Here is a 72,089-nt window from a genome sequence, read left to right as displayed (position 1 = left end):
TTTTTAAGAATATGACCAATAATACATACAGAACTAAAGATGGAGCCTGGTTATATCCCTAGATAATTTAGGAATAATATGTGTCTTTCTTACAGGGTCATTTCCCCAACTGAAAAATTATGCCCTGGACCTAACACCATAGGTTTGAATTTATTATTGTTATAATAACACACCATGTGAGGTATGTATACTGCTACTTCAGGAGACTTTATAGTTCCAGTAAAAAATTAAAAAAAAAAAAAATACATATATTTATATTCAGCTTAAAAACATAAAAAACTGACCCAAACCATAACAGCTTCCAGTTAACTTTGGAGGATTTTTATGGCGTCATATATGACTTTGTGCATAATAATGGGCTTTGTGGATCTATCCCAGTGAAACTGAATAATCTGGTATTCTGAAAATCGAAAGTGAAATGTCTTGTGTGTGCGGGAGGTGACTTTTCTACAATAACTTGGTCTTTATGGAGGTCGGGAAAAAAAAATGAGCTAGCAGGTAAAGGGTATCAGCGCAGACAAATATAGTACCTGAATATTATACCGCCCGGATAAAGTCTATAGTGAATGTATGCTGTATGGCTGCAGACTATATTTGTTATATATATATATATATATATATATATATATATATATATAAAATTATTTGTGAACTTCCACTCTCTCAGTAGGTAGTCATCTCCTTCTGCTTAGCATACATTCAGACCCAAAGCACGTAGAGCGCCTCCAGACTCTGGTGGTCATTATGCAGTACTTCCTTGTCACTCCCCCTTTTTATATTGCATGGGTTGGTCATATTATATAAATAACTTGGATTCAAATGTGAGAAGACCAGAGATATCATGCTGCAGTTTATAGATCTCTCCTGCTAAATAGTACTACAATGATATGCAGTATCTACCATCCCTGCTTTAGCACTTCTTTAATCCTTGCTTGGTGCTGGCCACAGGTCTCCGCCTCAATTTAATCAGAAAGAGCTATGAGAAATATGATCTTTAATCCTTAGACTTACTTTTCTAGTTATCAGGAACAATCAGTATGCCAATCACTAAGAAGTAGAGGAAATGTGATCTTTTGATCCTTAGAGACGTCTGATGGATGTCATTGGAAATGATCTTTCATACACATGCACATCAGTGCCATTCTGCTTAATGGTGGGGGGAGGATTAGTGATCGCACCCACTTAGTGGGCACCCCACCTAATTCTGCTTCATATTAATGAAGCCATTCCCAATCAGTTCTTTATCAATACACAATGGCAAGTTAAAGAATGATGGCACGGGACTGCTGTACACATCAGATTTTTGCCTGAGACCAGCAAAGGCGGTTAATATTTGAATTTTATACATTTTTATTACATATAATTTTCCAATTATCCTGAACAAATATGTAGAACAAAAAAGTCAGAAATCCCTATATGCAGTCTTGTTGTAGGACAGTATTGAAGAAAAAAGAATCAGCATGCCAGAATGATATTTTCAAGAAAATAATTTCTCCTTTGTCCAGTCACATTAAAAAAAACAGCCAGCAGGAAATAAAATACCAGGAAACAAAATTGTGTACACTGCATTGTGTACTTTATGGTGTGATATCATATGACAAGTTAATATTTGCATGTATATTATGGTAGGCTCCCGCACCTCATGGCATTGTCGTAGTTTAAATCAGATAAGTTCTTCCTGTGAAAACTAGCTTTAAGTGCTTACACTCTTGAAAATCTGATGTATACAGCGGTCCACTGACATCAGACATCAATAAACTGATCGAGCAGCCGTTGGTTCCATTCTATTGTTGTAAGCCATTGCTTTCTCTTGGGGTCCAAAGTTTGGAGATGATCAGAGATGGTTTATTAAGTCTACGTGGTTGTAATGCTCTGACGTGGCCTGGACCGTGCAATTGATTTGCCAGGAAGCAAAAATAATCCCTTCATTATATACCTAATTATTTATTTATTCAAAGATATGTATAAGTTCACCAATAAAGCATGATTATCTATAAACCTTCACTTTTTCTCAGGTATGTGCAATTTCTGGCATTAGGTCTTTAAGCAGGAAGTAGAACTATTTAAGGAATGTACTTATTCCTACTACCACGACCTCTAAGTAACAAAAATTACAGCTACCTATGATTATATATCAATAAATAGCTTTATTTTTTACAAAAAACGTATTTAAAAAATCTCTTTTTATTCTTGAAAAGTTGATGCTGCAACATGCTCTGAACGTCTTGTTCCTTGTCCTGCTAATGCTAGGCTTCTGGTGAGTGAGGACCGTGACTCTGAAATCAGAAACAAAAACACTGAAAATCTCAGTGATGCATTTGTACTCCGGTATGGAAACATATATAGTGTCTGTTTTAGACTATATAAACCTGAAACAAGGAAATGCCATATAGTACGAAATGGGCATCTCCAGTTAGTAGAATTCGACCCAGACCATTCATCTGCCTTGATTTTGTGCCTTAAAAATTGTAATCGTGACTATTGAAGATAAGTTGATTTAACCATAAAATCATATTTCTTGGAGATTCCACAATTCCATAGTTTGATGGCCATTTACCAACTTATTGAGATTTCAGTCCCCATGCAACTTGTTCCCAATTTTAAAGAGAAAAAGGATAAGGATAACATGTAAATTATGACAGAGATTACAAACGAAATATTTGTATAATGGTACGTTTGTTCCAAAATAAATAAAATACATGTCTCGTTTCCGACGCGTTTCCCCTTATTGGCTTCCTCAAGGCAGGGTAGAGGCTTGGATAACAAATTATCTAGGGTGACAACATAACATAGAAATTCAAAAGAAAAAGAAAAGGAAAATGAATATATCATCAAGGAAAGGTCAGCAAATTATACAAACATAATAAAAGGGCAATACATTGTGTAATGCCAACATTATATTCATACAAACCAATATGGTTTATGGTACTTCTAATAACTAATGTTATTAATCACTTGTGTGTATGGCCCCTCAAAAATTATGGTTGTATAATTTGCTGACCTTTCCTTTATGATATATTCATTTTCCTTTTCTTTTTAATTTAACTTTACCAACATCTATTAATCAGGTAAATATGTGTTAGTTTTGTGTTCTTCTGGTCACCTTAACTTTAATATTTGTTTTGTGCTTGTTTTATAGCACACTTACTTTGTCTGTTGTAATTAAGTCCACACGAAGTCTCAGGGATCACAGTTTCTATACTAAATGAAGAACAAGAAGTTATGGTGAACAAAAAAAAAAAAACAGTACAACTACCTAAAGTTTGTCAATTACAGTTTATTTGACATGTACACCAAGCTGTAAAAGCTAATAACACAACCACCTAGATGCCTTGTTGGATAATGGTGGCTAAGATCCTTGCCATACTACCTGTATGTTCCCACGGTGGTCTCCACTGACCTGTTCTGTGCCAATCTTACCTGCTTCACTGTCCGGCTCAGTAGCTTTTATCCGTCACTGATAGAGATTGTTGGGACATACACAGCTGATCTCCCCTGGACTTGTACAACTGTGGGCAAGCAGGCATGAACACAGCTCAGAGAGAAGGGGGTCATTAAAAGTCCAGAGGCTATTTTATCTTTAGCAGTGCTGGTAGCTGGTGCCGTGAATTTGTACAAGCTATCTTAATATTCTGCACTTGTACATGGTTAATATTTGCCCTTACCATTTGCCTTGATCTTAGACTATTCTTGACTACTGCCAGCTTTTATCCCTCCTCGCGGTGGTCTCCCTGTTGGACACTGCCTCCCTCCACACTAAAACTACTCCATCCTACCTAGTTGGGTGACCTTGATGGTCGTGACCTGACACCACCTCATAGTAAAGAGCTCGGCTGCCTCTAGGGTTACTGGCCCATCACCCACTGTGGCATGATCTGCTGAAGAGCAGGAGTTGCCTGGACATCATACTTGGGGTGATACAATTCTGCATGAGGAGACCCCGAAAATCCAACACTATTTCTGCATTTAGCTACCCACCAATTGCCCCCATTCCATCCACACCCCTTAAAAGTGTGGACAGACCTTCTGATATAAACATATATATACCAGAACTCTCAGTCTTCAGTAAGAGGTTTCCTTTCTTGGCCCATTTTAGGAACGTCTAGGGTTACTGGCCCATCACCCACTGTGGCGTGATCTGCTGAAGAGCAGGAGTTGCCTGGACTTCATGCCTGGGGTGATACAATGCTGCATGAGAAGACCCCAAAAATCCGGTACTATTTCTGCTTTTAGCTGCCCACCAATTGCCCCCATTCCATCCACACCACTTACAAGTGAGGACAGACCTTCTGTCATATATATACCATTACTCCCAGTCTTCAGTGAGAGGTTTCCTTTTTAGGAAAGTGATAACCAGAGGGAATATTCAAAAAACTAAAATAGAAGTACTCAAAACAGTGACATGTGAATCTTGAACATCTTGACTAATTTAAGTTTTCCACTGAGTATTTTTACCTTTTCTCCTCATCATCCATCAATATGCCGTATGTTCTTATTTCCATCTCCAAGAGGTCTTTCAGGTAATGCAATATCCTACTGTCAGAGGTTAATTTCTCAGCTTCTGATCTTATTTTTACCAGTGCATCTTCTAACTTTAATACAGTTCCCTGTATATTCTCCAGATGTGCGGAATAACCAGCTTCAATTTCATACAATGCTGATTCTTGAGCAGATTTCTAAGAGGAAAAAGGAGGACACCAATATTTTTGTTAAAAGGGAACCTCGGCTAATGTTATAGAGTCTTTAAACAACATGATTAATATTGGCTGGTTAATTTGGATGGTTGGAAGATAACACATACAGTAGGTGTGTATGGCCCTTCCAAGTGTAGTAACATAACTAGAGCAGAGAGAAATGGTCTTTTTGGAACCTGTTGGTAAAAAGTAATTGCGAAGATGTGCAATGTGTTTATTGTGGTGAAGTGTAAATAAAGAAACTTATCTTTATATTACCAAGCTATGGTGAACCTCTAGTTCGGTCTCCAGCTCCTGTGCTTTCCTTCCCAACATAGAAAGATGTCTCAGTTGGCTTTGAAGAAGTTCTGTGTCCTTGCTGTTCTGTTGGGTGGTCTCCCTAAACTAAAAGAACATATATTGTTAGAACTGGCAGATTATAATATTTTAGAATAGTATTTCTCTTTTGGTTCAAGCTGCAAGTGTAGACTACCATACTTTGCTCTATGCTTTTACTAAATGATTACTGTGCAAAGTATGTGAATTTCTACATGACTTAAAATCTTCCTCATGGCTGGCATGATATCACCATTTTCATATGATGATGAATTCCGGTGAAATCATACCTAAATCTTACGAGAAGATGCTCCAGTCCACTTCATAGGCAAAGGCGTCAAGATTCTGCTACATCCACCATCAAAATGAATCTTTCCCAATTAACCATTGTGATACACAGCAAAGCAGAAGCAGATCAAATATGACGTACTATGTACAGCTCTAACCTTTTTTTCAAGTAAGAATTCATAGTGCTTCTGATGATGATTGGCTATGGTCTTGTACTGGTCTCTCATCTTCTCCAGACCATCCATGAGTTCTGTTGGGTGCAGGCTGTCCACCTCAACGTTTACTTGGCACTTGGATTTTTCCTGAAGAAGGTGCTCTTTTTCCTACAGAAAGAGAATTTTATTGGAAAATGGGAAGTTTTCCAAAGTTCCAACTTACTCCTGTCCTGTGGTTACCACACCACTTCTTTTTATAGACACAGGACAGTGGTAGAGAGTTGTCACCCTAGGACAGGACGTGTGTTACTAGCAGGATCATTAGTATGGGGAACGGGAGTGGGTGTAGAGGGGAGTACTAAACTAAGCTCAGAGCTTATGCATTCTTTTCTTTCCTCCTGTGACCTGAATAGAGAGGCAAGTATATAAAATCATAGTTAATATGTACTGCTCAGAAGAAAAGGAGTAAGCAAAATTGTTCATGTTGTATATAACAGTGTTTCTCGATGTTCTTCACTTGGAGGAACCCCTTGAAAAAAGTTTTAGGTCTTTAGACCCTACTATATTTACTATATCCAAAACTCACAGTACATTTGTGTGGGAAGAATGCTTCTTATATTGCTGGATTTTACAGATAGCCAAAATGATCATGGTGTCAGTGGTAACTGACCAGAGAATCACAACTTGCTCATTGATCAAGGGATCCCTAGCTTCCTCTGAAGGAACCCTGGTTGAGAAACACTGGTCTACAAAGTCAAAGCAAACTTTCACTTAAAAATACATTTTTCACATAAACCTTTGCTGTAGCAAAAATAGAATGGAAGCCCGATTAAACTGGTTTGGATGGCTTACCTCCTTGTGATCCTGCTTGAGGTTCTCCAACTCCTTAGTTAGGATCTGTTCCTCAACTTCCAAACAGCGTGTCTCCATCTCCAGACCACTGCTAGCATCTTTCAGCTTTTTCATATCGTCCCTTATAGTGGCTTGCAAAGCTAATTCTGCTTCATAGCTAGAGAAAAAAAAATGTAATTATAATGGGTGAAGAAATTATATTTGTTGTTGACTGTATCTTGGTTGGTGATTCCCTTTCACATCTTTATGTGTGGTCATCAGGACCATGAAGTAAAGTGGCATCTATCCACCAGGGACCTACATACATTTTGCTTGGTTTGGGGTTTAGGATATTTTGGCTGTAGCATAAAAAACAGGATTTTAAAGATAGAAAATCAAGTTATAGAGCATAGATGGGGAGATTTCAACAAATATAGAAATCCTAAGATTAATTAATTTTGAGAACTGAAACATTACATTTGGGAAGGCTATGCCTATATAATATTAATCTATTAGGCAATGTTGGATGATTTCAATAAAACATAGTTGTTGTAATTGTTAAAAGGTAATGTAGATTCATTTGCTAGAACAGGTTTTCTCAAATTTCACTGCACATTCTAAAGGGAGGTCAGCCATTCCATTCCCTATTCTTAATTTCTGTTGCACAGGAGAAGCTTTGAATTTCTGGTAATCTGTAGAACACCAAGTGTGGTCATGCATACCATGGTTTGAATAGCAGTAACCTATTACTGTGGAAACCATTGCACTTACTTCTCCTTAAAGCCATCTGCTGCTATTTTCATGTTCTCAATATTCAGCAACAACTCCGCATTTGTTTCTTTTGCATTTTGTATCTAGTGTACAAACAGAAAAAGATTGTTTAGGCAAAAAGAATTGTTTTTTTTAGGGTAAAAAGTTTTATTTTTCTTTTCCAGACATGTAACACACATTTGTGCACACTTTCAAACAATTCTCAGGAATACTCACAAAGTGTTTGTCTCACAAATTAATAGACCCTTGGTCTTGGTCTATAAGTTTCTCATATTCTCCCAATGTCAAAGGGCTAGATTTTGTGCTTGGTTGTAATGCTCATGTAGTGCTTCAGTACCAAACACTTTCTCATTTCACATGCTTGTTCATTAACAATAGGCATAGCGTTTGGGGCTGTTGGCAAGTTGCCACCTGGACCTGGAGCCACTTGGGAACCATTGTTCATTAGATCAAGCTCTTAGTAGGGATTACCTTCTTCTACTTTCTCTTAAGCCCCTTTGGCAATAATAAACTTTACTCCCAAAAACAAATATTCAAAAAATGTAATAATTAAATTTAAAGCTGAACTCTAAGATGAACAATAATCCAGTGTAGACTTTTTGGTTTGCTAGTAGCCCAAAACTAACCTACCATGGACATTGAGAGATCCATGTTTGTTCATTCCTGTTTAGTAAAAATTAACAGATTATAAGCAAAAGTTAAAAAAAATCAAGTTGGTATTGGTAATCTCATCAGTCTACGTGGTGGTTCTACTTGCCTATTTATACAGCACACTATGGAACATTCCAGGTGTTAGCCACACTATAATTTCTCCACTGGTTCATAGTGTAGGGTTAGATAGATTTTTTTTTTTTAATGGTGCCACATATGCCTAACATCAAACAAATTACTGTAAGTAAAAAAGAAACAGATAAAGCTCTCCATATTTTCCCACGCTGTTTGTGCAAGCTTTTTGTTGATGAATATAAATTTCAAAGGGATAAAGGTGCCCTTTGTTTATGAAAAGATAACTTGTTCTCTTTTGGCTCAGGTTGTTTGCCTTTCATTAAATAGATCCCTAGACCCACATGTATATATTGTTTTCATATTCAATGTAACTATTGTCTAATTACTAGCCTAACCCACTGTGTGTTCCAACTACAGAATGGATGATCTGGAGTCATTTACTGAAAGCTATATAGTGTGATGAAAAGCCAAATATTAATAATTAAAGTGGACACAACCTATAACAATGAGGGACCCCAAATTTTGCTACTGAAATATTAGTTAATTAGTAGTTAACCAGGTAATAATGTAAAAATGATAGTGAGAGAGCTTCTAGGCAACAGAACCTTTTACTTGTGTAAAACCATATTAGATATCTGGTCTTAACATAGATAGACTGGACTATGGAACAACTACATGCATCACAAAAGCGTATTTGGTATTTACAACGAAATGATAGTGAGATTGCCAAAAAAAAAGAGGTGTAAGAGGTTGCAGTTGTCTCTTTTCTCGACACGTTTCCCCGTGTGGCTTTCTCAGGGTAAGGTAGAGACTCAAATTTGATGTCTTCTAAGAAGGTTGGGGATAAGTGATCCAAGGATTTGAAGACGCATGGAAAAGGTGAGTGATAGTGTTGTGTTCAGAAATTTCACAATGGCAACTGAGTGTCCAGGAAGCCTGTAAAAGACTTTTCAGCAGTCGCTCCTCATGTGGAAATGGTGCAGAGGGACGTTCAAAGAACTATCCCCTTCCAAATCATTAACAGCATGGCTGATGTTTTTGAGTTCTCAGTTGGCATGGTGTCTCGATACTTCCCGGCTCTGGCTAACTGCCTGGATGGTGTCAGTAAATGCAGTCACCAACCTGAAACAAGCATGCGCACTTGACCTGTATACTCATTCCGGGTCAGGGATTTACAAATGAAAAAAGGCAGAGGATCAGAGCACCAACTGGCAAGCTGGATTTTATAGAACTCGGTTACAAGTAGCAGCTTACCTTCTTTTATAGGTCCTTTTAAATTACGTACAATCTGTTCAGATTAAGACGATGTTGAAGGACCTGTCTTGTGCCTCGAAAACCAGCAGAGGACATAGGACTAGTCATCATATGTACTGCTTCTGGTCCCCATGTAGTTGGTCTTTTCTCCACTATTGACCTGATTTGTTCTATACTGTGTACAGGTGCCCATCTAGGTACAGGACAAGGCCTTGTGTGTTTTTGTCTCCCTGATGACTGGTGAGCTAAACACTAGTAAGGTAAAGACCGAAACCCAACAAGACTGGTAAAGTAATGACTAAGAAGCAACAAGATGAAGGAAATAAATCTACAAATCGAATAAAGCAAAAGTAGGGATATCCTTGTACTGTAAGTCCTCAGGTACAACTTTCTTTCCAGTAAGTTGTCAGCACAGATATGAAATCACTCGATCCAAATCTAGTAAAATCAGCCTTTGATGACCTCAGTTTCAGCTTAAACAAAGAAATGACGATCAAGGTTTCATAAAGATGTCAAGGCAAAAGCAAAATCTTTGAGAGTATTTCTTTAGCCAGATAACATGATGTTCCCCATATGATCTAAATCTTCTAGCTCAGGTCATGCCGCTGCTTTGAGCTCCAAGATACTTGGCTACACAGTAGACCTGACTTATTAAAGCTTTACAAGACGGCAGAAGACAAAAATGGAAGAACAAGGGTGATCCAGCAAACCTGGAATGAATTTCTTAAAATCATTATGATTAGCTGGCTCTTGGTCCTGGATTTAATCAAAAATTGGTGAATAACCATGTTCACCATGATAGTCTATCTTCTTCCGTCTTGGAGAACTTTAATCATACCCTGTAATCATTGCAGGTAGTAATAGTATTTGCTAATAATTGTGCATAGAACATGAATATAGTTTGTAAACCTCTAGATGATTTCTATGACTGTAATTCATGTATTTATTAATCTGTATCAGTAAAGTCATTGCCATTAGATAGTGATTACAAAAACAAAGAGTCCCTTTATTGGTTTTAGTGGCCCTATCCCCATAGGAGATCAATCCATGGTAGCTTGGACTCAGAGGAAGTGGATTATATATTGCTGGCTGTCATTTTAACCAGAAAGTTAGATGAGAACTGGACGAGACAGTACTACGTCTTGTTCCGCACAGGGGTGTCTCAAGAAAATACGGGGCCGAAGGCAAAATGGAAAAATGGGCCATAACTATACATTGCTGAAGCAAGATATGGTTATTGTGGAAAAATGAGTTTGGTAATACAAAATGTGTGTAGTTACCCTGTGGGCATGGTTAAACAGTAATGGTATTGTTGCCAGCTGCATGTAAGTGGACCTTAATCCATAAATTCCAGGTCCACATTCCAGCTATTAACCCCCCTCCATGCCATAACCCATAACCACTAGGCCCACATGGACACATGCCAGTGTTGCTAACCCTGTGTTCGGCAGACCAGTCCTTTAGGCATCATTTATAGAGATTCCATATATGACGCTGAAAAGGCACATGTCAAAGTTTCACAGGGGGTTGTGACCGGCGCAGAGAGAAAGCAGTACTTCGCATGGCAGGGGCCTTAGCAATTATGGGACCCAAGGCAACTGCCTTGGCTACATTAAGGACACCCCTGTCCCTTTATGGCAGTCATGGGTGCAGGTGGCACCATCTTTGTATCCTGACCACATTGTGCGTTCTTTCAGAAATCAGTCATTTTACTTAGAAGGTCCACCTTATGTGCTGGAAATAGCTTGTTTCTTGCACTATAACTAAATTGGGCCTATCGCTTCTGGTGTAAAAGGGCTCTTACTACTATTATTATTATCATTATTATTAATAATAAACAGGATTTATATAGCGCCAACATAATACACAGCACTGTGCAATAAAAAGGGATGGCAAATGACTGACAGATAACAACAGTGACGCAGGAGGCGAGGGAGAGGATCATGCCCCGAAGTGCTTACAATCTACTACTACTACCACTCACCCAGCAGGCAGCAATTCATTTCTAAGAGGTTTTAAACTCCTTAGGCTAGCTTCAGACTATTTTATTTTCCACCTGCACTCCTCACTGCAAGACTTCAAGAAGCATTTTCAGCCAAGGATGCTTAGTTTTTGTAGGCATTTGCAAGTGCGGAGCAGGTGTTTGCAGCCATTTAACACCTACTAGCCAAAATCCAGGCATGGGGAAAAAAATTCCTAAAAACTTTTGAATTACAATTTAATTTGAATTACATTAACAAGAGGTTTAAAACCCCTAGTCTGAACTTAATATACTAAAACAAACTTTAATTTACAGCACAGTAATATATAATGTTATTTACAGCTTTTACCTGACTTTCCAAATCTTCAATGGTCTTTTGATAGTGACTGTGGTCCCGACCAATTGCCCTTTTCTCGGACAGTTTTTGAATCTTCTTCTCCAGCTGTTGGTTGGCCTCTTCCAATGTCCGCACTTTTTCAAGATAAGTCGCCAAGCGATCATTTAAATTGACCAAGTCCTCTTTCTGATTGGGAGAGTAAAAACCTGCACTGGCCTTCTTAGTTCCATGGTTTAGTCTTTGCCCATTGTCTCGAATCTTTGTCCTGATTAAGTCATCAACTCGCCAGAGTGACATTATGAACGGTGAAAGATCCTGCAGGAGTTAGCGGTGGTGCTAGTTTAGGACATGATCTGAAAAGTGATTATACAGCTCCCATAGTAACACAAACCAAGGAAATCTTATTGCCTAACTTTAGCTGCCTGTTATTGGCTCAGCAAGTGAACCGTGCCCGGTAGCTCAGATTTCACTCACCTTGGGCTCAGCGTAATAATTTCTCTACTATTTACCTTGCTTGCTTTGCCTTAAGGGATTGTCAGGTTTGCAGTGGGCGATTAGTCACCAAGCAGCTTTACTCTAGCCTGGCTGAAAACTCTAGCTGGAAGTGTAAGACATTCCTGGAATGCCAGTGGTGACAGGGATCAAAAATACCTGCTTGTGAACTCACACAGCTAAAACTGTCGGGCTGGGAAAAAGATAGTGAGACAGAGGTTGGTTTATTCCATGCTGCCTGGGGAATAAAAGCCTATTATTGTGCACTAGACAGGGGATTCAATGACGGCTGCCGTACTGCTGCTGCTTTTGTTTTACAGCTGGAGCCTGCTTGCACCATATATGTAAGTTGGTGCCCTGCGGTGGCAGTGACTTTAAATGGCAGCCCAACAGCACAAAGAAAAAAGAAAAGCATCATCTTAGAACTCTCTTGCAACATTGGGAAGCTAAAATTTAAAGTTATGAGTTGTGTTTAAAGCAGAAACACACATTTATTAATATCTAAACCCACCACAAACAAAAAACCTTGCTATGAATGGGCCCTTAAAGCTGATATCCAGATTTTTTGGTATTGGAAAAAAAGAGTAGGGGGGAGTTAGAATCCTTGTCTGGGTTTACTTTTTTGTAAGGCCTCATTGGAGAGTCTTATAATAATCGACCCACAAATTATGTATTAAATAATACAAATACCATTCTTGTCTTCATAAAAGTTCTCACTTGAATAATTAGTTTTCCTTTTTTGTATCTGTTTATACACAGTTTATAGGATTCAATTTTGTAATCTGTTTTTTGCTATGAATATTATTCTATCTGTTTTTTGATATGTGTACAGTATGCTCTCCACCTTCCCCTGAAGAAGCCCTACTGCGAAACGTGTTGGGCATGAAGATAACCTTTTGGGCACTATGTCTTTATTGAGATAAGATATGTGAATTCATTTTGTATGCTTGCACGATAAGTTAAGCTTATTTTCGTCCAGGAATTTTCAATACAAAATCTTTTAAACTACTATTGTTGCCGTAAAGAGCCATACTTCTGTTTTTTTTTCTTCTCTATATGTAAACCCTACACCCTACAACAGCAGTGTCAAACAGCAGTGCCCCCACCTCTGTTGACATTTATTAGCAACCTTCCTCAATTGTAGATATTTTTTCAATAAATATCAAGGTTGGCCTGCGACTTTGTCCAATTTTTTTTAACTGAGTTTGACATCCCTACACTACAACATGTGTGTGTAAGTGTGTGTGTATGTGTAATATATATTTACAGAAGAGCCAGATGGGCTAAAACCTGTCAAACTTGGAGAAAATAGATCCTTTGTGGGAGAACCTCAGTGATCAAATAAACTTGAAATGGATTTCATAAAATTCATTTGAAATTGATTGGCAAATGTTTTCAGTCCTGGAACAGATTCATTTCAGGTTTGCTGGACCACCCAGGTTTTTCAGTGAAGGTTTATCTTCTCCAATCTTGGAGATCTTTGTTAATTCAGGTTGAATGTGTCATCAGAACAGGAAGTAAGGGGAAATCTCTGATCCACAAAGGAACCGTATGTGGTGCCACCAACTGTGAAGCAACCAAGCAAAACCTGAACGCTTTCCCTGGCTGAAACCTGAAAAGCTTTAACTAACTTTGTATTGGTTTCTTGTCACATTCTGTAAAGTAACATTCCCCTGTAAAGTAGTAAGGGCAGCATTAGTACCTATCTGACCCCAGAACACTTTGAAAAAATGAGACTGTTTGAACAGTAATAAATATATGATTGTCCCCTGCTGTTTGTCTGCAGTTAATGTATGCTAGGAATGATGCTTTTAAATTTGATGGTTCTAAGTGTTGCCAGCTGTCCAGCTAAAACCATGACAGACCTGTTTAGATGGGACGTGTTCGAGGCTTTAGGTCACTGGTCAAGTTCTTTGGAATTTGTTAAAGAAAAACATGTACAGTTAGTAGGAAAGTTGTTTTTTTTTTCTTTTTACTTCATGTTGACGGCTTATCAGATTGTTAGTATTTTTAGATTTATTATAGTTATCTTTTTTGTTATATTTATAAACATTATTTTTGTTAGCAATTCCTAATGTTTATGAATGTTTGGACTACTTTGTAAATGGGGGTCATATATTTGGTAAGCTAAATAGTGTCGTGCATTCTTAGTGGGAGAAAAAGGCCTGGTGGTATTGGGCACTAAAACAAATTACAAATAATGCATCTACAGTAGTGGAAGGAAAAATGGCTTTGGCATCAGTGTGAGTAAAAAAAATGCCCTTTGATAATAAATACCTGGCATCATTGGTCAATGGGGAAATATTGTGCAGAATCATTAGTCAGTGGGAGAAAAATGCCTATCATCATTGGTCAGCGGGAGTAAAAAAATTGCCCCAAATAGGTGGGGCTAATCTTTGCTCTTGGCATCAGTAGGAGTTAAAGAAATGCCCTAGAATAATTTTTTGGAAAAAGTGCTAAAATGGCAGTGTTAGTGGCCCAACCCTAACATTAAGACCCCAGATCAGCTCCCCAATAACAAAGCAACCCTCCAATTAAAGACCTCATGGTGTTAGGGAACATGAGCCTCCCATTTTACCAAAAACATCCCTCTATTTTTTGATTAGGTGGAGAACAGTTCTAATTATTAAGAAAGTCCAAAATGTCCAAGATAATTTCAAGCTGCATTTATCCAGAAAGGCAACACAGAACAGAGTGCTATCTTCACTCTGCCGGTAAGTGTGATGGAGGAAAACCTAAGGGGATTTTTTTACTGTAGGCAAGTCATGTCAATAGAAAGTAGGGATGAGCGAGAATGCTTCTGACATGGGTCCATGAAACCCTGATGGGTCTGCGAAATTTCGGCCACACCATTTTGCGAATTCCATTGAAGTGCAGGTTCCCACGCTCCCTCCCAATGATAAGTATACCCCGTGAAACATGGAAACCTGTGGTCACAGCTGATTGGAGGCACACGAGTGCCTCCAATCAGCTGTGACTGCAGGCGAACTTCAGATGAACTCTCATTGGAGTTTATCCATGGAGAGTTCATCTGAGATCAGTTCCCACGGTCACCGGGCTGCACTTATCATTCATAAGTATAGCCCAGGGAACGTGGGAACCTGTGGTCACAGCTGATTGGATCAGCTGTGACTGCAGGCGTACTCCAGATGAACTCTGGAGAACCTCCATTGAGAGATCATCTGAGTTCGGCAAGAACATGACCTTGTGGCGAATCGCAAGGCCGTTCTTGCTTACTTCTACATGTCTATAATGGTGGTTTACAGCTTCCAAAGTAAAGGGAGCAATCTATCCACTGGCCACCAGATTAAGAGGTTTTTCCCCAAGTGATGAAAATGATTTCAAAGGTCTCTCAGGAGTAAGGCTGGATACACACGTGCAATAATCGTCATTGCAAAGGATCTTTCACATGCAAACTTGTTTGGAAGAAAAAAAAGCTCTTATATTTGTGTTTAGCTGTCTTTCTGGGGTTTGGCTTTAAGTGACCCTTTGACAAGTTGGTAAAATGTTATTTGTTTTCATTGTAGCTTTGTGTATTTTATAATTGAAAACGATATCCTCTGTGTCACTGTCTGCGTTTGTCTGTCATTTGCATCCCCTATTTAATATGCAGCACTGTGTAATATGTTGGCGCTATATAAATACTGTATATTAATAATAATATTCCTTTTAACCCATTTTTGAAGTATTACAATCAGTTTGTAAAGGTTGGATGGAAAGAATTGTCATTTCATGTTCCATTTTGTAACAGATAAAAGGGCTTAATAAATAAAATAAAATTCATTTTTTAAATAAACTCTGAAACTAAAAGGTAATTTTTCCCAAATGAATGAGCATGGGACTATCATTACATGGATTAAAGTAAAACCTAAATCAAATAGCTAAATAGAAAATGAATCGCACATTAAAATATAAAATAGGCTTAATTTTGTAGATTTACTTATCCCTACCCATGACTTGAGTCTACTGTGGACATTCTGGTTAGACAATGTTAAGTGCAGGACCTACTTGTTCAAATCTGACTTTTTTTTTTTACTTTGTAGACTGCACACAGTAGATACAAAAGTGCTCTGCAGCTCCGTCTAGTGGAGAGAAGTGGTATATCAGTTAAAAAAAATACTAGCATCCGAAACACTTTATTATTTTCTAATGAAACAGGTATTTAAACATCATAATAACCGTGTGTTGTCAGTTTCAGAAGCTGAGAAGGATATTGACATGCAAGTTAATTTTTTGTTAACAAAAAAACACCTAGGATAATTTATTTAATGCAGTTGCAGATCCAAACCTGCATTAAAAAATGTCAACAGCAAAACAAATGTCTGACTAAAAAACTTGCATCCTTTAAGTACATAGAGACATCTGTTCAAATGTCCATAAAATGATTTCAATTATTAGGTGTCAGACTTGAGGAGACAGGGCCTATAGGGGGCGCTACACCTTGCACAGGAATGGTGTGAGCCCTGAGAAGGGTCAAGGCTCAGAGTCTACACAGTAACCAGGTTTTCTCCAGAGCCTCTAGTGGTGAGGATGAGGGTTGCTGGTTACCACTAGGTAGCGGTCCTTGGGCACACCAGGATGGGCAGGAAGATACACCGTACCAAATCACTAGTCAGAAGAATCATCAAGGAAAGCCGGGGTCCTAGCAGGCAGCAAGCAAGAGAGGTCAGGTCACAAGCCAGGGGTCAAATATCAGGGATCCAGGAAATAGACACCAGTGATACAGGGGCCACTGCAGACACAGGGTACACAGGAGACACTGAAAGCAAGAGGAGGCACAGGTGAGACAGGAATAACCACAGACAAAAAGGAATGCTGGGAAACAACAGACTGGGCAACAAGGGGTTAACACAGGAGCTGGACAGGGGAAACACTGAATTAAGCAACAGGTGTACAGGAACTGCTCAGCAGAGCTAGGGGGCTCAGCACTAATGGAGACACGTTGCATTAACACTGAATGCTTTTTGATCTGGTTTTTGCGCTAGCTAAATAGCCAGGGATGATTAAGTGGCTATTTCCTGATTGGCCAACAATATGGGAGAAACTGATAAAACTTTGCCTGGGAGAGCAGGCATGCCCAGGGTCAGAACTGCCCGCATGTGCAGTAGAGAGGCACCTGCGCTTTAGTGAGGAAGAGGTAAGTGTTACAGTTAGTCCAAAAATTAGTGATAATTTAGGTAAGTAGAACCTGGTGGGTTGAGTCAGCACCAGATTTTGGATATTCGAGTGAGATCTCCATGATTCTTGTCTGTGTAGAGCACAAATATCAAATAAAATGACATGCTTAAAGGATATCTAAGAAACAAATACAAATTACTGTAGCCCAGCAGTCATCAATGACTGCATTGGTTTTCATTTTTAGCTAGTACTGCCAATATTTGTTCATTTTCCACAAATGCAGTGTAACTTTTCATACTGTGAGACGAACTATGAAAACATATCCAATCCTTTCTAGCTTCTGTAAACAATTTGTCCCCCTACACCCATGTCAATGGCAATTAGCAAAATCATGTTTGTAGTCCAAAACACTTCTGTATAAAGATAATAATATCCACCAATGGCCAAAATTATTTTGTAATGAAGATATCTTGAGAGCATATGAAAATGTGGTAGACATTACAGATAGGTAAAATCACTGATTTTATGAAAAAATATTTGTGAAAAAACGCATTTTCATACAGATTTTTGAAAATAATGCTGCCAACTTTGTTGCATGAGACTCGTTTCCTTAGTCCTTTCCTCCAACAATAAGAGTCTTGTCCGCTGTCACTGTAGGGCTGCCCCTTGAGCTTGTTGTCTGTTGTCCAAGGCAGATGCCACTGGTAGTTGTTAGAAGTGACATCTCCCTCTGGTATATTGTGATTTACCTCTTTTCTCATGTTATTACCTGAAGAAGCAGACTGGCTCTGTGAAACGTGTCAAAATCTGTTAAGAGTTAGTTACCAGGCACTGCCAATCTCTTAGGATGATAATACTGTCATGCACAATAACTATATGATTTTTCTATATACTGGTACCTTGCCCTGATTTATGGAGATCTTTGGTATGATTTATAAAGTTTAAATGACCATTCATCATATATTGATATTTTTGTCAATAAGTATGCAATTTTTTTAATCTAGTGTATATTTTTGTACTTGGATACCTTTAATGTCCCAACACACAAGCTTTCTTTTTTAAATCTAAATCATTTTGGAATGAGGCATTGATACCTTGAGTAGTATCCACTGGATCTTTTTCAATCCTGTCTCAAGGAACCCCTATCTTAAGGAACCCCTAGCAATATCTGGAGCAACCCTAATGTTCCACAGAACCCCGGCTAAGGAATACAGATGCTTATCTGGGGTCGACCCACTCATCTGAACAAAGGCTAAAGTTGTGAGGGGCTGAACCCATCTATAGAGTTTTATTTTTCCAATTGGGGCGGGGAGTTTAACCTTTAGTATTGTTTCTGATGACAAATCATTTTGTACTGCCGATAATGATGGGGGGAATCTTATATTCAACATATCTTCCAATGAGGACAATTTTGGTTAGGTAAAGGAATACCAAAAACAGCCTCCTTTCCTACTTTCTTCCAAATAAATGGGGATTATACATACACATCAGGCACTTTCATCGTATGGAAATATAAGGTTACACTATACCATATACCAAACTTTGCCATATTTGATTCAGGTAATGAATCTTTCACATACTTTTTTGGAGTAACATTAGCTCTTTTACATTAGGATAGCTTATGGTTTAGATTTTCTTGTGCAGGATCCTGCAACTAGCATGGAGGAATATAGAAGAGTTACAGGAAGGTAAGGAAGCATAATAGCTGCTGATAAATATTAATTCTTATTTGCATCTGCAATGAAAGATCTGGTGGATCCAGTTCATCCAGCTCTACATGTTAAATAAATACTATGACCTCATCCTTTCCTCACCCTGCAGATAGTGTTTATGCAATGTGGGAACGTCTTCCCTCATTTACAGGGAGGTGAAAATCTGCTTCACAGGAGTGTGGTACATTGTTTTATATAGAAGTTACCAGTATATTCTGATATGTTGTACTGCTCGGCTTGAAATGTGAAACTCAAGATCACTAGGGTGAAAATGTAATCTGCTTTCTCATAGTTGAAGAATTTAATTAAGGCTGCCCTTCACATTTTCATTCTGCAGGTATAGGGGTTACCTACAGTGAGGGAAAGAAGTATTTGGTCCCTTGCTGATTTTGTACTTTTGCAGTCTAAATCTGCAATGGTAGGTTTATTGTAATTGTGAGAGACAGAATAACAACAAAAGAACCCTCAAAAACCCAGTGCTCAAAAGTCAGAGCTTAATATGCATTGTAATGAGTGAAAAAAGTATTTGATTCCTTATCAACCAGCAGGATTTCAGGCTCCCAGGTGTCTTCACTGTATGCAGGTAACAAGATTCGGAGCACCTTCTGTAAGAGAGTGCTCCTAATCCAAGCTTATTACAGTACCTGTATAAAAGACACCTGTCCACAGAAGCAATCAACCAATTAGATTCCAAACTAGCCACCATGGCCAAGACCAAAGAGCTGTCTAAGGATGTCAGGGACAAGACTGGCAACCTACACAAGGCTGGACCGGGCTACAAGACTATCGCCAAGCAGCTTGTTGAGAAAGTGACAACAGTTGGCGCGATAATTGGCATATGGAAGAAGCACAAAATAACTGTGAATCTCCCTTGGTCTGGGGCTCCATGCAAGATCTCCCCTCATGGAGTTGCAATAATCATGTGAACTGTGACGAAGCAGCCCACAACTACACGGGGGGAACTTGTCAATGATCTCAGGGCATAGGTCACCAAGAAAACAATTGGTAACACACTGTGCCATGAAGGCCTGAAATCTTGCAGAGGCCACAAGATCCCCCTGCTCAAGACAGCACATGTACAGGCCCGTCTGCAGTTTGCCAATGAACATCTGTTATTATCCAATTATCCAGAGGAAAACTGAGTGAAAGTGTTGTGGTGTTAGTGAAAGTGTTAGATGAGACCAAAATTGGGCTCTTTGGCATCAACTCAACTCGCCGTGTTTGGAGCAAGAGGAATGCTGCCTATGACCCCAAGAACACCATCCCAACCGTCAAACATGGAGGTGGACACATTATGCTTTGGGGGTGTTTTTCTGCTAAACAGACAGGACACCTTCGCCGCATCGAAGGGACAAGAGACGGGGCCATGTACCGTCAAATCTTGGGTAAGCACCTCCTTCCCTCAGGCCATTGAAAATGGGTCGTGGATGGGCATTCCAGCATGGCAATGACCCAAAACACACGGCCAAGGCAACAAAGCAGTGGCTTAAGGAGAAGCACATGAAGATCCTGGAGTGGCCTAGCCAGTCTCCAGACTGGTTGATAGGGGATCAAATACTTATTTCACTCATTACAATGCACATCAAACTCTGACTTTTCAGCACTAGGTTTTTGAGGGTTATTTTGTTGTTATTTTGTCTCTCACACCTACAATAAACCTACTATTACAATTATAGACTGGTCATTTCTTTGTCAGGTAAATGTACAAAATCAGCAGGGGATCAAATACTTCTTTACCTCACTGTATATGTAGATTGACCCCTGTCAACTGAAGAATGATGTTCTATATCCAATACAAGGTGAACATAGCCTTCAACTCAGAGGGGAAGGTTCTTTTGTGATTTGTTGAGTTCTGGGTTTAAGGTTTCATTGATTAGCTGGGATCAGTCTGAGATGGACTGGGGAAAGAAAAAGTAAATCACAAATACTGGTTAAGTACTTTAGGAAGCTATTCCCCAACACTTTCCGCAAACCCGTTTCAGCCCTCAAAATTTCAAATCTTGAATAAAAAAGCCAATGCTTTTAGGTTTACATCAGGATGTTGGAAATTTCCAGGGTTTCCAGGGAGTTTTTAAGATGTGCTCCTTCTGGAAATGACCTCCTGCTTACATGGCAAGGCCTTGTTGTCTCTCTATAGTCAGTCCTTCTCTAACTGCTGATGCAAAGTCAGTCCCACAAACATCATCTTCTCTATGGACTGGACTAGGATCTTATCATAGAGCAGGACCTCAGTTACCAGCTGTGGTGGAAGAAAAGGGGCTAAAAGGCTGGATTCCTTTTCATACGTTTAAGTGATACATCAGATGATGAATCTGTAGATGATGACTGTAGACAATGCAGGTCAAACAAATCCTTTTCTCTTTCGATGATTCCTTTCCTGTTTAAAAGCATCAGTTTGATCAGCCAAATCAAAGGACTTCTCGTTAACATGAGTCCTAATGGTAAACCTGGTAATGCGGCAAACAATATTTTATCAGTCCACATTTCGATTTTGTGGAACTATTATCATTATCTAAGTTTTCCATTTTCAAGATTGGTTTTTTTTTTTTACAGGAAGGGTATTTGTTTTTACTGATAATTTAAGATAATATGGTACCTTGGTTATTCTGTCATTTATTCTTTCTGTTAGTTTATTAAACAAAGTATGAGATTGAAGATGTTTAGATGTAAATAATTTAGGTGTAGTTGTCATTATAATTCAGCTCTTGACATTTGTATTATCCGGCATTACAAGAATGAGCTGGTTTTGCCTAGAGTGGAGAGTGGCCTAAAGTCAAGTGGGGCCAAACAAAAAACAAAATTTATTAAACTATTCTATAAAGTTAAAGTCAAACATGCAGTGTCTTGTTTTTTTTAATTTTCTTCAATTTAAAAAATAAAATGAATTTGGACATATAGCAATGAGTTACTGTGTGCATATGGTCAAAGCTGTTTTCATTTGGTTATATTCTAGAACAACCAACCTATATAATATTTTATGAAGAATATTAAAAAAAAAAATCCAAACGCATGAATGTGCTCCTTTAACAATCCAATGCAATGCAAAGAAACAGATTCACTTATATATGCTCCCACCCCCAGGCTTTATATACTTACCTTTTCTTTCACTCCCATGCTGCTTGCTACTAAGAAACTTGGCTATATAGCTCAATGTGAAGAAGGTCAATCAGGCTGGTATGGGGAAAACTCACAACCTTGTGCAGGTTACAACTTAAAAGACTCATAGTGTACAGGGGTCACTTCTTTAGCAGTTGACAGGAGAAGTCGGCAAGACAAGCCAAATATTGGTTGCTGGATTGGGGGATAAAGGGAATCAGATGCTTTGCCATGCATGGATAAGACTTCTCCACCTTTAGTAATCCTACCATTAGTAATCTCAACCTCTAACTGGTATTTTACATACCTCAAAAATAGGGGTTCTCAGCTACAAAGAGATTTTAGTGTTGGATACTGTGGTATGCTAATCAATGCATGGATGGAAACCAGATGTAAAATGTAAAAAAGTAAAAAGATTTTGGCTTTAGTTATTCTGTAAAGCATCTTGGGAACTGATTCCAGTTTAGCCATTGGAAATATCACTTTCATCAGCCAAAAAGGAAAATGATACCACCTATTTATTTCCTAAAATGATTTCATTTGTTTTTCATCATCTTTTATATAGTGGCATTCCATTGAACAATCAGAGTTCTAATTAAAGCTTTTTGATGATCTGAAGTCTGCAAACACACCCAGACTCTCCCATTTTTTTTGTTTTTGTAGGACGTTTCCTTAATGTTGGTCTTTCACATGTATTTAAATTCAATGGACCTGCAACAGTCATGCAGGACAGAGATGCAAACCTTCTTAGACCACAATGACTACATGCTTTTTTCAGCCTTTAAATTTGCAACTTCAACTTTGAAGAAATCAACTTGATGCAAGTAAAATAATGATATGTAATAATGTTTAAATAATGTTACTACACAATGGTTGTACCTTCTTGTTTTCAAAGATCCAGGTACATAATACATTTCCTGTGGCTGTAAGTAACAGGGAGCTTGAGTCTGGGTAAATCAAATACAGATATCCTTCTAGTAGTTACTTACCAAATCTCTATATTTTAAATATTATAAAAATATAGAAGCACAAGCAGGCAAAAATGACTTTAAAGAAAAACTTCACCCTTAATGAAACCAACACCTAACAGTGAAATATTGAAATAAAGGTAAGTCTACAGAAATCACACCCTTATGATGTAACCGCTCTTTATTTTAGAGTATGGTAAAGTATAGACATCAAAGATAAAAAGACATATATCCACATTCACAGCTAATGCATAAGTGCTCATGAGAAAATGTAGGGAAAAAGTCAAAGGAAATGGCAATTTCATAAATAAATATAGAAAAAAAAATTCCACACGAAGAGACCATCTTGACTTAATATAACATAAGGCGCTTAAAAGTGCTACGGCATTCTAATTTGCAAGCATTGTATTGATTTCATTTTTTGTTATTTTTGTTACAGAATAATCCATCACCACCACCAGTTTGCTGACAGATTACATACTTGTTGGCCAGTCCACCTAAAAAACCTAAATTTCAGATTTAGTCGTATGGCGTGCTGTTAGCCACTGGTTTATTATGATTTTACCACCCTACTACTATAATTCCTGGCTCTATTACCTGCTTCGGGGCAGGCTAACCCTTCTTGTTGTATTCTGCATTATTATTCAGGCAACAGAAAGTGGAGAACCCCCTGTGGCAGATCTTACCTCTAGAATCCGTGAGAGGTGGTCGGTAATTTAAGATGAAATATCCATTTAAGGTGAACTAATCCCATTAAAAATCTCCTATTAAGTATATTATAAATCTTCTATTAAGTTCCATTTTAGAAACCCTCTGTTATTTATTACAACCATGTGTTCTGTTATTCTGAAGTGATTTACTATAATACACTAACACCTAGGTAACCCTCTCTGTAATCCAGCACCATTAGTAATGCTTTCTGGAAACCTAACACTAACCCTCAATCTGATCTTCACACCAATTCTCCTAAAACTTTCAACAATACCAAACTTCTACCTTCTTGTACCTAGAATATTTACTCAACCTTCAAGTATCCAGACTATTTAACTAACCTTTGGTAACCTACTAAATATTTTACATACCAAATACTAATCACTTTAATCGACCTCTACTGACAAAAAATTGGGGATTGATATATAATAAATGGCAACTTTTATTACAATGTGATAGAACAATTGCTGGTGAATGGTAGATCAAGAATAGAACAAAATACAATTCTTAGAACTTTTTTGGATAAAATCTTTACTAAAATTGTTTTGGAGGGGAAATAAATCCTTTGGGAAATGTCTAATTTATCCATCATTTTAAACTTATTACTTGATTTCCCAAATGGTACCAAACCACAGATATGAGTTAGTGAACCAAATAGACCTATTATATCATTAGGGAAGCAAATTTTTTTTTTTGGAAACAATATCGATCAACAATATTAAACAATATTGATTGGTAATGGCTTGTTTACTGATCAGATCCCTAACCATGATTTGGGACCTCTAGATTTTCACATCTTGAGTGACCTAGCCTATTTTAGCCTATTTCTGTGCAGATTTTTGCAGCTTGCAGTAATTCATTACTATAAAGAATGAACAGTAGAAAGTATATCAGAGCAATGTACAAGCTTTCAGAGGTTCCATCACCCTAAAGTCTGCTGCTCGTGGCCACATTCACATTCATCACATGATACTTTTAAATATACTGTATGCAATCCTAAAGTAGGAAAGTATTGAAAACAAAGCAAATCATGTACAAAAATGACCACATTTGATTAGAATCTCAACATAATATAAATAAGCAGAAAATAAAATCACAAAGTTACCACTTTAAAGGCAACTAAATTGAGTTATTTGTAATACATTTAAATAACACTTAGTAATGTAACACATGGACACGTTAAAGTAAAGTTTATCTAAAAATTGTATTGTTGGCTTTAGGACGCAGTAGAAAAGTTGTGTGTATTCATTCTACCTTTTAAATTTACTGAAGCAGTCCCTGACAAAGTAGAGGAGACCCACCCAAGTGTACTGCAGAGAAGCATGTCTGTCTGTCTGTAAGCAGCAGTCTGACACTGCGGAGCCATAACTCTCCACTGAGCGGTTGTTTTGTGCTGATTGGACATCTCTAACTCTGCTAAGGATATCCGACTGCTGTGGAGAGACACATGTTTCCACTTACAGCCACCCATCTCTTTAGTGAAAAGGGTACGGACTTCTCTTCTTCTGGCTGGTATTGTTTCACCAAATTTTCAAATACTGTAATGTGTAATTAACATTAAAAAGCATCCTAAAGGGCAATTAACCCAAAATGGATATTGAGAGAGAGAGAAAAAACTTAATGTTTTCCCATATTCTGATGGTGTGGTCTCAACATAACTATCCAGAGCTACATGATTTCCGTAAGTCCTACACAACTCAAATTTAGGAAAATACAACACTATGAGTGAAAAGGAGAATGGTATACCTAAAGCTAAAAACTAAAATTTAGACCGCAACAGAAAAAGGTACTATAGGGAAAACGTAAGGGTGACGGAGATTAAAAACACCAGGGTGACTCAACCCAACGGATTGTACTTATAAGCAAGAGTGGTATCCAGAGCGCTTTGGGGTTTTTTCATTTAGCGCCTCATTTATTGGTAATTCTTATTTCTCCTTTGTAACTCCAATTATTCCTCAGATACCCTCCATAGTTTTAGGCAGCATTACTTTATGCTAACATAAGCCTATTAACCCGCTCTTGCGCCAACACAAAGGCCTGGCATTCGCACTTCTTTTTTTAATAAATGAACAGTTACATGCAATTAGTTTTTCTATTTGAGTACTTGGATTTCTTCTGTACATCAAAAATTATCATAAAGAAAAAAAAACGGTAACATTGCATTCATTTACACCTTTCCAAAAAAATGCCTTATACAAAAAATAACACTCCATTTCTGTATGTTGGAGTATTTCCAGCATAATAATCTAGGCTGTAGATTGAGTTATAAATAAATTATTATTAGACACTGCCTTCTTTGAAGTATTGATAAATGAATTCTTGTATATTCATGCTATCTTATTCAAACTATACTTAAGTTACCTTTTGTAGTGAGTAGCGATATGTTATTTTAGCCTATGACAAATGATCCAGCAGTGACAAGTACTTAGCTCCCTAATGTCCCTGGGGTGTTACCAGCAGATAAGAGCCTAGCACTAAGTTCACATTGTTCAGGAAAGCACATTAAAAGGCAACAAGGGTGTATGGACAGATCATTTATGTATAGCCGAATGAGTAGTGTTTTTTTTTCTCTTGAATATCTATTATTGGCAGTAATATACAGTACTAAATTTCTATATTTTTATGTACCGTTGTATATTTTTTTAATAAATATTGGCACATGTAAACCATATATCATCGCTTTCTTGCGATCTAAATCTTGTTATGTCTCAGATTTCAAGATTTTAAGACTTCATATTTTTTGGGGAATTTCAGAAATTCTGGAGTTAATCACTCTTCCGTTGACCATGTCTTGAACGATAGTCTTGACCTTGCGGTTTGTATCTAAAAGAACAACAGTTTAAATGATTTAGTAATTTAGTAAAGTTACAATGTATCCACTATATTTTAATTTCAAAGGTCAATCCACCTATAAGTTACATGCTGAGTGTGAATAAGACACTAATTCTCACATTTCTTCAGGGACTTTAGTTGTAGGATCTTGCAACTATGGTTGATAAACATTTTCTCTTGCATAATGCTAAAACGCACCTTGAAATCCAAGATGAAATCAATAAATATGCTTCGCCTTCAACCTCCAGCCCACATAGAATGGTATTTCAATTTTGATTAGAGGCTGATGAGCTGAAAAATCCTAATGGCTGTTTGGGGACTTCCAAACTAAGTTTTCCCCCAACCACAGGAAACTAAATCTCTTATCTGTCATTATGGTATGAAAATTAAAGAGAATTGAAAATGTGTGCAGCTGTGAGAACTGAGATGAGAAAAGAGCTCTCAATGACGGGAAATTTACAGAGGTTTCATCCCCACAGCGCCTACCTAATAGTTAAAAATAATAATTAAAAAAAATTTGGGTGGCCCTTTTTATACTGCATCATGATCCTAGGTCCTGTTGATGTCCAATAAAAAGTGCATTACCCTTAAAATAAGTTCTAGGTTGTTTGCCCTTAGTGATTTTATTATTCAACTTGATGAATAATGAACATTCCCCAAATTTTACATTTCCCATCATAGACTGTTATAATGTTCACTTTACAATCCAGCTTGGTCTACCAGTACTAAGCCATTCGATTTTCAATTAATCCATACCCTATAAGATATATAAACTGTATGATAATCTTGTAACCAAACCTTTGGATAATTATGCTATCTCCCTTTACAAATGTATTTGTCAAAATGTTAAGCATAAAATCAATTATAATAAAACAGTAAAATATATTACCTGTTGAAAGGGTAGATGGTTCACTGAAAGAAAATAAATATATATATGTTAAAACATTAAAATAGGATAAATGATTTAATAAACCAACCCAGCAAGCATTAAAAAAGTCATCACTGACATCTGTAGCTGCATGAACTATAGAACAATCACGGGCAAAGCTCACAACAGAAGCAATGATACTGTCCAAGTCATTCTATCGGCTCAGGTCATCCTCTTACCACCAAAAGGGACTTTTCTGTTTTAGCTTTAGAATTAAGGATGGAAAGCTGTTGAAAAACTCCTAGGAGGGGAAACCCACTTATGAGCTTAGTGTTGTGTTGTGGTGATTTGTTCTATAATGCCTGATGCTACATAGGTCAGTTTTTAAAAGCTTTGTTTTAAAGCTCTTTTGTTGTCCATCAATTCACTTTTAAAACTAATTTTAATGACCATTTAGATACTAGGACTTCATGCTCCAGGTTCTCTGTTGTAATTTGCCTAGTACAACAATGACTGTTCCACATGTGGAAAGACCTAGCAGCTAAAAGATGCTGCTGTATACTATGGATGCAATATGAGGGTGTTTACTTCTTCTGTATAGTATGGACAACATCTCCACATGGATGTAAAGATCTCAAAATCTCACTGTAAAAAAAAGAATACAGCTTGCAGCAACCTTGTGGCTCAGTCTTCATCATCTTCCGTAAGGCTACATTTCAGCACATGCAAAATCTACCTAAATGTTTAAAAAATGTATGGCTTTTCACAAAGAGGTGTGAATGTAATTTTGTGAATGTTTTTTGTAATGCTTGTGGCTGTGTGATTATTCAATATGACCTGCACATACCTGTTGTTTCCGTCTATTAATCTTCTGTAGGTGGCAATTTCATTCTCAAGTCGGCTTTTGATGTCCAGAAGGATCCTATAGTCATGGTTCTGTCTTTCTAGATCGTTCCTAACTTTGCTCAACTCAGCCTCCATTTCACAGATAAGCTCCTGAATCTTCTGAAGCTGTAGGGCTGCCTTACATTGGGTCTCATCCAAAGTATGTTCAAGTCCCTGTTTCTAAAAAAGGAAAACAAAACTTTAAGGTTTCCTAATGTGAAAAATGTGTCTCTTTTCAGTCCAAATGAAATACAAGAATATGATGCAGTAGCTAAAACTTACTGGATGCAAATATATTTTCACAAAATGGGTAGTACTAGGCAGGTATACCCACTAGGCTTTGCAGAGGTATTGGCAGGCATTGTATAGCTATAATACCATTGACCTATGATGCGTCTGCTGGTGAAGTATGTGATGCCTGTAGGTGTGATATTGGGAAGAGTACAAATTTTGGATTCCTCCTTAAAGGTACAGCAGTAGAGGCTAGAGACCCTCTTTGTGGCCCGTGTCTAATAGTATGGGCACAGAAACATCAATTCTCTCTTATCCCTCTGTTATCAGATAACCTATCAGCACATCCATGCAGATCTGCTATTCTGCTATTGGGATTTTGTCTATAGCTCTCATAGAACTCAGGATCTGGCAGATAAGGGTAGTGAAATGGCTTCTGAATGACCTCTAAGCTGTATTCAGGAACACATTTATTAATATTTGCCATGTTTCCACCAAAGAACTCTGATTCTTTGCTGATTCATAGCCGGATTGTTATTTTGAGCATTGTGAGACCTGGAATTAGTCTCCTGGGCCTCAAGAAACCATGTAAACTATAAATATTTGGTGAAACATAAGTCCCAGGCATGCCTGGTTTAGTTTCCTTGAACTCTATAGTTTATGCTTACTAATATTCTGCTGGTTCTAAAATATGAAACCCATGGAAATTTGAATCTGGCTTTACTATGAGCATCCTAGGTGTGTTCACTGAGCATCATAATCTATGTAAAGACACCCTCTTAGACCCCCCACACACCTTGTTCTCATTGGATGGTCCTATTAGTCTCTCCTCTGTGTATTGGTATAGAACAGGGGTTTTTAACCAGGGGTATGGGAACCAAATGCTGGGGGTATGGGACTCGATCTCTGGGTACAGGTATTTATTTTATTTAATGTAATAATTTATACTTGAGTAGTACGTGAATAGAACACGATAGAATCTTTGATAATATTCGATGCTTATGATTTTATTTCATGTTCTCTTCCTAGCTATCCATATCTAGAGTACAGCTGTTGACATATTTGGAAGTCAAACTAGCAACTAATAAAAGGAATCGTGATTATTATTTTACCAGTAAAGTGAAGGGGGCATAGAACCATATTGGACAATCCATTGGGGGTGTGGAGTCATCAAAAGGTTAAGAACCACTGGTATAAAAGAAGCCATGTAAGCCTACCAGAGGAAGCACTCCCACATGTCATCTCATTGCTAAGGACAATGGCATTGAAAGACTGAGCTCTGCAGAGAGTCGAGTGACTCCTGAACAAATGAACTTTGTACCAACAGGCTGGACCAAAGCAAACTGGCTTTCAGTTAAGTATATTTCACGTATATTAAATACATATATTAAACATAACCAACTCATCTCCATCAGTAACTTTTTTTTTTAATTGTTTAGATGCAGTATATTTTACCAAACCTATTTTATTTTTATAGCAGGCAATGATATGTGCTAAGAGATTAAAGGAGATTCTGGGAAGATAACATGGTAGAGAAGAAGAGAAAAGACATTACAGTATATTTACACTCAACCAGAGGTTTCATGGGAGTCCTTTGGTGGGTTACGGCAAAGGTTGCCAGGAGCAGTGGCTGACGTACTTCCATCTGATGATGTCCTTATATCCCCAAATATCTTTTTATCTTTCTGTCTGAAAGGTTTGAATTCGGACTACCACAATTAGAGGGATTCTCATTGAGCATCTTTCTAAATTTTTTTTCAGCAGGGGTTCCGCAAGACTGGACTGTTAGTACAAGGGTTCCTCCGGGGTAAAAAAGTCGATAAAATGCTGGTAAAGTCTATCAGACAACGTGAGCAGTCTATCTAGGTCAGATTATTTGTAGTCCAATCAAATACATAAAAACTTATACTCATAAAAATGTCTTTCAAACTCTTTAATATACTTTCTATGTCAAATAAAACTATAGTATAATTCTGCTTTCAGCTATTCACGATCCCATTAAGTAAACAATACTTACCCTGCTGATCTCAGCTTGCATTTCAATCTCCAGAGTTTGCAGTGTGCGTTTCAACTCTTTGATCTGATTTTTGCTACTTTGCAGAGCTTCTGTGTTTGTGTTAACCTCCTTTTGTACTGTTGTAGACTGAAAGATTCAAAAGGTAAAATTAATATTCTAGAAACTGTGACCTATATAGAACAGGTCATATTGCAAATAAAAACTTCCTATGCCCTATATAACACAATTCATATTGTGCTGTTATCCATTAGTTCATTGTGTGTTTTGTAACCCAATATATGTGTATGCTATGAAGGAAGCCTGTTAAAAGAGATTTAGCTGTGTTACTATATTGTGCTTCCATTTAATACCTCCCTGCTGCTTTTTTGACTTGCTTATCTTCCTCCTTGACTACTGACCCACAATAGATATGTTGTATTGTCTTGTATGTTTTGGAATGTTCTGCTTTATTACCTAAATGCCTAAGATCAACACATTTAATTGCAATAATTCTTGCCGCAACAGTCTTATCAGTCATTTGTAGGAAATGAGGGGCATGACGGTATATGTAATAATATTGAAACTGTCTGTCAATGCATGTTTTGTCTTTTTAATAAAACTAATAATGTTTGTGTAGGGCCTGAGGATGATTTGAAGTGAATGAACTGATTCCAATTTGACCACCAGCCAAAATTAAAGTAAGCCAAAAATTGGATTAACATAAATTGAACGAATGAAACATTTTTTCCATTTAGTGTAATCTAAAGGGACATGTGTTGGCATGGGGCATATGCCAGGGTTAAATCTGTCTACGTTTTACAATATACACATACGCATTAGCTAATAGTAACGCAATGTGCAAGCCTTGGCTTGTTCCAATACAAACATTGATTTTGGATAAGTACAGAGTTGTTTGTTGACATTGAGAGCCCACTGCGTGAAAATGAATTTCTGCCAATCTAACTTCTTTTTGTATAGGTTGTATATAGGAATCTTTGTTGGAGAGATTTTCCTATACTTCCTATCACTGTGACCAGGCTTGGATTGGTCTGTAGGAGGGATGGAAGATCTTCTGGCAAGTTCCCGTGTAGGCTTTCCATTACAAACATATATTGAACATGTTTTCAGATCTTAAGCTATAGTTGTTCACATTCACAGGAAGCACTATATTTTACTAAGCTGGTCCTGATAAACAACGCGTTTATATAGGAACATGAATGCACTATTTCTTATGTTGAAATAAACAGTCTTAGACATCTGACCAATTGGTGTAGTGCTTCCGTTCCTTCCAAACTCCTCCCTTTTACTCAATATACACCTGGGATCATGTTAATGGGCCACATAACCCGAGTTATTGTGCTATGGATTAACTGTTGATCCAGTACTTATTATTCATAGCAAATGAATGCACCACTAATCATTGCAACAGAACTGGAGTAGGTCTGCAGGTTTAATGTGAGATATAAAACCTGAAAGTTTACTCCAACTCAGTAACTTTTTGTTCCAGTTTTCTTAGCTCTAGTTCATGGTGAAGACGTAGATAGTATATAAACAGTAGTGTAGTTTTTTTATATATATATGCAAATGTACTTTATCTTAACTAGTTTCTTTTTAGACCAGGACTCTAAGGAAATTACCATGCCAGTACTTGATTGTGTACATAGACTTTATTATTATTATTATTATTATTAAACAGGATTTATATAGCGCCAACATATTACGCAGCGCTGTACAATAAATAGGGATTGCAAATGACAGACTAATACAGACAGTGATACAGGAGGAGAGGACCCTGCCCCGAAGAGCTTACAATCTAGTAGGTGAGGGAATTTCACACACAATAGGATGGGAGATATGTAGTGGTGGTTTCAATTGACAGAAGAAGACGGGTAGGCAAGTTTGAAAAAATGTGTTTTGAGCGCTCTTTTAAATGAGCAGAAAGTAGGAGCAAGCCGAATAGGACGAGGAAGACCATTCCAGAGAGTTGGGGCAGCTCTAGAGAAGTCTTGTAACCGTGCGTGTGATGAGGTTATGAGTGAGGAACTCATTAGTAGGTCATTGGAGGAGCGGAGAGAGCGGCAGGGGGAGTATTTTTTAACCATGTCAGAAATATAAGTGGGACAATAACTGTGGAGGGATTTGAAGGCAAAGCACAGGAGCTTAAATTTGATTCTAAGGTGAAATGGAAGCCAATGGAGAGAACTACAATGAGTGGGACTTTATAAACTTCCTATGTGAAAGCAGAACCCAACAATTTTTGTATTTTATGCACGGCTTGTGAAGATGTCGGATACTACAGCTCTAAAATATCAGTGATATATTGCACCAGTTCTGGATGTATAGTAAGCTAAAGAGGTAAAGGAATTGATTTGCATGACTCTGCCCTACAAATAATCTTTGTATGCTCAAGTGATAGAATTTGACATGTGAATACCTTCTGTACTAAAATGGCTCTATTGCAGAATCTTCAGCCTATTAGTTAAGAATGTAAAGAGCTGAAGGCTGAATAAGCGACAAGGCTCCCATGAAATCACCACATTAGAATTCTTTAGACATGTGAGGACTTTCCTTACCTGTTGTTTGTACCATTCTTCAGCTTCTTTTCTGTTTTTTTCTATAATGCCTTCATACTCCTTTCTCACTTCAGCAATATATTTGGCTAAGTCTGCGCCTTTGGGGGCATCAATTTCCACATTGACAGTTGAACCTTGCTTCTGAGCTTGAGCCAGCCTCATTTCCTGTATAAGTAAATAAGATTATTACAAAATAGTTCACTGTCAGGTATAAATTATAGTTTTGGTATCAGATTTGCAAGGCCTTTAAACTTTGGTTTTGGATAGTGTGGCAAAGGGTTTGAATTGCCAAATGGAGACTAGATGATGGTGATAAAATATGGGCCTTCAATCACTTTGGGTAGACACTTACTATCATGTCTACGGGACAGGTAATAAAGGGATGCTCCTCAACAAAGACTTCAACAACAATATAAAAAAATAGAGATAGTTACCCTTTTTCAGCCTATTCAGACCTAATAAAGTTTTTTTTATAACTCATAGGAAAAGTGGGTGGCAATTTTTTTTTCAACCTTTCTACCTTTTTTTTTTTAAAGGTCAATCCACCCCATATACAGTTTGTGTTTTTGTGGATGTTACAACCCCTTAAATTCCCTTTTTGCTATTGTATATTGTAAAACAGAGTTCTGGAAACAAATGAATGGATTACAGAAAGAAAGACAAACAGAAGCACGCCTGTATAATTCCAACCATTATTACCTTTATTACAGCTATGACAATGTAACAATGTCCAGTTCATGTTCCTCATCAGAGGCCTTTTTTATGGCAAGTTGATTTTTCGTCATGTTCCCTATGTCTTCTGAAAACATTATTACCTGTCATTTTCTTGCAACTATTGCCCTATAGGGTTGTAGACAATTACTAAAACACTTTTCCTTTTTCATTCACATGTCCATTATTCTCACTGACAGTAATTTGCAAGGTACGCTTTGTTATTTGGGTGTGGATATTTGCTTGGACTTTCATTGTTCTTCAAAACCAACATTCTTATCTATACATTACATTTCTGGGTCAAATAACTTATAATGCAGTGTCATCTTGTTTATGATCGTTTCTAGTTTTCTATTATTGGTATGTTGTTCTCCCTTTTTTTTTGTTTGATTTGGATGGTAATGAGCCTGGAAACATGTGTAACTATGCAACAGTTCCTGAATATCGACCAACCTGGAGTTAGATCATCCACAGAAAATGAGTGAATGAGTGAAAACTACTCATTGCTCAAGGAACCCCTAAAACATTTTGAGGAACCCTAAGGTTCCATTGAACCTTGGTTAATAAGAAATGCTGATTAAACCAATTCAATACCCCAGCAGCAGATATTACTTGCCCATGTAGCACCTGGTTAGTTGTGGATTCTATAGTCTGTCCAACAAATATAGCCCAAATATTTAGCCATCTTAGCTCATCTTTTGGCACACAGAATACCATGATAATGTAATCTATGGCAGACAAAGCAATGGTATATATGGGTCATGGGTTTCTAGGAAACAATACATTTTTATAGGGTCTCAAGGTTTGGTAAACTCCACCTTAAAACCACTCTTTGTAAAAAGATCTACAATGCTATGCCTTAAACAGTATACATTACCTTAAAAAAAGATTTAGTTGTCTTGAAATCTTTACATTTTATTCTATTCATTGTTGCCTTTTTATACCATTTTTTTTTATCCAAAACTAATTGGTAAATGCTCTTATTGCCTTATACATTTCATCAGCACCCAGCACCTTGATGACAAATCAGGCACAGGATCTGCTACAGCTCATTCTAATTGGGCTTGGTTCATTTGTTTTATATTTTTATGAAACCTTTGGGGCTTTTATAATTCTTCAGTATCGTTGTGTCTAGGATGTACAATTAATCTATTGTTAGTTGCCTTGCCTAGTTATACTACTCATCTTCAGTTAAACATGGCAGCAAATAACCCAGACGTATTGTACGCAAAACCATTATCTCAGTATATGGCTTTTTTTCTGTCCAAGCTATTCTTTAGCCCAGAGAACAAAAGTGATGCATTGTGTGTCCAGTTCTGATTTATTTGAGAATTCCTTCCCACTATAATGCTACACTTAAGGACATCCACACCTTGCAAATAGTACAAAGAATATGGATTGAATACACATAACAATACCTCCTCATGACTCTTCCTCATGTAGATTATTTGTTTCCTCATTCCTTCCACCTCCATCTCCAGATCTGTCCTGACAATGGTGAGATTATCCATCACTTTGCGCAAACCCTCCAGATCCGTCTCTAAGGCTACACGAAATGCTTTCTCTGTGTCGTATCTGAAACCACAAATGAAATATTTTTCAACCACAAAAGCTAATGCACCAAAGGACAATGTAAAACTTTGCTTGTTAAAAATACTTGATACAAAAGTTCAAAGAAGTCATGAAGGGTAGAAAAAAAAAATCTGGCATTTAAAGGAAACTTTAGCTTTAATTTAAAATAAAATCCTCAATAGGTTATAAATATACTTTGTATATACTGTGACACCAATGCAGGATTGAAGGTGGAAGGGAGATATATTTGCCCAAGATTCCTCTCCTGTGTGAAGTAGCAGGTGGAAGACCCTCACCTGTGAGGTAATTAATGAAGAAGCACTGGGGGGGGGGGGATATAACATAGAGCCAGGAGCTCAGTCAGTAGTTCAGCTCTGTTTGGGGAGACATACAGGGGTCTGTGTGAGTTCAGTTCTGTTTGGAGTCACAGACAGGAGTCTGTGTGAGTTCAGCTCTGTTTGGAGACACAGGCAGGGGTCTGTGTGGGAGAGCTCTGTTTGGAGACACAGACAGGTGGACTGTGTGAGTGAGCTCTGCTTGGAGAGACACAGACAGGGGCGCTGTGTGAGGGAGCTCTGCTGAGAGACTCAGAAAGTCGGTCTGTGTGAGTGAGCTCAAAAATGAGTAGAAGGTTGCTGAAAGTTTGGTTTTGAGCTGACAGGGTGAAGTCCACCAGCTGATAGACAGGGATGTCTGATGTATAGTAAGTGCTGGACAGACAAGGTTTTCTTTTGCTGTTTTGTTATTTTATCTGCAACCTTCAATAAACCTGGCTACAAGTCAGCTTAAAACTGATACCTCGGTGTGTGATCTGAGTTGGATGAACAAGACAAGTGTCCTTTGACCCCAGCAAAGGCACTCCTGAGCTTAACCCCTCACAATACCAAATGACTTTGTAATTCCAGATATTGCCTTCATAAAAGTATTGACATTCACTGTTCTGTACATGGCCTATGCTGAGTAGAGCTGTGGTGGGACCCAACGTGTCATCCCACGTCATTTCCAATAGCTTTTTGGTAGTCAGAAGGTAAACATCTTATTGGTGGAGCACATCACCTAATGCTCAAGCTTTTTAAACCCTCAAGGGTACATCCAGCTCTTGGTAGCGTCATCATTTCTTTTTCATAAATGGTATTGCAGTAATTCATTATGAATACCTGTTATCCTACTTAACTCTATTTCATCTTATTCCATTTTTTACTTAATGATTCTGGGAAAATGAAAAGTTTTATTGATCTCTGTGTGATATCAAACAGAACCACAGCCAGTATTTGTATAATTTGAGTAATATTCTCTACTCATTACAAGTGTGTTTTTTTTTTATTTTGTTTTGTATTTTTGTTTTTTTCGTTTTTGTGCTAGTCCACTCAATTGTTTTTTTAGTATCTGGTTAAGCCTGTTGGGTTGGATCAACCTCTGGTTACTTGCAGTCAATTTGCATTTTCAAAAGAGAGCCAGCATTGACAAACCAATAATTTATATCAAGTTATAATGTATGAACTCCACCTTTATGTCAACGATGAGAGTACGAAGGAGCATTGTGTTCAAATCTTGTCTTTGCAAACACGTTGCCTTTCAGTAGCAATTGCAGATACTTGAGATGCAATCTGCATTTGGCCCAGTTTGTCTTTCGTTCATGTGCATCTCTATAGGTTATTTTAGCACTAAAGAAATGCAATGCATGGCGGGTCAAACACAGCCTCCGAACTACCATGTGCACTGCTCATGAAAGTCACTGAGATTTTGATGACTTTTGGTGTAACATGGGTAAAAAATGTCCTTACACGTTTACCCTAAATCCTTTTGTTTCCTATGTCCTGAAACGTTTGCTTGATGCTGTTACATTCTTACTAAGGTTACATTTTTTGTAATGAGTAAAAAGCAGTGGTTGGCCCTCCGTTGTGAACTAGAGGCTCCAGACTGAGCTTGGGTAATGTCACCAGGGGAGGAGTGACTCAGAGGTTATTTAAGGAAGCCACTAGGCAGATACATGTGGACTGTTTGATCAAAACACCGTAGGTGCCAGTTAATGAAACACTAATTTCTAAATGACTGCTTAATAAGCTTTCATTATCTTTTATCTTATATAATTATGCAGCTAGAATAATTTCTGCTTTCTGTGTTATATAGATAGCCTAAACTCTAAAAACTATATTCAGCCTTTCCAGAATCCATAGTGTCTATGGTGAAGCTGTATTCCCTGTATACATGTTATGAAAAGATATAATTCCAGTTTTCTGTAAACTTAGAATGCTTTCCTACCCAGATCTCCTATGGTAACCAGGAAAAATAAAATTTTCAAAGGCACCAAGAAAAAGAATCCTAAAATAAATGACAAAGCATGTTTCATAAAAGGCTATATCCAAACAATACCACATTTCTAGGAATTGCTGCCCCCTACAAAAATGAGATAATTTAGGAGCAATGTGCTATATATTAGACTGCAGTGTAACATTCTTTATTGTGGAACTTGGCTGGAGACTAGGATTCCCCAGTGCACACCTTCTCGACTTGCTAATTTGGAAATTGCTGTTTAGTTAGAGATAGTTTCCTAGGTTTTTTCCTTTTACCTTGTGTAGGTTTTGTTTATTTTTTGTAGCCTATTTTAATCTTTAAAACCATCACAGACAACTGCCTCTTTTTCGGTAAAAACAATTTGGAAATATTATTGGGCACCTCCATCTTGTTTGACATCTACAGCAGCCTGTGAATCTTAACATTGATTGCATAGGAAACATGGAAAAAGGACATTGCTGCTTGTTATAAATAAGCTGGTGGCTTCTCAGAGAAAAGTAGCTGGAAGCTAGAAATAAGTTATGTGTATAACTTGTATAGCGTCTTTTAAAAGGTCACAACCTTCCCTCCCTGGTCTAATCAACACTTTTAGCATGCTCTCCTGTCAGCTACATTGGGGGTGGCTAGCAAGATTTTTTTTTCCTTTTTTTTAACCTTTAGTTATTATATTGTTTTATTCATATTGTCATAATATAAAGAACTTTGAAGACGAATATCTTGACTTGTTTGCTATTCCTTAAATGCAAATAGAAACCACAGACCAACTTTTTAAAAAGTTTGGATAATGTGGGAAAGGGTTAGAACTTTTTTTTCTTCTTTTCACAGAAAACGAAAGGAAATTTTACCAAATTTTGGGAGACCATACCAGAAACAATTTTTGTAATTTTATTTTTGATCAACTAAATTCAACCAAAGCTGATTTACTTGGCCAAGGCAAAATTGACCTGATAATTGAAATAGAAATGTTAATAAAAAATAAGGATGAATACCACCAAAAGGCTATAACTATCCGAAGGGTGTCTTTCTAAACATTTTCTCCCTATGGTCTCCATAGGCCCTACTCTTTATAGGATGAAGATGATAACATGCTTGTAAAATGCATGCATAATGCATCTAAATTTAATGCCCCAGCACAGAATGACATGTAGAGGGGTGCAAACGTAGCCTAAAGCTTTTCTTTCAAAGTTCAGATTGAGAATTGATCCATTTTTTCACATCTTTCCTTCTCCTATAGTATTTATCTACTCTTTAATCCCATGGCTAGAAGGCTTTTAAATGAACATATTGACATACTTGCGTTTAAAGTCATCTGAGGCCAGCTTGGCATTTTCCATCTGTAGTGTTAGCTTGGCACCATTTATATGTCCATTGAGAAGCTGTAAAACAGAAAAGGAGAATTACCCAAATGTTTAACAAGCAAATCCAAGCGCCAAGTCATAGTGCACCTTTGCACAAAGCATCACCCCATCATGATGAGTGGCAGGACATCTTACGTAAAGAAAAACATGAAGAATTACTGTCAAGGTTCAGACCTGTTTAGTCCTTTATTGAAAATAATGGCCATAAACAGGAACTATTTTTTTGTAGCAGTTACTGGCACATGGACACCATGAAACACAAAGTGTAGTTTTCTAAAATGAAACCATGGTAGTATTAGGTGTGAATAGTGGATCCAAATAGGTGTCTTTCATCTTAGCATTTGTTTTTCTCCTCTCAAGTTTCAGAAGTATTTCCTGCAGGAGTAGCCCAATATTTTGCTAGTTTGTGTCACTGACAAGGCGTGGGCTCTGTGTTTGAAGTTACAGCAATAACTTGCTAATGGAAATGTGTTAATCCATCCGTGCACTATTAGAACTAGGGTGGGACCCGTACCGGTCTGCTACGCGAGCCGTCAAACAAAACATTCCTTTTTATTTATAACAAATGACGAATATAGTCTGACCCCAATAACTACTAAAATTCAATGTAACTGATACCATTACCATGACTACAAAGGAAAAGAAATACATAAACTGAGTGATCCTATTAGGGTGAAAGGGGGTATACAACCATCCAAGGAGTTATTTTTGTGTTATGAAAGTTGAATCCAAACTTTTTTCTATGTTTTAGTACACCTAGTGTGGTTCTGTACTCATTTTGCTTTTCTGCCGTCTTCGCAAAGTATGCATACAAGGTATACACCAAAAACTAATAAAAAATAATCTATACAGTATTTATGGCACAGAAGTGGTGGATGCCAAGAATCTGCTCTTATCTGATCTATTGTGGATATTTACATTGGGCTCTTGCCCAGTGTAAAGCAGTTGCTGGGGGCGGTCAAGGGGTCAGTTGTGTAACTCCCTACTATGGGGCTTTGGGGGTGGAACATAAGAAGATCCTGCCATTACTTGAAATGTTAGAATTGGAGCAACAAGAAGAATTCAAGACGTTTCTCGTATTCTGTCTGTTAAGTATACCACTAACAGTCTATTGTCTTCTTCCTAAGGCTGAAAGTACATTATTGGCAGCAACATGTAAAAATAAAGTGGACAAATTGTTTTGGCTTTATATACATACTTTGTGATGGTTGGATATTAATGGTTGGATATTGACCTGATTTGTAGAGCAAAAGCTCAGCTTTGACCTTTATTTTTTCTAATAAAATTTTCTATAGTGTATGATTTCATACACCATATTTAGCGGTGATACAGTTTTGTTTAAGTGGTGTTAAAGGTAATATTATGCTTGGGTAAGCTTCAAATTGAATACAAAGACAGTTTTCGGGTATAAAAATTGAAGTCAACAATAAAGGATGTCAGGACTCATAGTACGCACCTAAATTGTCTCCAAGTCAAGTCTTCCTAATCCACTATGTATTTTATTGAGTCTAGACACTTAGCATTTGTCTTCCTTGTCGAGAAGTACATAATAATAATCCTTTCGAGGGAATGAGCCCAACTTTATACTGTTGACAACAATCTTATCTTAATCTCAACCTAATTCCTAAAAATAACAGTTTCACAATGAGATAGAAAATATGTTAAGTGGCTACCTAGTATGCCTAAAAGAGGGTTAGTTTTATATCTTAGCTAATAAAATTCTTCACATGTGGATTATAAAGGTTTTTAAAGAGCCATTTCTTTAAGTTTTTTTGTGGTGGTGTGATGGTAGTGGGTCAGACCAACTTTCTTTTGCCCCTTTTAAGTTTAACGAGATCAAAAGTCATAGCCACACAATGGCTGAATAGAACTATTTGCTCACTCTGCTCTCTCGTAGTTGCTGGTTCTAGCTTTACTGGTACAAACTGTCCGCCTACTCTGCTAACAGTTCAGATGTATGTAAACACCATGAACTCTATTTATAAAACAGGGGATTAGACTATTCCCTTGTGGAAATCTGCCAGGTCGATGTGTTTCAATAGCACTAATCGATTACCATGAGAAAATGTTTGACTCCCTGTTTTATAGATAGAGCCCCTTATGTTGTGCTGGGTTTTCTCCCAAATCTTCCTTAGTCGGCTCTAGGACCCCTAATGCCAAGTTTTACCAAAAGCCTTCTGTCTACCAGGACATTAACACCATACACCAAACAGCCTCAGCCTGGGTATTACATAGCTACCTATGACCTACTCAGCCATATATATATATTTTCTAACATGCGTCGATTTAAATACAAAATTACAAGTCACACCAAAGCCTCCCTTTTTACAGAACAATACCTTGTACTTCACAAAGAATAACCAACATTTTGCAATTCTGAACCCATTTTCCAGTAGCGGGATTAGCATAATACACTCTTAATCTGCACTCTACCCAACAAAAAAAAGCAGTTCTGTTTAGAGCAGATCTTCATAAAAACAGATCTTCATACAAATGACCCTGCATTCTGTTCCAGGCTATGTCATAGCTTTAGGTAATCCATGTGAGTGTATATATGACTTAACCACACATTTCACACACTCATAAAAATATCATTATGACTAATTTTTCTTTTGGCCTTTTAGAAGCGGATACAATTAGTGTAATTATAAGGCACGGTCACCCTATATATATATATATATATATATATATATATATGTAATAATAGTAGAGAATGTTGAATGTTTTAACAATGTTTCACATTGTCTGCTAAGCTGGATCATACCATTCATATCTCGATATGCTCGTCTTGTGATTAGAGTTCATAGGTTGTTTAATTACCTAATTAGGAAAGGTTAAGCATTCTTCTATCACACACAACCTCAGTTGCATTCTACCCTACAGCAGCAAGCTTTAAACATTATTAAATAGTGTTTGTGTATTTTATTGGTATCCCAAAGGTAAAAGATCTTATTAGATACATGTTTCCGCAGTACCCTTAAAACAATTCAGAGACTTAGAAATGCCCTGTAGGGAAAAATCCTGGGGCATTTTATATATATATATATATATATGAATTTTAGTTCAGCAATTAAAAATCCACATTTAAAAAAAGTTTGACCAGCAGGACATTCTTGCAGGAAGGGATAGGCGATGTCCGCTCTGCAATATTCCTTCTTACCAGCCAGATCCTTTTGAAGAACTGTAAAAACATGTGAGCTGTGCCATGTGGTTATGTGGGAATCGCCAAGTATTGCCAAGGACTTCCCACCACTGGGGAAGATTGAAAGAACAGAAGCCTGCATATCACCTGATCAACCAGGAGACTTCTGAAAGAGGTAAGTAGTCTACAAAAAATAAAAATTACATGCAGCCCTTGGAGAAAAGATTGTATTTTTTAGAAATAGTAAAATGCATTTGTACAAATCTACATACTTAAAAGTCCCTAAATGTTCAACGTGTGACTGTGTCCATTTGTTATTATAAAGTCATAAAATGATGGGCGTCATAGGTAGGGTTTATTATTCGTTTAGTTCAGGGCCAGACAGGTAATAAAATGTAGAGACGTGAAGAATACCAACGCTTTGTTTATATTGCTGTGCCAGTTCTTGGTATTGAGTAACTGGCTAGTGAAGCAGTAAGCTCTCAGTACTAAAAGCAAATGGAAACAAATATGGAGATTTATCAAATCTGTCACAAGCAAATAAATAATTTAAAGAAAGCTGATATAATATTTACAAAGTGGGATGTTTTCTTAACCTGCATTACAAAATGAACATATGATAGAAAAGCAGGGTTAGCATTTGAAAAGAATCGAACTCTGAAAGCTATGTCCCAAAAGGTCAGACGGGCAAAGAACTGGTCACCATTATCGCCTGTGTTCTTACTTAATCTCTCAACATCGACTTATCATAACTCTGTGTGGGGTGGCCAGATCATTACAGGCACGGGTTTGATTATAGGTACAGATACAGGTTTTCTCTCCTTAAACATATCTGTGTAACACATAAAAGAAAGTAAAAAAAAAATAAGTTCGTAGCCCTATTGGGGCCTTTTATAGACAGAAGCCACCTCTTTATAACCTCAGAGGTATGTTCATATACAGTAGCTCCCCCCAACTGTGATGAAAACCATTTATTTGCCCCTTTCACACAATTAATGGATAGAAATGGGGCTTCCCATACTGGGTATGTAGTAGGTCTGTTGTTATGGCCTCCTGCTATTGATCATCATTCTAGCTTATCTATGTCAACTTAAATGTTTGTATTTCTAGGGCTAATTATAGTAATGGTTTGTTGTTGTTAGTTGTGTTACTAATTATGATGACTCCTTGGTTATGAAGTACTTTCAGCTGTGTATTTTGTAAATGTTGGTGTGAAATATAGTGTGGTGAGATAGGAATGAAGTTGTCTACATTTAGCTATTTCTTCTGCACCAAGCCACTATGGAAGCTCAGTACTTGACTATTGCCAATTCAGGTGCCTCTCGTGTAGGGCAGAGAGGACTTTTAACTATGGGTAAGTTTCTCGCACAGTTTTTCGGCTTCTTACATTCTGGTAGCCTGGCCTTGGAGGGAATTGATGGAGAGACAAAAGGCTTGAGTTATTAGAGCTCTCCAAAACTGGAGAAAATGACTGTCAAAGGAGAACTGGGGTGATCCCAAAAACCTTGAACAGATCTGGTTCAGGATTGAAAATGTTTGGCAACTAAAAACAGATGATTTTTTCAAAATCATTTCCAGGTTAGCTGAATCACTGAGGTTTTCCCATGATAGTCTATCTTCTCCAGTCATGAAGACCTTTATTAAATCAGGCTCAAAGTGTAGCTAAGCTTAGCAGTCAGTAAAACTTTACAGCAACATTTTAAAACCCCTCTCTTTCTTTAATTCCTCAGTTCTTTAATTCTGCACGTTACTGTAAACTATAGCCTGTAGATCCTGTTGATCTGCTTTGTACAATCTTTTTTTGCCTTAGTAAACTTTGTCTGGCTTCCCGCCTGGAGCAAAAGGTCTTGTCTAGTTATGAAAATTAAGAACTTATGTCAACATGATACCTTGGTTAAGGAATATTGTATTTCTTGTAGGTACTGTATATGCCATTGAAATTTTATCATATTTCCTAATAAAGACAAACACAAAAGTGCAGTGGAGCCTGTTCACATAAATTTATGTGTTGCAAGCTTCAAAAGACTGGAAGAAAAATTAGGTTGGCTCTCTTTTTATCTTTTATGTACATGCTCGGTCACATTTTTGGCTGCTAAAAGGGGTTCTCCAAGCATGTTCTTGGGGATTGCCTAACACTCAACTCTGAGGGTTATCTAGGTCAGTGGTTGCCAACATTTTCAAACCTACGGACCACTAAATTTACCGGCTCTGGACAGCGCATGCACGAGGAGCCAGGTGTCACTTAAAGGGGAAGAAATTACCCCCCATAGTGACGTCATGATAGTGAACCCGCCCACTCTCCCATCGCAGGCTCAGACCAGAGACGCAACTCGGCCAGTTCCCTAAGCCTGTGATTCACACGGGTGACATGGTCTGCGGCTCGGGCCAGTGCGCGCCCTCCCAGCGAGGTTTTTTTCCTGACCCCAATCGGGGGTGCACCGACCAGAGCCGTGGACCACCGGTTGGCGACTGCCGATCTAGGTAGACTCCAAAACCCAGGGAGGTTTTCAGATTAAATTAGGTCTCATCCCACTACTATAAACTCTGCCATAGATGTTTGGCCCCCACCAGACTCCGCATTTCTATTGCTCACACTGCACTGCTGACTCCCTTTTGTGCAAATTGGACCACCTTTCATTCCCACATTTAGAGAAATTAATACATCAATATTCAAATCAAGCAAACTGAGGGTACTTTTTAATAGTGGTACCTACATTACCACTAACTAGTTAGAATAGTAATTCTAAAAAATTATATTTTATGGTTTATGTGAAATCTTTGACAAGGTCACATGGTACACCGACAGTTGACTATATAAGGACATTTTTATCTACTTCTAACTTCCTGGTATGTATATATGAGACAGAAAGTGGCAGGGATCTTAATAATTTCCTACTTTCTAAAATTTGAATTGGCTTTACATATACTTTAAAGCTATACTCCAGACCAGTGTTTATTAGCCATGGTTTAGTGAAACCCTATTGTTTCTCCAGAAGTTTCATTGGGCATCCTATCCAAAATATCAGTAGATAGAATTAGCCATAAAATGAATATTAAGCCAGAAAACAATTACCATAACACTTACTGATCAGTGATACCTAATGTTGTACATCAGTGTAAAAAAATAATTATTTCAAAAATTATTTTGGATACAGTTTATCCAGTACACACATCCATCAAGCTAGCCGAGTCTTAATACTCTAAATGTCCAGGTGCCAAGAGATGGTTTGATACGAAAACACGTGTTACCCAAGTCTGCCTTTTAAGGAGCAAATTCTACAAATGAAAGCAAAGCTCATTTGAGTTAACCAGAGGGCATTGCAAACAATCCGTGAATAATAAGAATCTGTGGGCTCCTCAGGCCTACAATGTCTGTTATATATCCCCAAGGGTTTGTATTTTTTTGGTACAATTATCTTGGCACCAAATACTATACACGCTTCAAATGGAAGTGATTAGATATAAAATTAAACATTCAGATTTCATTTTAAAGTGTATTTTTTAAATACTGTAAATGACCATAGCTTTAATTGTAACTTAAAAACAAGCCCTAAAATGTAATGCAGAACTCCAGACATATATATATATATATATATATATATATATCCCAAATAATAGTAATAATTAGCACTTTTTGCAATAATAACTTTCAATCCAAAACTGTCCTCTGAAGTGCTTCACTGCTCCATAAGTCCAGCTCCGACAGAACATGGCAGAAAAATACATTAAAAATGGTTGCTTTTAGTGTTTTTCTCATAAATTATTTATTAGTTTGCAGTGTGCCTTTTAACTTACTTCTCCAGGAAGAATTAATTCCCTAGCACAATTCTTTTCTTCCTTGAATTTAAAATCCCTCTCATCTAATGGAAATGTTTAACTACTGCTGTCTGAGTAAAGCCTGCATTCCTCACCTTCCTAAATAGACTTATACCAGCTATGGGAAATGTGAAGGAGAGTACTTAAGTGTAACTGTTAAATGACAGCACTAAAGCTACGTACACACTTCCAATTATTATCGTTGGTAAACGAACGACGAACGATCCTGCACGATATCTGTGAACGTGCACGTGCAATATCTGTGATATTGTACACACAATAGATGCGATCGTTTGAACGATACAGGAAGTTATGTGCACCACAGGAACGTTCGTTCATCACGCATGCTCAGACCATGGACGATCAATGAACGATCGTACACACGAACGATGGTCAACGATCGTCTTCCGATCTGCCGGTCCGGTCGTTCATTTCCAACGACTTTCCTCGTTCGTCGGCGTCGTTGGTTACTTTTTTTACAAACGATTTTTGCCCAATCGATTGTTCGTCGTTCGTTCGTCGTTCATTTTGAACGATAAAAATTGGAAGTGTGTACGCAGCTTAATTTTTATTTTATTTTTTTTTTTTTTACACTGATGACATTTCATCAAAGATAGTGGCATGAAGTAACTTAGGGCCTTTTGGAAGTCTATGTGCATAGACATTTATAGGAATATATTTGTTGAAATAAATGCTCAGGAGACAGGGACTCCTTATAGAGAAGTGGTTCCCAACCTTCTGCACGTCCCGGACCACTAAATGCACAGAATCCAAATGGCGCATGCGTGGGGTGTCGTGTCACTCAAAGGTAAAGAAACTTTCCCCAGAGTGACGTCATGATGCCAGAACCTGCCCACTCTCCCATCGCTGGTCTGAGGCTGCAATGGGAGAGTGGGCAGGTTGTGTTCAGAAACACAACCTCCCTATCGCCCTGAACCTGTGATGTCTCCAGGAGACAAGGTCCATGCTTATGGCCGGTGTGCCCCCGCCAAGCGGTGTCCTTCTCCTGACCCCGCTGGTGGGTGCACTGGCCAGAGCTGCAGCCCACCTGTCAGATAGCCAGGGGTTGGAGACCTCAAGACCTGGTAACTCAAAAAGAGCTAAGACGAAGTCAATGATTTGGTGGGTGGATTCGGTGATGCGACTACTATGCTGCCCACTGTTTTTCTCACTTGTTGGAGGGTCTGACTTGAGGAAGCGAATGCTCTCTCTTTATCCTGATGGTTACTTCCACACACACAGAGTGGAACATGGCATGGTAAGTCTGTAATAAGAGTCGGTCCACCCTGGATTCTTTTGTGCCATGGACACTCCACAACAATGAGAACTTAATTCTATAATTCTGTACCTGTTCTCATCTGTCCTGAGTGCTAAGCGATGATCCTTTGAAATATCCATAGAAAAGGTTACTTCTTTTTCCAGCATAGATAATCATACCCCTCTAAGTTTAAACACTTCTGTTGTATGATAGCATAAAATAACAGTTATTACTAATAGCCCAATTTAGAGAAGCATGTTATGACCAAGCCAACTTTACTGCGATTGATCACAGATTATTCAACTTTACTGTCATGCTTTAACACTGCCCATTTACTTTAATAGTGGCCTTTATGATCTATAGATTGATGCTATTGATCATGACTACTCATGTGAAGCACATGCATATTGCAATGAATCAAATAGTTTTATTTCATATGTCATGCTTTAAATTGTATACTGCAGATTGCAATTACATCTATTATTTATAGCATCTTACTTATTTGCATGGTTGCAAATCAAAGCTAAAAAATAGGACAGGAAAGGCTGACTGGTTGGTGGGAAAGTGGGATAAAGATCTGTATTGATGAAGAAAGTGTCAGGATTTTGATAACATGTCTAGATGTGGAGATGGATTTAAAGGGAATGGTGCTCTAGGCAGGATTATATCTACATTAGGAATGCTAAGTGATAGAACCTCTAGTAGGAGCCTCAAAAGACTGGATTGATAGCAGACCCAACCCACTAAATGGTCCACATTCACGATGATAAGTTGACCAAAATTATGGACTTCAGTAAGAGAACATGCATACTTTTGAACCAATGTCTCAGATATTTCTATTGACAACTGCATTGGCCAAAATTAAATTCAGCAATACAAGGACTATGCTCCCTCCAAATCATACAGGTTCAATTCTTTTAAAGAGCACCTTAAGCATCATCAATGTACTCCACATACAGAGATCGGACATGTTTGGAGATGGTGGGTGTGGAGATGCTGTATTAGCTCATACAGGAACTTTTCCTTTGGGGTGCCAGAGAATTTGTACACATGTATCTTTAGACATTAAGTATGATCACCATGCAGAACATCTACTAGATACAACAGATATTTGGCATTGTATAGATGCTAACAAACATAGATATATTAATACAAGGTCTCAGAACATTCCAGTTTAGAATATAAAGGATAAAATTCTAAAAAGTAAAAAAGAAATTCCCATTTTACATCGATAGCCAGCAGCTCCAATATAGATGGTTCATAAAATTCTCTCTAGTGTTCATTGGTGAAGGGCTGCCCACAACCCCTTGAGTATAGTTAAAAGATAAAGGCACTGATTTTAATAAAGTTCTCCAAGACTGAAGATGATAGGCTATGATCAGAGAATCAGGTTGGTTCAGCAACTTTGAAGTCAGAGATTGCTGATGGAACCCCCACTAACCTCTAGAGAAGCCTTAGTGGAGAAGTAGATCATCAAGCTGATGTAGCATGGTTAGCCATACTTGAGCTTCGAAACAAAATAGTTACCTTGGTATTACAAATGATTTTTTTAGCAAAGTGGTTTTGTTACTTTAGGTTTAAATTATTGTTATATAGTTGTTATTCTTTCTGGTAAAGTGTTGCAAGAGGCATGAAATGAGTTGTACCACATGCAAAGTCATGATAAGTACTAGTGTAATACCTCATATTAGCCAAATGAATATATATAGTGTCATGGCATTTCTTTTCTATTCAAAACCCTAAACTATCGGCCCTAACTCTCTCAGGAGGCAGGGGTAGATGTTCAGGTTCCTGAAGAATTTGAGGCCACGTCACATCTTTGACATAAAATCAAATGACTTATTTACAATGCTCGTGAGTTTCACCAAAACTGAAACATTCAGTGTCTTTTGGAATCTTATAATCATTATCCCCTTTAATTGGTCTGTATGAATGTCATGAAGTCATTTTAGCATCTATCAATGATGATGTAATGAACCTGAGGAAATAATTAGATCACAAAATTATGTCACCAGAAGAAGGATGAAAATTTGTATTGAAATATTTGCCTGGGGCTTTGACCTATTCTTAAAATTTTTAAATGCATGTTAGCTGTCTTACCTGCAAACAACTTGTTAATGTCAAGTGATTGAGATGTACCTTCCAGGCAGCCAAGCCGCATCACTTAATATTGGACTAATCAGATAGAAAGGGTAATTTACAAAGCTGGTATGCAACCCAAACAGTTACCTTATTAGTCAATCTCACGTTCTTCTTTTTTTTTTTGCACAGGGTAACTCTGCACTTCTCATTGTATTCGTGTTCATAAGAATATAAACAGGGATTCTCCGTATGCTCTTGCCTAAATTTGTACAATGTAAATAAAGAAAACTAGGGGAGGTAGGAGTCCACCAAAACTTTTATTTTACGGCAAACTCTAGGTCAGTGTTTCTCAACCAGGGTTATGTGGAAACCAAGGGTTCCTCCAGAGGTTTCTAGGGGTTCTTTAAGCAATCTGTGCCTCTTAGGTCAGGTACAACTGACACCGATGATCAAATCTGGCTCTCAAGTGTGACCATCTTCCCATTAGCCAACCATTTAAAAGGCATTCTTCTCTTTAATTATTAGGGTAAATGTTCTATGAATTGGGCATATTATAAACCTTGTCAGCGGTCCCCTGAGACAAAAAATGTATTTCAAGGGGTTCTCTATGGTTAATAGGTAGAGAAAGTAGAGAAAGGCTGCAATCGGCTGCAATTGTAGTTGGTATGGTACTAGCCATCTACCAGAGCTGTTTAGGATGTAGTTGGAGCGATCCCTTCTTCCTATCTAAAGCTAGGTACAGGTGCATTTGTACTCGTCTGATTATCGGCTCAGGGGTGATATCGGACAAGAATCTGGCAATTGTACAGCGCTCGTCGTCCATCGCCTGAACAACTGTCCTGGAGGATCCACGGACGATGGATGACAAACGATCGTAATGGAAGTGAAGGGAGAGAGAGCTCAGTGGGGTGCCGCTACATTTTTCTTTTCCTCCCCTCTCCATAGAGCAGAACGGTGCTGTACAGCACTCGTTCATGCACCGTGCAGTCGTTGGAAAGGATCATGAAAGATCCTTTCAAACGATAATTATTGCACGTGTGTACATAGCCTTAGGTACAACAGATGAAAAGTAAAGAAAATGCTCCAACAGCAAAAGTAAAAGAAAATAGGTAAAGGCTAGACATTGACAGGACAGAAACAGGAATTAAGGGAACCCTTTTTAAAGTATTCCCCTATCAAGTTTCAATTTACATTTTACCCAAATATCAAAATGTGATAGATAAGTACTTGATTTTGTCTAGTTGTTTCATAATCTTGCACTTAACATAGAACTATATTTAATGCCAGGCCCACATCAGGCTGGCTCAAACTGTTGTTCTTCTTTGTTTTATACACTGTGTTATTAAATAAAATTTTGTGCCATGTTCTGACAGCTGGAACCTTTGGATTACCAAGGGGGTTTTGTTTTAGAAGAGATGAAAGGATTTTAATATCCAGCTAGGATACAAGGCAAGAGACAGGCATTAATAGCCACTTTCGCATCATAAGGGATTAACTAAGGGAGTGAAAAATACTTCATTGTTACCTGAGTGAACAGGTAAAGCAACACATCAAGTTAGAAGCATAACAATCAATCTTACTATGAAGTTTCTGTATCCCTGCCAAATATTAAAATGTCATTCTACCTATACTTCAGTAATAGGTATAATCTAGCTGTCAGAACCCAGAAAACAGATAAGACTGAATCAGTGCAGCCACAGTCCACTCAAGCTTCTTGACATATATGGTATATGTGGTAGGAGGACACTTAGTCCAACAAAACTTTTAGTAGCAAAAGATATTTGAAAAAAAATGTCATGTGTACTTCTGTGAAATGCATCAATGGTCTTGTTGGGGCAAATACAATTGAATATATAAGTTTAACTGAGGATCTAGAGTGGCTGTTCCTCCATCTAAAATATATGGTAAGGGTTCAGTGGGGTGAACCAAATGATTGCTGCTTAGATCTCTTGGAGACTCTGCTGCAACAAATCACTAAAACCTGGAAACTCAAGTATGTGGAATTTACCATCATGGTCCTAAAACATGGATCTAATTCCCTTGTACATAGCTAGTGAGCACAAATTGTAAGAATCCAGCTGTGGCAGATGAGTGGAGATAGGAGCTCAAGCACCATATTTGTGTATCCATGGCCCATAAATGAACTTTTTGCCTGAAAATATCAATATTGGAAGATTTGACTCTACATGTTGACCTTTTTATTGAGTGTCTTGAATATCTACCCAGAAAATAGAAAAATAGGAGAAACAATCCCAACCATTTCTCCTAATTCATTGAGAACCACAGGGAAGTTAGTCATTTGACTACTTTAGTACATCACCTATGGCATCAGAAGTAGGAGGCCAACCATGACAGATGGGTGGAGTTAGCAATGCAGGGATTTTGTCAACATTGTCCATGAATGAACTTCTGACCTAAACATATTGATTTTTTAAGGATTGGCTCTACATATTAACCTCTTTTTTAGAATAAACTGATCTAGTAGCTATCAGAATCCAAAGTCTTTTAGCTTTAGGAATCTAAAACCTCTACCCAGAAATTCCAACCTCTTTTCCCATTTCAGTTAAGAACTATAAACTGTTAGAATATCTTTACTGCAGTTACCAAGTTCTACCTAATTCTTATTTCTTTCAAAACTAGAAAAAAATGTTTGTCTGAAGTTCGGTTTTACACAAAACTGGTGGATTGCCACGTGAAATGGCCTAAGCCATGTACACGCGTGAAATCATTGTCGTTGGAAAGGATCATTCACGATCCCTACTAACATACATGAACGAGTGATGTACATACAGGACTGTTCTGCTCTATGGAGAGGGAATAGAGAGCATGACGGAGCGGCAAACCACTGTGTTCTCTCCCCTTCACTTCCATTAGGATCGTCCGTGGATCCGCCAGGACGGTCGTTCGGATGATGGACGACAAGTGCTGTACACACATAAGATTATCTTCCGATATGGGCCCTGAGCCAAACATGGGACGCGAACGATTGCACGTGTGTACGTAGTCTTAGTCAGTTACAGACAACAGTGCAATGTGTACTGGATACATTTCAGCAATGTGTACTGGATACATTTCAGCCATGTGATTAAAACCATCAAGGAGTAGCCTAGCCCTTGCTGAGGTTTGTTATGGACAGTGATATTTCTTATGAAGAATTACAGGTAGCATGATACCTACCTCTTAAATTTTAATGCTTCTTGGGAACTGCCAAAATCTTTGGTGGAAGCTCTATTTTATTTTACTAATGTTAAATGCAACCATTAAGTTTTCGTGATAACCTTTACCTTATTGCACATGTCGTAATGCAACCATTATCATTTCTAAAACTTAGAATTTCTGATCTTGGTTCTGCATGATCTAGTTGTCTTGGGGGGTGTTCAGTGCCCTATGAAGTCAAAGTGTCTGGTTTCCCTGGTCAGCAATGAATGTGCCAGAAAAACAATATGCATATAAAAATATATCTTCAGAAATGAATAAAATTCCTTTAGCCACCCTTAGTGCTGACAAGCTTCTTCAGCCTGCATGCACATCAGTAAATATTTGTTCTGCCTTCAGATGCCTTTAGAGCATTTGGAGAATGAATTTAGTGTTCCTTATTAATGCCTGTGTGACAGAGGGTGAACCAGCCAAGGGAGACACTTACTCTTCTGACAACTGCCTAAAAACTAAACTCTTCTCACTTCTTGATGCATCTCTGGGACAGGAAGTAAAGTGAAATATCCCAAATCTGACAAGGGCAAGGCAGAATAAAATAACAAGAGCTTTAATCTTTCCCAAAAATAAGGAATAAAAAAGTTTACGCTTTTTATATACTTTAAGGGCTCTGGCCACTAAGTTGCCAAAGTACAGTGAACAATCACTTGCATGAGAACTTTTGATTTCCCAGCACATGATAGCATGTTTGAAGACAGGTTCACTTTTACTTTAGGAGGCCTTTCAACTCTTTACATCTTTCTCAAACAGACTTGAAGATGTAATTAAAAAGTGCCTAACTAATATTCTGCTTTTAATTAGCCATACATATTTTAAAAAGAAAATTCGATCCCTCAACCCTGGGTCTCAGCTTTACACATTTCAGAATTACTTAAGCTTTTAAAATTCTCTTGGCATTCAGTACCTGTGCTTGTAGATCTGCGATGGCCTTTTCATAGTGGCTGTAGTCTCGCTTCTTATTTTGATTCCTATTTTTGTGCCAATCGCTGATCTTCTTCTCCAATTCTGCATTGGCCTCCTCCAACGATCGCACTTTCTCTAAGTACGAGGCCAGTCGGTCATTTAAATTCTGCATGGTCTGCTTGCCATTACCAGATAGCAGGCCATCATTGAGAAAATCCTTGGTGTAGTCTATTCCTCCCAAGGAAGATGAAAGGGAAGTAGATCTGGACCTAGACAGCCGACTTCCATTACCAATGCTGTGAGTGGAGGAACTGTAGGACTCCCCTAATCCTCCATTGATAGAGGAGAAGGATGACTGGATCTTGCTAGAATAGAGGCTCATGATCAGCTGTGAATCTTCACTAAACATCAACTGTCATCAGCACGTTGCTGTATAGTAGATGTGTATCATAACTAGTCTACTTTATGTCTTCCCCCAGTGGGAGTTGCCTAGGCAGGCAGGATTGTGTCATCTCATTAAGTTGCTCAATCCTGCAACTTGGTGTTATTATTTTGAATAACAACTGAACCTCTCACTCCTATATTTTTTTTCCCTCATTCACATTATGCTAACAAGGTGTGTCTTAGGTGGAGGAAGCTTTGCTGAGTTTCAAACTCTATTGTAATTGTGTACAAGTGCAATGTCTGCTCACCGTACCTTTAGAAAGCAGCCACAAAGAATTCTACGGCAACTCTCCAGATTCCGGAGTATAATTACACTGTCTGAGAGGTTAACCTTTTCTATCCTGATATGGAATTAATAAAGGGATTAGCAAGCTGGGGTTTAGTTTAAAAATTATGAAAGAATAGTAATAGTTATCAGCAGGCAACTAATGGCATTCCAGATTTCAGAAATGTAGCCGAGGATGAGGCATGATCTCTGACTAATTGCTATGGGTTACTGCAGTTTGTACATAACTGTCAATCAGACTTCTTTAAAGGTGCAGTAACCATCAAATTAAAAAGTTATGCTTTTGTGAAAGAACTAAAAATTGTTCCTGCCGGAATATAAAAAGAGGGAAAAATTTAAATGCATTAAAAAGGCATTAATTTGATCCATGACTGTTTATATTCTAATGCATTCATGTATCCACTAGTAAAAGCTACTAAAAAAACTTTTACATAAGTCATCTAATCATAATATAATTATTTTTCATGATGGATGTTTAGAAAAGCAGCAGAAGGAGCAATGGTAACATGCAATCACATTTTAAATTTCAGCTTAAGGTAGTCGGGACAATAATAACATTTCTATTTAAATTATCATTATAGTATTACCTATTTTAATGCATTTAATTCCAATTGATCTCCAGCTACGGTATACGTTACTGTAATGCCTAGGTCAGGTTGCACATTTGGCTCTCTAGTGGCCCAACAGCCACCACTCCACTTACCCAACACTGCTGAAATCCACATTGTTGTTCAGGAAAAGCAAAGCTAGTAATTAGAACAGTGTTACGGGAGGTTGGGTGTCTGCCCACAGGGTACTACACATAGCTTCCTCTGGAAACCTCACAGGACCCGACCTCATGCTGAGCCTCTATGACTGAAAGGTGAGCCAGAGAAAGAAAAGGCTGGCTGATGCTGAAAAGTCAAACAGCCAGAATATGAGATGGGTTCTACCTGACTTGGAGCTTCTATTGCACACTAGAGGCAAGCATTTACATCTGTGCAAGACAACGGCAAGAGTTCAGCTTTAATAACGCTGATCGCAATTAGTCTGCTGAGTTTTTATTACATATTTCATACTGACCTCTCTTATTCTGTTGTTTTTGTGGACCCACAAATCCAACATATTTAACCATGTCTGCTTGATATTGGAGGTGACCATTGCTGACCACTCCTTCTGAAGCAACTAATTATCTTACTGTCATGTTGACTTTCTTGATACTTTCAGTGCGTCACCTAGAACAAGTTTTCAAAAAACGGCTTCTGATTTTACTCTCGCTTTTCCCAATCATTGTACCAGATCTAGATCAGTGACTCGGAAAGTATCATAACCAGTGGTACAGCCAAGGAACTGTTATTTTGGGAAAATGATAATCAATGGCAGCTGCCACATTATACTTGTGGAACCTTCAATTTAATATGATTGTAAAATAGTTGTTATAGGTCATTATTTGGAGTAACATTATTCAATAGGTCTGATTTAAATAAGCTCTTCAAGACTGAAGATAGACTATCATGGGAGAAGCCAGGTGATCAGGCAAACCTTGAATGGATTTTGTCCAGGACTGAAAACATTTGCCACCTAATAGCAAATGATTAAGAAATCCATTTCAAAGTTTTCTGGATCACCCAGGATCTCCTATGATAGTCCTCCTTGGTTTATATAAAACCTCTCCGGTTTATTAAATTGGACCCAATAAGAATTTGCACATTGCTGTAATCCAAATGTTCTTCATTTTATACAGGCAGTTCTTTTCCAACAAATGTGGTTGATTCTGGATTAATTTTCATCTTGTAGAATATCAGTTTAAAGGATATTTCCTTTTGGAGTATACAAAGGCAAAAATCTTTGATACTTTTTTTACACATACCTCCCTGAACATTACTGTACTGTGGAATTTTTCTTTAAGAATTTTGCTAAATAAAGGATATAAAATCATCAACTCATAGTTGTCTGTTCAAGCCCTTAAGGAGGTTCCACTGATGTGTGACATATACATAAAAACATGCAAACATTAAGGTACAACATGTCGAAATATGAAATATAGAGGGATAGCTATAAATATTGCATACTTCCCCAACTTTCTGAGATGAGAAACAGGGACACTTGTGCAAGAAAAGTACGTAGGCAAAAGACACTCCTTTTAGTGATGCGGTTCACAAAGAACTAAAGTGAAACAATAATACCCACAGCAACTTATTTTCACCACTTCTTTATGTTGAGTTTAAATCAATAAATAAAATAGTTTTGAGGTCTAGGTGTCTTGCTTGGCCATGTCAAGCACCTAATCTAAAAAAAGTTGCAGATTCAACCAAGACTGGGTGAATTTGGAATATCCAGGTGATAAATATAAACATATTGTTATATATTTAAGAATTTAAATTTTTAGATTTCCCTGACGTTTTGTTATTTTACTGAATGTTCTTCTAACACCCATAAAACCACCTGCCCAGTGCTAAAGCCGCATTCTGACATTCCTCCAGGCTTAAAAAATACAGCCTGGAGTAGAATGCAGCTATAACAATGGTTTAGTACCTACAGTTCTTGCACTTTCTCTTTCTGGTTTCTGCATTTTCTAAACTGTAAAAATTTTTTTACAATTAGATGGTACAATGGTGGTCTGTGGGTTTCTATTGCTGGATCAGGAGCACTATGTTAATGGTACCAATTTTTTGCATTTTTCAGAGCTTGGGGTGAAGGGTGGAACCTCCCTTTTTCAGGATCACCATTTTTATACAGATAGTTTTTTGTAATTACCCAGCGTTGACTATGGCTACGTACACATGTGCTATGGTTCCCATCCGATAATTCTCTCAGGGCCGATATGGAACGAGAATCAGGCGTGTGTGTACAGCGCTAGCTGTCTATCTTCTGAACGACTATCCTGGCGGATCCATGGACGTAGGACGACAAACAATCTTTGTGGAAGTGAGGGGGCAGAGAGTGCAGCGGGGTGCCGCTCCGTCGTTCTCCTCCTTCCCTCTCCATAGAGCAGAACGGTGCTGTATGTACAGTACTCGTTCATGCATTCTGCAGTCGTTAGTCGTTGGAAAGGACTTGTGTGCATGGCCTATTACTGCTATGTAAATATCAATACAAGACTGTGTTTCTACTAAAGATGGGAAAACAAGCATATGGTTGATAACTGTACTGTAAAAAGTTGCACCTTAGGCTGCGCCTAATTGTAAATGCGGCCCATGGCTATGGTTCCAGTGTTTGGAGTGATGCCTCTCTGAAAGTGTAGTTAATTTGTTTTCCTCCCATTAGCTCATTGGTTTATCATTTTTATCCAAGACTCCTTTTGAGAGATTTTCCAAATACCAGTCTAGAAAAAAATGATTCTTTCACCTTCCCACTCTATCCAAAATTGAAAGAACTTTTAACAAGTGAAATGACTGAATATTTAATGAGATGCTACCTTTCCAAAATGATTTTTTTCCCTACTATGCCAACTTTTAAATAAAAAAAGATGAATGCTTTGCCTGTTTCATATAACTGAGCACTCAGTTTGGTTTGCCCTGAAGCTCCCAAAAGTGTTCTTTTGTTCTTGTTAATTATCTGTTTCTAAATGGAAGCTTATATGCTTTTTCATTGCGTCCAATAAAAGCATTTTTATGTTAAATTCTATGGCTCAAAATGTTCACTGCTATGACTATCTGTAATTTTGGTTGACCTAAACACTTTTTACTAGTGGTTAGTAGTGGAGCAATGTAGACTTATGTTTATATACCACATACCTGCATCCAACTATAGTTGGTTGGGCCACACAAAGTTATCCTAGAGTCTTTGAAAAATACCTTAATCCAATCCAATGATTATTTAATCTTTTACTGACCCAGTTAATAGGATTTATGCACTGGATCCCCCCCCCCAATAAGCACATCTACAGCCCATGTCACACAATCTCAATGTTGAATTCCATTTTAAATAGGAAAATTGATGAGATTAATTTGTTGAGATTTGTTCGTGTGAATCCAGCTTTAGTGTTAAACTGAGCTAGTTACAATGAATTCATACTCTTTCCTTATCATAAAACCACAGCCTTATTCTTCAAAAAGAAAGTTTACATTTGGCAAAATCATGTACTAGAATTCCAATTGCATCATTATTCTTTCTATAATGGGAAGTCTACCAGCTGCTTGTTGGTGGAGCTGGCACCTTTTACCACTTTCTGCACCCTTCAATGGAAACTTATAAAGGTGTGTGAAAGACGACTAAGTCATCAATCAATTGACAATTTCATCAATAGATAAAAGTGATGAGGTGTGGATAGTGCAGATACGAGAGGAGAGGGCCTGATAAAACTTTCAACGTTTGCATTTTTTAAAATAACTACACGTTTGTGGCACAAGAGAGCATTACCTTTACATAAGGTAAGACTGGAAATCAGCAGTTATATTATTGAAAAGATCACCCTGTGTGGACAGTGCTGTTCCCTATGATTCCCCCACTGACGACCACAATATTACAATGATGCTGCAGTCCACAGAAGAAACTTGTAAGCGTGAAAAGGGGATACAGATAACCAATACCCCCAGAAGTATGGATTTCCAGTAACTGCTTTCCTGGAAAATTTTAGTCCAAGACTGTCTCTTTAGATGATATATACGTTTTATGTGGAAATATTTTGAGGGGCATGCCTATCCATGTTTATTTGAAAAATGCCATGACCGTTTATCCAATTTAAGCTCAACATTTTTTAAACTGACTCGGCAGGTAGGCATTGTGTTTGGCTTCAGGTCTTTGTCATAATTTGTTTTAATCATTAAGTTTTTTTTTGGCCTAAACTGGATAAAGCCAAACCTCCTCAATGTTACATCATCAGAATCAACTCCAAGGGAAATGATAGATGTATAGGTGCCTGTTTTCATCTGGTACTTTACCTGCCATTGGGTCAGGTTTATTCATCTGAAGGCACTTTACCCCTTTTTTCCTTTTCCCCGTCGACTTCAATGGGATTTAAATTTGCCTACCCAAACATTGGGCCAGTTCCACTGTCAACCCCCTATGGATTTCGGCCTAAGTAAATATTTCATTACTATTGTGGCGGAATTTCTAAGAAGGCCAACGTAGACTGTGGTCTTGGTTGAAATGGTTATAAGGGTGGCATTTCAATGGATGTATCTATTGCAGAGGGGTTAGCAGCTATTTATAACCGACAGGACGCATTGTATGGTAAGGTAAATTTAAGCAGGTAGCAATATTTAATAGGCTAGTACAAAAGGATAGCTTTAGTTTTGTATCTTTTATGCTGTCAGAGGGAAGCGACACAAGCTACTAGCCTAGGGGTAAAAATCTGGCCTTGACTACTTCCCATAGTAAGAACCTTTCATGTATTATGTAGATTGTTTATACAGAGAAAAATATTTGCTATATAAACTAAAAACCACACAAAGAATATGAGAGGTCTCATACTCATACAAAGAATGATGAAAAGTCTATCTAATCCACATAATATCTCCAGAAATAATTAAATTCTACACATTGTATTTTATCATAACTGACTAATCATCTCAAGTTCATGCTAAAAACATCTTAAAAACATGTGGCTTATATTTTTTCAGAAACATTTCTTGCACCCTAGTGTTTATGGCATCACATGTTCAAAGCAGTGATTTTATATGTATGAGAAACTGCGCATCTGTTATACGATCTTTACACATCATTGCAATAAATGGAAGGCTATTACAGGAACAAGTACTCCTTACTAGAAACGGAAAACATTGTAAAATAGACTTATTCACAAATACCTGTGAATGGTAATGTTTGAGGTATGAATTATAATGCCATTGTTCTTTTTCATTAGTAGATGACTAGTACTAATGAAGTATAAAAATAACAGGATTTAGTCAAGGCAAGAGGAATCCCCATAATTCTGGTTGAAGATGACTTTTTTTTACTGAAGCGTTTACATTACAAGAAAAAACCCTTAGGGCATATTTACATGTGAAGGGTGCTTTAACACACATATTAGCATGCTTGCCTTAAAGCAGCCCAATCATTTTGAATGGGCTGTCAACAGGCTTCAACATATGTGAAGTCACCTCTTTGCATTGTGGTGCCCTGTAGTGCATTTGTGCTATTCTTTTATAGCTATTATAATGATACCAACAATATTTGGTGAATAAAAGGTGCCCAATAAGTAGGGCACATAGCAGTATGCATTCTTAGTATCATTCTCAGTCTACCTAATGATATCCAGCCTGGAAGGCAGAGGACATCTTGTCTTAGAAAAGTATTCCTTTGATGAATATTGGAGCCTTTTATTAATATAAAAAAACACCTGGGGGGACAATCCCAAAAAAATGTAGCCAGATATTGGGTTTTAAGTCTTTTTCTGCCCTAAGGTTTCTTTTTTGAACATTTATTCTGTATCAATAACTGGTTTTACCACACTTTCATTTAAGCAAGTCATTATCTACACAATATTTTCTACTAAGGCACAATCACCATCATTTTATACCTTTACATTTTACATAAGTTGTTTCTTGTGCTGAAGGAAAACGAGTAATTGGAGCCACACAAGGGCTACCACTTATAAACTCCTGCAGGAAAATAAGTTGGCTAGTTGTCATAATGATCCTCAAATATTTAGGTTTTGATTCAGTGGACCAGTGAATTAATCCTAGTGTTGCTACTAGGAGAAATGTTTCCTCACCTAATGCCAAAAAAGGAATTACCATTTGCTGCCTGTGCCTTCCTGTCCATGGGGAAAGTCACTCTCTCCATTCTTGTCCATGAATTGGTGGGACAGGAGGTCAAGGAAAAAAATCTCCCAAGTTGGTCACAAATCTTTTACTTCTTACAAATGTTATTTTTGTTTTTATCTCACTTCAAATAGTGAGATAGAAATAAAATGTATTTGGCTTTTCACCCAGTCTGTAGAGTTTCGGTACCTTAGATGCCAAACGTCATTAGTAGCTGCGGCTAGTGAATTGATCACGTGCCCTACTCTCCTGACTGCTCGTTACCTGTGCTTTTGTAGGCTTTCAATTTCCAAGAAACAGTGAAAACAAGATGACAACAGGCAACCGAGAGATATTTTAGGAACGCTGAAGTATAAAATTATAGGTCTTTTTATAATAGCATACTTGAAACATTCAAGTATGAAAGAGCATCCCTCCCATGTAACAACACTGGTACCAGTTCATTGGCTATTGCACATGGCTCTGTCACATAGAGAAGTGGTAAGAGTTCATGGGTCTGTGTAAACTCCAACTTTACACTAATAGCGTGCATATGTCTGATTCATCTTGCTCCTATGTGTAAAAGGAGTGATGGGGAAGGTAATAAAAATGGTTGCAAGGGCAGACAATAAGGTTACCATTTGCTTTGCCATGGGTGGGTAAAGTCTACCTAAAAAGTGATCTTAACCCAACCCCATAAAGTACTATTTATATTCCATTTGCCCAAAAATGTTTACTACTAGTTCCAAGGATTTCTTTATTTAAAATCAGTTGCAATTGATAGGTCATGCATAAAAGTAGAGATGCATCTGTAGCTGCTAAATGTAGACACTGCTTTGAGTTAAAAGAGTGAGCAACCAGCATGTCCTTATCTTTTATTATGTGTAGAGAGCCTGTAGTTGGTGTTTCTTAGTGGGAGGAACCTGATTTCCTCAAACCCTCCCCCCAGGACCACTGTCTGTGTTACTAATATGACATAATAATGGGACACAATTTGTGAATGAAACTTCAAAAAAAAAATTTACTTAACCAATACCAATTTCCATAAGAGAAAAAAATACAGCTATATCAGTAAATATTTTTTAACTAGCTACAGTTAAGCTTTAAGAACTTTGACTTGATGATGGTATAGTAGCTTCCAATTTCGACTGGCCTCTCAACCTATGTATCTAATGTAAGGAGATGCTCATCTGTCCGGCAACTCCATGCTGTGCGCAGTAAAAAACCCTGTTTATTCTGTCCAGCAATGTCATTTGCAGCAGCCAGGAGAACTAAGAAAGCAGCAGCCCCTGCTTACCTTTAGCCGTGCAGCCTGATGTATTTTTGGCATCCCCAGCACCATCTGTGAGGCTGTGCACAGCAGAAGAGGATTTGAGAGGTACTTTATAGCCTCTCTGCTCCCAGTCACCAGTGCCTGTTGTAGCGTATAGCTGGGCTAATCTGTGCTGGAGTGAGTTTCGTCTGATTTATTGTTGCTGACCTTGCCGGTTTCTGATCTTGTGAGTTTTTGCCGGTGACCCTGACTCTGTTGGTGTTTTGCCCCTGTGTACTTTGTCTGGTGGATGTATTATCTGTTATGATCTCTGGCTACGAATTCTGGACTTGTCTATTGAAATCTTAGTACTTTTGTCTGTGGGCTCCTGGTCTGCTTCCAGCTCATCTCCAGACACTATTCCTTGCGCAGTAAGTCCTGGGGGCAACCAAGTGCTGGGGGATGCAACCAGTCTCCCGAGGATGAGTAGGGACCTACTAAAGGTGAAGACTGTGGTGTTCGATTGGGGGACTGGTGTCTGGTGAAGACTGGTGCTGACCAGGTCCTTACATCTAAAATTTCGGATTGCCCAGATTTAACATTCTTATCTGAATAAGTGTCATTGTTTTGCTGTAGGGTCAAAGAAAGCATTGTAAAATACCTGGGCAGCAAACACATGAAGACATATGAAAACAATTATCCAGAGCAGAAAAAAAACATATCACACTAACACCCCACTTAAACATTTAACCTACACTAACCACAGTGATCCCTGAAAACATACCACTCACCATTGCCTATTTGTAACCCACCATTGTCCTACTGGGAACTGAGAGAACACATGCTTCAGTCAAAATGCACTAATGTTCTATCCAGAACACCTGGGATCTCTGGGGTGTGTATCACCCTTAGTGTAGGGCTCAAAAGTGTGTAATGCACACTATATCTTTGTGTCGAGGTATGCAACGTAGGAGAGCAGTGGTCAGGGTAATAAAAAGCATGGAGTGTCAGGTGTCGGGAGTGTCTATTGCAAAAGTGCAGAGTACTTTGCTTTGTACTGTATGGAGTACAGGGGTCAGGGATGTGTAATTTAAGATTGCAGGGGTCTGAGTTATGTAAAACATGTGCAGAACATAGGAGTACATAAAGTTGACCCATACTTTAAGTCTGTAAAATTGGTATTGCTGAACTCATTCTTAAGAATCCCAATTACCTGAATGTAAAACTGATTTTTTTGGAATCAGTAGTTTATCTAATGTTTGGACATGAAGATAACTTTTATGCTACAGTTAACTGCATTCTGAGTCAAATATTCAGAAAGTATTAAAAGGTAGAGGATCCGAGTCTCAACCAGGCAGTCAATATTTTCTAGAACCAGGTTAGCAATGGCAGGTTACATAAACTACAAACTTAATACAAATGTTGCCACCCTACCATCTCCATTCAAACTCAAAATTTCAGGTTCCAAAAAAACAAAAAACATGCATAGCCCCCAAAACAAATCCCATCCGAAGCCTTATGGCCACAGTATAAATTCTCCTAAACTTCTCCCTACTCACATGGATTCCTATTAGGCTCCCCTCAGCTTATTTCATATTACATATCAGAGCCAAGGATGAACCTAGGTAAGGTTCCCTCAGCAATGAATTAACCAATGGCCCAGACTAAACACGCTGGCAAGACCAAGGCCCATTGCTAGTGATGCCCATTCTTTGCAGTATTTATGCATATACTATATCCATTTTCAAATCTATCCTTAGTGGGCAAGGTATGTTGCCATCCTTATGCCCTATATTTACCCCTTCCATCTAGGATCACAGGTTATTCCAAAAAGTAATCTGCTACCTTTCATTTGATGTATTCTACTCTTGGTTGTGTTTGGTGTGGTTAAATTATGGTAAGCCAAACAAGCACATGAATCATCTTTTAACCAATTAAGAACTCCAAGAAAACAAGTGTTCATTTTTCAATCACATCATTTACTACACTATAAAATGAAACCCTCTGTGTTGACAAACTCCACTTTATGTGACTTATAAAACACTTGTAGTTATCATACATCTTAACCAAAGGCAGGTAAGGCTGTAGGTGGCTAATATATGCCAATGACATCATCCTTCACAATAAAAGTAATCATGGGTTTACCTAGCCTCACTTACATATCTGTTACATTGCTCAGGAAGGACTATTAGTATGTTAGGATTTATAGTATGTGGAAAAACAGGATTGTTGAATCATGAATAACTTATTTTGGTGCATAGTATACATTGCATATTACTTTTACAAATCTCACACAAAATATTGGACAAATGTTGGTTTGGTAATCTATACAGAGTTGTAAAAAAAAAATCAAATAGAGAAAGTTCTTTTGAACCATCAGAACGAGGTACCCACCGATTGATATGTTGAAGAGATCCTTAGTGAACTTAATGTGTTAGTAAAGGCCCCAGATACGGTCATATTAGTGCTTCTATAAAACTCATTATCTGTTGCTGCCATAGAAAAAACAACCTGGTGGAACAGATAGGCATTTGACCGTCTTCCACTGACCATCCATGGCTCTACAAGCCAACCACATGGCAGAGTGACATTACCACCATTCTGCATACTCTTTAGCAATTTGGTATCCATTTTTCAAAATCCAAAATTAAGCAATATTTCTCTTTGTGAAATATATTTATGAGTTTGGAGATTGCAACAATTCCCTTTAATGGTTATAGAGTTCTAGTCTATAGGTATAGGTGCACCATTGTTGGTGGTAAAGGTGAGGTTCTTGGAAGGTGATATTAATGTTGGGGAATATGTCAGGTGAGTTGGGGGATAAAGTTAGGGTTCTAGAGCTAGTGATTTGGCACAAATCGTTATTAGGAATTGTATATTCCTTCCTATGCTGGTATCCAGTTCTGTAATACATACATAGATATGCAGAACCCATCATCCACAGTGTAGTCCCACAGGTTGCCTAACGTATATTTGTTTACAGGGATCTTGCCTTCAATCCCAATCCCTTTCTATTGCATTTTTTAAGAATATTGTAGAGCTTGTGCATGGACAAGCAGTGGCTATAACTGGTTCCATCTAAATCACCTGGACGAGCCAATTGTAAATGACTTTATAGTAAACACAGAAAATATTGCTTTACCCAATATTACTATATAAAGAGGGAAAAAATGCATACATGAAAACAATGCACTAGAAAATACATTTTTAATTCCAAGCCTTTATGATTCATTACATTGTTGCCAATTATGATATTTGAACAGTTCAGATTTGCTGCATGATTTGGGGTGTAATGTAAATCCCTATTAGCACTTTCATAGAACACAGTCATTTTATAGGTAAGAATCACACATCCTGTACAGGTCAAGTAGCATCTATCTCTTTATACATATATTGTGCTTTCCTGCATATATAAACATCTTATATTTTATACGTCCCATAAAATTTGAATATAAAGTCACATTGTATGAATAACAAGTTGTATGAATAGAACAGTCACCATGAGCAAAATATTAAAAATGCATTACTACAACCCTTCATTAAGTCCATTATTTTTTTTGTTCCTTTAAAGTTCAGTGATTTGACATTTCTTTAACATGGTTTTGTTTATATAGTTTAAAAATCTACCTACTACTGCTATTCATTTAAAAAAGATAGTGGCAAACCATCAGTGCCAAGAAGAACAAAGATGTACGCTACGCTCCCCTCTTCCGCACTTTCTTTTTGGGTACTAAAAGAACATGTCCCACCATTGTGAGAGTCTACATCCTAATGTGCTGAAAGTAAAGTTCTTATACGCTGCCCAAGAATTTCCATAACTTCCTACGTACCACCATTTCCAGTTTACTTTACGAAATTATGCATTGTAAAGCCTTCCAAAAGCTTGGAAATCCGGTAGACATAAAATACAGTACTGCTGGAGACTCTGACATAAAAGTAACCCCTACTTACCAACAATTTGATATCTTTACTGGGTATATTTTTTTTTTCTTCTTTAACATGTCAACAAAAATAATTACCTAAAGTTTGGTTTCTCACTGTAAATATGTTCCAAAATATTTTAGGGTGGTGATACCCTATGCATAGGCCAGGGGTGCCCGCACGTTTTTGGCTTGAAAGGTTCTTTTAAAGTGACCAAATCAAAATGATCTACCAACAATAAAAATGCTAAACATATATATATTTATATATATATATATACCCAGTATACTTTATATTTAAAATATATAATGTTTACCTTGCATAACAGCATGAACATGTATAGCACATTACAATTCTGTACATTCTTTGGCCATTACCTTACTCCGACGACATCTTCAACTGATTGGAATCAGCCAAAGTTGCATAGTCCCGACAGTAGTTAGTGGTTGCCAGCCTCAAACAGACTTCCAAATGATAATCAGTCATGGTGGAACGGTATTTAGATTTAATATCTCCTATGCAAGGTAGAGTTTATTTTGAATGGCAGGGCTTCGCGATCTACCGGTAGATCGCGATCCACGTGTTGGACACCCCTGGCATAGGCACAATACACGCAAACCATATTGTCCAATGCAATGAATCATCTACTCCAATTATATATGTTTTTTTGACTGATAGACTAGATTTCAACAAAATATGGGGTCCAATTTTACATATTAATTGCAGAACCTCTAACTGATGTGATAATGTGTTTAAAGTATGAAAAACACAGCCTCCTCTAACTTTCTTCCTAATGTCTATATCCTCAAAGTAAACTTTGATTCCTAATGGAGCTAAATATGAAGAATGCCTTCCATCTCTATATATTTATTAGCATTCTATTTACTACTAAATTATAGGTGTCCTTTTTAGTAACTGATTATTAATAACAGAGGTGTGTGTGAATGAGAAAATAAACTTCCTATTCCTTTCCTTCTCTGAGAATGAAGAATGGAAACTTGCATGTAGCAGCACCCTGATTCACTGGTATTAGGTGTTTATCTGTTGGATGAGATGACACCCAGTTCTATCTTCAGACCACCTATGAAGTTTCTCTGAAGTGCTCTGCTTGTTACATGTTGCCAAGTAGACATTAGTTTGAATGAGACAATGTATTTTAATATGTTGTGTAATGTAATACAACTTACTGAAGGGGCATAATAAAACATGATCTCCAAGCATATATACCTGAACAAAAAATATGATTCATTCTGTTAAGAAGTCGTAAAAAAAAATTCAGCCTAAACATGACATGGGATTTGCTTTTTGAATTCCTCTGTAAAGAGAACTTTGAGGAAGAAGGGACATTTATATTAGGAGAATAGATGACTTATCTGTGCATTGGTGTACCTTTACTCTTCAATTACAAATGGGGTCAGGGAAGTGATCCTAATAGTAGTAAAAAAAAATTAGGTCACCTTGCTTGCTATATGAATCTTAGATCTGAGCTGTGTGTTTTTATATTTCACTTGTTCTTCAATCTGATTACTAGGTAAGAGTTGGAGATACATAGGCATTGGTTTTGCACGTTATAAAATGGAAAGGGGGTCATGCTTCTGTATCTGCCAAATACCTATCAAGTCCATCCAAACTGTGCAGACTGCAATATATCTGACAGATCAGAAACTAATATTAATTACTCCACTAGTACTAATTCCTCCATTGTTCCTGGCCCTATATTAGATGACATTGATAGATTCAAAGCCCAGCAGCATAGGAATAAACATACCATTATTGTTCATGTTTATGAAGAATCTGCAGGATCAAGAAGCCTTAGGATGGCAACAGTGCCCTCACATCTATTATGCTTTTAAACCTATGGGCAACGTAACACCTAGACCTGTGTTTGGTTTACATGATTTGTTTGTCTTCTCAATATTTACTGTTAGTAATAGAAGCATTTGTGTGCTACCATCTACCCTGTTCTCAAGTATAGACATGTTTTTGTTAGGGTCAGGTTACATTTTATTCACTATAAAATTGTTTACTTAGTTTATCTAAAGATTTGGAAACCTTTACAGGTGGTTTAGCAAATGTTTGACTTTATTTCACCAGTTACAGGAACTTTACGACTTTGATTTGTTAATGACATCACCAGGATTTCCCTATGAGGATTATATGGTGTAAATTTTTCTGATTGTCATTGTGCACAGCAGGGTTGTAAAACTCCTGATGACTGATGACCACAAATGTACATTCTAATTGGTTTTTTTTTTTTTTTTAAAAAGTGTCTCCACATGGCTGCACAGTTATCTAACAAGGCAGGTGAATAGGTATTCAAAGCCCCCGAAAAACTAATTACAAGCAACGGCTTGGGTTCAGACATTGGACACCACAAAGGTAAATATCTTATAAGGTGCCTTCATTATATTTTCGACCATATGGGTTGTGATGGAGTCATTGGAGTTGGAGTTTCACTTTATAGAAATTGTTTTTGTGATAAGATGTTCTAACACCTTTCATCATTGCTGTCAAATCTTTTTTTAATTACCTATAAAAATAGATCAAGATAACAATCAGAATATCCCCACCCATCATCATCAACACCAAGTATATTAAGTTCTCATGAGAAAGGGTGAAGCCGGCCTGGGCCTGGAAGTGAATGGATTACTGCAATTTGTAGCTACCTTAAAGGGAGGTAAACTGATGTTCTCACATCTCATTACCATGTCCTCTGAGAAAACTAGAGGTGACTCCTGATGTACCAATAAAGCTGACAAATATTTTTCCCATTGCATATAAATGGTTTGATTTAATCCTTGATTCATAAGGCTAAGTATATTTATTGGTAATTAATTGTCTATTTTGTTACTTTAAATAATAATTAAGTTAGATGGAATTATTAAAATGATAATGAGGTCTAAAGAAGTCACTGACAACCAGTGAGCTGTTCTCCTAACCAAGATAATATCTTAGAGATAGGTTGCTCGGGATTTTCAGGTTCTAATGTTAAAAATGATATATCGCCTGATTTATATTCAACTTTGGAAAAACCACCCAAAAATTTGGGTCCAGGGTTGAGTTTTCTGAGATTTTCTCTATAGGCCAGGTGAGAAGATATAGTACTACAAGACCGTCATGTCCAGGACTTGACTTATACTTTCTAACCCCTAAAATGAAGATCATTTACTACCCTCCCCTTCCTTCTTTTCACTAACTCTTTTATGGTAACTTTAAACCCCACCTGTTTTTTTCCATTCCTAAATAGCACTCGCCTATTCACAAAAAAAAAAATTATTGGCAATTGGTCTACCACCACTCTTTCCATGAACTCATCATGAGTCGATGAGACTTCCAGAGAAAAGTGAGGACCTCAACACTAGATAGCCAATGACAAGTGTGCATGTTTTCCATGCAGGTATTTTAAAAAGAAGGACCCTTCCAAAATAGGATGTGAACCATCACATGACCAGTGATCACTAGAGATTAGTTTGAGGGGGTAAAGGTGGTAACCTTTATTATCACTCCTACAAAATGTTATAACAATGCAGGGCATCCTGAGGCTGGAGGGACCGCTTTCTTGCTCTACTTCAGTACACCTAAAACTGACTACTTGAAGAGTATTTCAAACTGTCACCCTATATATTAGTTTAGTTATTTATGAAATAGCCAATATTGCGTGAATCATATATACACTGTATAATCAACTAACAAAAATGTACAAACTGTGCAGGGTAAGCAACCAGGTGGTGGTTGGCCATGCAAAAATCTGGCTATGGTCATAATAGCAGGAATCGGAAGCGAAATTTGTGTTTTAATAATACTGAGTGCAAAAAAAAAAGCTGGAACCTAATTTTATTTTTGTTTGATTTGTATGGCCACAATGACTGGCATTAGGCTGTAAAGATGATATCTCAAAGCTCTCCTGTAACAACAAAACTTTGGGCTATTGTTAGTAGATGGAAGCACTGGTGGAGTATAATAATAAGCACCCATATTTATGCTAAAATTTATTTTATACCCCAGTGACAGTTAAAACTCATTTTTGTTTTACTTTCAGTAAAGGTTTACTTTTTTTTTAATTCTGCTTCTGCATTAGTTCAGACTGTCACCTCACAAAGAGGAACAACTTAGCATTTGATGTCTAATAGGACCATGCCAGTACAGACAATGCAACCCTGGTGCCTCCTGTGCCAATAGCAATCATTATAAACGTCAATTGACACTTTCCTTGGGTTCCATTCTGTCCTAATCTCTAAATTGATGGCTGGGTGGGCTTATTCTTTGATATCAATTGACCGGTTTATATTGATGTGGTTTTTCTTGTACTCTTTTTCTTGGTGGACACTCCTTTCATACAAAAAATAACCTGGCTTTGGCTTGGTCTAAGACTTTAATTATAATAATTCATCTTATTCCAGTTTAGTAAACAGGTGAGTCTTAAATCAGAGATGGGTGTGGGTCTCCTTTGTGATCAACACAAACATTTCTGGCGTGCCGTGTCAGACTGTCTCTGTGGGTTTAGTTGTACGTTATTAATGTGCTTCGAATGTGTTGAGGCTTTCCTAGTCTACTCTGCATCTAGCATTTTATATGTGTGTAATTACATTGCATTTGTCTCTTTTAAAGCATGTTTACAAGGAAAGCAGTAAAGGGTGCCAAAAAATAGGTTACATCACTCCGTTATATCTTTTTAGTAAAATATAGGTTTGATCACGTGGCTTAAAAAAATATCATCTGGAGATTATAATAAGCCTACTGAAGACCTTTTCAGTTCTTTGTTTCCAGCTATGTTTAGCATTTTGTGACTTGCTAAATTTAAATGTTAATGACATATGAAATATAATATTTTAAATGTGTATGGCTGCTGGTCAGATTAAGGCAAAACTCCAGTTAAACAAAGACAAACCAGAGATGTCCCCCAGCAGTATTTATCCAACTTCTCAGAGCCAAGGTGTTGTCCTGAACATCAGGAAGTAGAAGCAACACAAAATTATGTGTCACTATTTTTTCCCTATGCATATTGTCCACACATTACCTGATTGGTTTCTTATGTTCCCCTGCCACTCCAGCCCTGATCTAAGGAAAAAAAGTTCAGCTTTAATCATATTCTGATTTATGGCAGTCTCAGTTTCCTTAAAGTGCAATTAAACTGAAAAATAAAAAAAATCACACTTACCTTACTTAACTTAATTCTGATTAATTCAGATGTCCTCCACCGTCCTGGAATTCTTCTTCATCCTGGCACAGAGGAAATGCTGGGCACCACTATCTTCAGCCTTCTTGGTCCTTCTTTTGGCTAAGTCACCCGAAGTCGCACTGGGCAGGTGTGAGATTGGGTGATGTAGGCACCTGTAAAAGGGAAAAACGAATGCAATGATCTCACTGCAGATGTGTGAAATCGGCATCTCTTTACCCTCAGTGAAGGAAAATGCCAAAGATGGGGCATGCAGAGAGGGAGCAGCCAAGATCCTTTCGGGAATGCGTGACGTAGGTATCCTGGGAGGCTTTGTGTTCCCATTCAGACAGAAAGGGGAAGTGCAAAAATGGTGTTGCACAAATATTATATATTTTTTTACTAAACAAATTTACTTTATATATAAAAGAGTTGTCCCCCCTTTTATGTAAAGTAAAAATTTGACCCCTTTGAATACCCACCAGAGAGGGTCGAGCTGTGATGAGCACAATGACGAGCAATGGGATCTTCGATTGTGTTTGAAGTTGTCTTGAATGTTACCACCAAAATTCAAAGTTCTGACCACATCATCATACACATCAGTTTGATTTTTCATACAGCATGGAGTTGAATGATGAATGATGTAAAAAGTGAGGTTGCACTTTAACTTGGCTCCTAGCTGTTCGGTATTATTAAGCCTTCTATAAGCTTTGAATTAGCATAATTCTCATCCCTGCATTCTTTCACCAACAACACTCACTCTAGCGAAATAACTATAACTTCTTTTCACTACTCTAAAGAAAATTTAAAAGGTAATGAAACTCTTTTCCCAGCCTTTATAAATCCAAATCCACAAGCACACTAGATGCTTCCAAGGTCATGTTGGCTGCTGTGATTCCTTTCAGCAAGGCTCACTACACACCTGAGCCACCTACCTTTCTTTTTGTAGCCCCTTTCCCCATGACCAACCTCATAATCTGGTTTACATAGCTCTCCAATTTCCCACTAAATCCAGAGAAAGGTCTTCTGAACTTAGATGGAGCTGTTCCTTGCACATTGAAGCATAGCATACCTAATAGTGGCCCGTAACTAAATGGTTTAGCATACTGTTCTGTTAAAAATGTAAGCAGGCATGTTCTTTATTAAATAAACTAAACTTAGCTGTATGTTTGTAATTAATTC

The 72,089-nt window shown here is 37.6% G+C and overlaps 2 protein-coding genes across 2 annotated transcripts; both read right to left on the bottom strand.

The window, feature by feature from the left end:
* Positions 1-2,164: 2,164 nt before the first annotated feature.
* LOC140333242 (keratin, type I cytoskeletal 12-like) lies at positions 2,165-11,738 on the bottom strand. Its single transcript, XM_072414780.1, has 8 exons — positions 11,365-11,738; positions 7,055-7,137; positions 6,305-6,461; positions 5,456-5,620; positions 4,953-5,078; positions 4,456-4,676; positions 3,149-3,201; positions 2,165-2,297 (listed from the first exon to the last, which is right to left on the bottom strand). The coding sequence occupies exons 1-8, from the start codon at positions 11,647-11,649 to the stop codon at positions 2,185-2,187; spliced, it is 1,203 nt and encodes a 400-aa protein (XP_072270881.1). The 5' UTR covers positions 11,650-11,738; the 3' UTR covers positions 2,165-2,184.
* Positions 11,739-22,901: 11,163 nt separating this feature from the next.
* On the bottom strand, positions 22,902-53,868 carry LOC140333241 (keratin, type I cytoskeletal 19-like). The gene is made up of 8 exons (XM_072414779.1): positions 53,186-53,868; positions 38,706-38,788; positions 34,964-35,120; positions 32,835-32,999; positions 30,283-30,408; positions 27,997-28,214; positions 27,171-27,193; positions 22,902-26,272 (listed from the first exon to the last, which is right to left on the bottom strand). Exons 1-8 carry the CDS (start codon positions 53,591-53,593, stop codon positions 26,181-26,183), a joined length of 1,272 nt encoding a protein of 423 aa, XP_072270880.1. The 5' UTR covers positions 53,594-53,868; the 3' UTR covers positions 22,902-26,180.
* Between the last annotated feature and the right edge of the window lie 18,221 nt (positions 53,869-72,089).

The sequence above is a fragment of the Pyxicephalus adspersus genome, chromosome 6, assembly GCF_032062135.1.
Source record: "Pyxicephalus adspersus chromosome 6, UCB_Pads_2.0, whole genome shotgun sequence".
Classification (NCBI taxonomy): Eukaryota; Metazoa; Chordata; class Amphibia; order Anura; family Pyxicephalidae; genus Pyxicephalus; species Pyxicephalus adspersus.
This window is presented reverse-complemented; position numbering and strand designations above follow the sequence as displayed.

Bases quoted from the DNA above. Each gene is read 5' to 3' on its own strand.
- LOC140333242 (XM_072414780.1), bottom strand. From the start codon at position 11,649: ATGTCACTCTGGCGAGTTGATGACTTAATCAGGACAAAGATTCGAGAC. The intron at 6,462-7,054 runs GTAAGTGCAATG...TTTTTTCTCTAG, and splicing joins GCAGATGGCTTTAAGGAGAA to CTATGAAGCAGAATTAGCTT. The intron at 2,298-3,148 runs GTAAGTGTGCTA...TGAGATTTTCAG, and splicing joins ACTTAATTACAACAGACAAA to TGTTTTTGTTTCTGATTTCA.
- LOC140333241 (XM_072414779.1), bottom strand. From the start codon at position 53,593: ATGTTTAGTGAAGATTCACAGCTGATCATGAGCCTCTATTCTAGCAAG. The intron at 35,121-38,705 runs GTATGTCAATAT...TTGTGGTTTCAG, and splicing joins TCAGATGACTTTAAACGCAA to ATACGACACAGAGAAAGCAT. The intron at 30,409-32,834 runs GTAAGGAAAGTC...TGAATCTTTCAG, and splicing joins AAGAATGGTACAAACAACAG to TCTACAACAGTACAAAAGGA.